Source organism: Bombina bombina, chromosome 5 (assembly GCF_027579735.1).
Source record: "Bombina bombina isolate aBomBom1 chromosome 5, aBomBom1.pri, whole genome shotgun sequence".
In the NCBI taxonomy this organism is placed as follows: Eukaryota; Metazoa; Chordata; class Amphibia; order Anura; family Bombinatoridae; genus Bombina; species Bombina bombina.
Window position 1 is genome coordinate 455,059,647 of NC_069503.1, and position 67,401 is coordinate 455,127,047.

Genomic DNA, 67,401 nt, shown 5'->3' on the forward strand with positions numbered 1-67,401 from the left:
AGAACTCCTAATGTTTTTGCTTTATCTAATAGAGTATTTAACTTCTTTTTTTGAGAATCAATTGGGTTATGTTTGAGTTTAGTATATGTGGTATTGTCAAGTAGACGTCTGTAGGCTTCTTCCAGATAATATTGTACATCCATAATTACAATACCTCCACCCTTATCTGCTTGTTTGATTATAATTTCCTTATTTTCTTGTAATAATTTTAATGTCTTGCGTTCTTCAGGTTTCAAATTTTCTTTAACTTTAATATTAGTATCTAATTTATCTAGATCCTCTTTGACTTTACAATCAAAACTTTTAATGAAATATCCCTTATCATGAGTAGGGTAAAAAGTGGACTTTTCTTTCAAATTGGAATGTAGATAATTACTTGGTTTGTTAATTGTTCTGGTGAGGGGAGTAGATAGAAAGTACTTTTTAAGAGTTAATTTGCGGACATATTGATTAACATTTATGAGAGTTTCAAACTTGTTCATTTTACAAGTCGGTGCAAATGTGAGACCTTTTTTTAAAACAGATTCTTCTTCTACACTTAGTGTATGTTTACTAAGGTTAAATATCCCTGTATTCTGATTGGTATGTGAATTGTTTATCTGAGTCTTTTTTTGTGGATTTTCTCCCTCTTCGCCCTCTCTTTCTCTTTTCCCTTTTGGTGTTCCCCAAATGGAAATATTTTTTTGATGTCCTGTGTGTTGTGGGGTTGTGCCTAAAAAATGACCATTATTTGTATGTGTCTGACCATTTTCTGACCATTCTTGAATGTCTCTTAGTGGTTCAAAATTATTGGAGAGGGGGATCCTCCAATTGTTAGTATTAGTTCTTTCTCTATAATTAGAATTTGTGTAATGTGATGTATTTGGTTCCATATTGTTCCATCTGTTGTACTGTGGTCTGAAATATGTGTCCTCATTGAATCTATTGTCATTGTGTCTATCATTGCGATCATTATTTCTATAAGTGTTACCATGGTGTTGGTTTTGTGCTCTATAGTCATAGTCATTTCTATCATTATAAAATCTCCTATTATGACTGGAGTGTTGAAAGTTTCTATTTGTTTGTCTCCTATTTGGAGTATGATCAAATGTTGGTCGATCATTGTAAATATAGGGTCTATTTGAATAATTATTAGTTCTTATTTTGTTAGAGTTATAGGCAGTATGGGCATTATTTTGTTCTTTATTGTAAACAGGTTTATTTTCTTTCCCTATTTTATGTTTGCTGAAAATAGATACCATAGTATTGGTATTAGTTTTTTTCAGTTGTAACTATTGTAGAAGATGAACAAGGGATGATATCATTGTCATCTTCAATAGTAGATGAAGGTTTAGGGATATTCTCATTTACATTTATGTTTTTGTAATCTTCTATATCTCTATTGAGTTTATTATTTTTACCTTCTAATAACATCTGTTTAAATTCAGTGATTTTTTCATCATAATTTGTTGTTTAGTTTTGAATTCTTTGTCATTATTAAATGGTTTCAATTTTTTCTCTGAATACCTCGATTTCGTTTTTTATTTTAATCAGTGAGCAATCTCTAGATTTAATTAATACTTTAAGTAGACCTAGTGATGCATTTTCTAAAATGCTATACCATTCTGTGGAAAGTTCCTCACTAAGTTCAAAAGTGCAATCTTTTTTTAATCTGAGACCTCTAGGGACCATTTTAGAATCAATATATTTTTGTGTATATGAGAGTTCTACCGAGTGTTTAATTTCTTTTAAGAGAGTGTCTTCTAAGTCCTTACAAGTACTATGTAAGTCAATAGTGTCGTGTGATAGTGATTTATGTGATTCAAAATCTTTTATCTGAATTTCTGAGAGAATGTTTTCTCTAAATGAAAATAATTCCATTATAAAAGATAATGGTGTGATGTTCTATGTTGTAAGTTACGTAAATACGTGAGTAGAAGAGCTACTACTAACACCTAGAGATTAAAAGATATAGAACAGGGAGGGGGTGGTGTGAGTGCTATCTTGTAAGGTGTAAGTTTAAATCCCTAAATAGTCTAATATAATCTCCGAATATAGACTTAAACAAAAAATGGAAAGTGGGGAGGAGTGGGATAAACGCTCTGGAAGGAGCAAACCTAACGTTGGTGGAATGTAATAATATAATAATAAAATTATAACAAAATTAATCAAGATGTTGAATATATATGTGAAAAGAGATACCAATAGTGACGAAAAAATGTCAATTTAATGTAAAAAATAAATAAATGTCAACAAAGTATGCAAAATAAACATATAACATATGATAAAAAATAATTCAGAAGACTCATATAAATCTAAGATGCCGGCATCAAAGAAATAAAATATTGACCTACATGAAATTCATAACATTTTAAAATAGCAGTTGCTGAGTTAAAAACAACAATACACAAAAAGACTTGATTTTGCTATAAATGTGCTAATAATTGCTAATATATGACAGACCAATCTTATGGGCACTTAATGAGAGTGAAAAGTAAGTAATAAAATAGATCTGTGATGAATAACAACAAACCAGCAGCTTATGTTTGTGTCCGTTAGAGGCTATGAAGCGTGTGATCCGTGGATGATGACGTCACGTCATGTGACTAGTCGTACTGATCCAATAGTATCCAATGATTATAGTGTAGCATTATATTTGATAAAATGTGTATACCGGTATAACAAAAAAGAAAAGATAAAGTGTCAAATATTTTCCGTAACAGTATAAAAAGATACTTGCAAGTAACTGATAGCTGTCCTCCAATCTCTCCCGTGGGAGAAAAGCAAATCGTCTGATTTCCAAAAAGCAACAATGTAGATGAAGTAGAGACAAGTGTCCGTTTTTTTCTTTCTGAACTCCAAGTTGATAGAAATTCCTTGTAAGGTGCTCTTTATTCAGCAGTCCTTTAGGTAGATAGTGATACTGTAACTAGAACCAGAGGTAACCTGCAGGCACACAGGAATTATTCATATATCCAGCTCAGGTATTGTGTATGAGCTAGAAATGAACCTGTTGTTTGTGCCGCCGTAGAACCAGGTGAGATATAATGAAGCTCTATGGCTATATAAACTTGTGAACACCGCACACAGGAATTATTCATATATCTTGCTCTGCTTGAATTGTAGAGCTCGAAATGAACCTGTAATGTGCAGGGTGGAAGAATAAGTATATTTCTCTTAGTAACTGTAAGCAAATCTACGCGTTTCGGCAGAGTTACCTGCCTTTATCAAGATGCTTATAGGATGTGACAAGGGGCCTTATATAGGGAGAGAGTGTGGGTGTATCAATTAGGATATGGGCGTGTTAATAATTAACCCTTTGTTGAATGGGTCATAGATGAGATATTTAACTCATATATATACACATAGATATAAATATGAATAGAATCATAAGTGAATATAATATATAATATTTTTTTAGTTATATAAGTTGTGATTTATAAAAATAAACAATATATAGAAATGCACAATATATACAAATGATTATTATAACTGTATAAACATACCTAAATGTGTATGTTTTGAATGGCTAAAAAATCCAGCGAAAAAATATACATTAAATACTTAACTTATACTCTATTAGGTATAGTTTATATGCTTATATAGAAGTGGTTAAACTTTAGGAGATATTCACTCCATAATGTCATATATTCAACATCTTTGATTAAATGGGACAAATAAAGGTAGTGTAATAATTTTTTTTTTAAAAGGGAGTGTAATAATTTTGTAAAAATGAATGGAGTCATGATAGTTCTAGATTAACTAGAAGTGGTCAGAAAAAACATAATTGTTTATTATGTATTTATAGAATACTATAATTAGTGATAAGATTAATTTTACATATTAGATGTTACATATTAGATGTTATGTTTATGTTTACTGCCATATTTATATAATTGAGTTTAAATCGAATGAGCTATTTAATCCTAGTGGATATATTGTTTTAAATTTAAAAATTAACTCTGCTTCTTTTTTGAGAAGCATCTTTTCCATATTGCCACCTCTATGATTCATTTTTACTTTTTTTATACCCCAAAACTGAAAACAGTTTAGATCCTATTGGCTGATTGGATCAGCCAATAGGATTGAACTTCAATCCTATTGGCTGATCCAATCAGCCAATAGGATTGATCTTGCATTCTATTGGCTGATTGGAACAGCCAATAGAATGTCAGCTCAATCCTATTGGCTGATTGCATCAGCTAATAGGATTTTTTCTACCTTAATTACGATTGGCTGATAGAATTCTATCAGCCAATCGGAATCTAAGGGACGCCATCTTGGATGACGTTACTTAAAGAGATAATCATTATGAAGAAGCCGTTGTTTGAAGAGAATGCTCCGTGTCGGATGTCTTGAAGATGGATCCGCTCCGCGCCGGAAGGATGAATATAGAAGATGCCGTCTGGATGAAGACTTCTGCCCGTCAGGAGGACAACTTCTGCCCATCTGGAGGACCACTTCTGCCAGCTTCGTTGAAGATATCTTGCTGCTTGGATGAATACTTCTCCCAGTAAGTGAATCTTCAGGGGTTAGTATTAGGATTTTTTTAAGGGTGTATTGGGTGGGTTTATTTTTTAGGTTAGGGCTTTGGGACTGCAAAAGAGCTAAATACCCTTTTAAGGGCAATGCCCATCCAAATGTCCTTTTCAGGGAAATGGGGAGCTTAGGTTTTTTTTAGATACTATTTTATTTGGGGGCTTGGTTGTGTGGGTGGTGGGTTTTACTGTTGGGGGGTTCTTTATATTTTTTATTTACAGGTAAAAGAGCTGATTACTTTGGGGCAATGCTCCGCAAAAGGCCCTTTTCAGGGCTATTGATAGTTTATTTAGGCAAAGTTTTTTTTTTTATTCTGGAAGGCTTTTTTATTTTTATAGGGCTATTAGATTAGGTGTAATTAGTTTAAAGATCTCTAATTTATTTTTTATTTTCTGTAATTTAGTGTTTTTTTTATGATTTAGCTAATTTATTTAATTGTATTTAATTGAGTTAATTTATTTAATTGTAGTGTAGTGTTAGGTGTTATTGTAACTTAGGTTAGGTTTTATTTTACAGGTCAATTTATATTTATTTTAGCTAGGTAGTTATTGAATAGTTAATAACTATTTAGTAACTATTCTACCTTGTTAAAATAAATACAAACTTGCCTGTAAAATAAAAATAAACCCCAAGCTAGATACAATGTTATATTGTAGCTAGCTTAGGGTTTATTTTATAGGTAAGTATTTAGTTGTAAATAGGAATAATTTAGTTAATTATAGTAATTTTCTTTAGATTTATTTAAATTATATTTAAGTTAGGGGGTGTTAGGGTTAGACTTAGATTTAGGGGTTAATACATTTAATATAGTGGCTGCGACGTTGGGGGCACCAGATTAGGGGTTAATAAGTGTAGGTAGGTTGCGGTGACATTGGGGGTGGCAGATTAGGGGTTAATAAATATAATGTATGTGCCTGCAATGTTGGGGGCAGCAGATTAGGGGTTAATAAATATAATGTAGGTTGTGGCAATGTCCGGAGCGGAAGATTAGGGGTTAATAAGTATAATGTAGGTGGCGACGATGTTAGGGGCGGCAGATTAGGGATTAATAATATTTAACTAGTGTTTGCGAGGCGGGAGTGCGGCGGTTTAGGGGTTAATATGTTTTTCTAGTGGAGGCGATGTCTGGAGCGGCAGATTAGGGGTTAATAATTTTATTTTAGTGTTTGCGATGCAGGAGGGCCTCGGTTTAGGGGTTAATGGGTGTTAGTGTACTTTTTAGCACTTTAGTTATGAGTTTTATGCTACGGCGTTGTAGTGTAAAACTCATAACTACTGACTTTAGAATGCGTTACGAATCTTGGAGGTAGAGGGTGTACTGCTCACTTTTTGGCCTCCCAGGACAGACTCGTAATATCAGCGCTATGGAAGTCCCATAGAAAAAAGGGGTTATGAAGTTTACGTAAGTCGGTTTCCGGTAAGGCCAAAGAAGTGTGCGGAGCCCCTAAACCTGCAAGACTCGTAATAGCAGCTGGCATAAAAAAGCAGCGTTAGGACCTGTTAACACTGCTTTTTTACCTTAACGCACAACTCGTAAACTAGCTGAATGAATCTTAAAATTCATACACAGAAAAAACTGTTCAAAGGAATTAATAATGTACATAAAACTGTGCACAAGTGCTCAAAAAAGAGGTAATGAAAATCCATTAACATACAAACAAGACATAAAAAATAATAAAAATTAAATAATACAATTTCCTAAACTTCGAATATGAACACACTCAATGTGATGTGCTCAAATGTCCATGTTTGGAACTAAAAACGTTCATATACGAAATGTTTTCACTTAGCTGTCAGTAATATATCTCTTTAAGAGAGGTCTGTGTCCCAATGTTTACAGCACAGTGTTCTTTCTCCTTTTCCTGCAGCTCCCTCTTCAAGTCACTGGTGTGAGTCAGTGATTCGTTACAGTTAGACAGGTAGCAGAAACAGACATAGGGGGGTAGTTATCAAGCCGTCAACCTCAAATACGTTTGAATTCCGCAGCGTATTTGTGGCAAGGCTGATTCGCCTTAGTTATCAATCCCTAGATACCGGCAAAAGTAGAATTTTGTGATGTAAGCTTCGATCTGCCGGACTCAGTCCGACACAGATCGATTTTTACGTCACTCCAGATGTTCCGCACACAAGTGCGGCACAATCTTACTACTTTTGCTAGTTATCAAAAAACTAGCAGGTACGCTCGGCACTTTTACGGCCCAGCGTACCTGGTTTTCAATCCGCCGCCCTGGAGGCGGCAAATCCCATAGGAATCAATGGGAGTTTGACCATAGCGAAAGTTCATGTTCGCTGCTGCCAGACATCCCATTGATTCCTATGGGAGATGTCTGCACCTAACACCCTAACATGTACCCCTAGTCTAAACACCCCTATTCTGTCCCCCCTACACCGCCGCAAGTAAATAAAGTTATTACCCCCTAAACCGCCACTCCCGGAGCCCACCGCAATCTATAATAAACATGTTAACCCCTAAACCACCGCTCCCTGACCCCGCCGCAACTATAATATATGTATTAACCCCTAAACCGCCGCTCCCTGACCCCGCCGCAACTATAATATATGTATTAACCCCTAAACCACCGCTCCCTGACCACGCAGCAACTATAATATATGTAACCCCGCCTCAACTATAATATATGTATTAACCCCTAAACCACCGCTCCCGGACCCCGCCGCAATCTATATTAAATTTATTAACCCCTATCCTGCCCCCCCTACACCGTCGCCACTATAATAAATGTATTAACCCCTATCCTGCCCCCACTACACCGCCGCCACTGTAATAAAATTATTAACCCCTAAACCTAAGTCTAATACTAACCCTAACACCCCCTAACTTAAATATTAATTAAATAAATCTAAATAATATTTCTATTATGAACTAAATTAATCCTATTTAAAACTAAATACTTACCTTTAAAATAAACCCTAATATAGCTACAATATAAATAATAATTATATTGTAGCTATCTTAGGATTTATTTTTATTTTACAGGCAAATTTCAATTTATTTTAACTAGGTACAATAGCTATTAAATAGTTATTAACTATTTAATCGCTGCCTAGCTAAAATAAAGAGAAATTTACCTGTAAAATAAAAACTAACCTAAGTTACAATTACACCTAACACTACACTATACTTTAATAAATTATTCCTATTTAAAACTAAATACTTACCTGTAAAATAAACCGTAAGATAGCTACAATATAATTAATAATTACATTGTAGCTATCTTAGGATTTATATTTATTTTACAGGTAACTTTGTATTTATTTTAGCTAGTTAGAATAGTTATTAAATAGTTATTAACTATTTAATAACTACCTAGCTAAAAGAAATACAAAATTACCTGTAAAATAAATCCTAACCTAAATTACAATTAAACCTAACACTACACTATCATTAAATTAATTAAATAAATTGCCTACAAATAACTACAATTAAATACAATTACATAAACTAAAGTACAAAAAAATAAAAAAAGCTAAATTACAAAAAATTAAAAAAATAAGTTACAAACATTTAAAAAATATTACAATTTTAAGCTACTTACACCTAATCTAAGCCCCCTAATAAAATAACAAAGCCCCCTAAAATAAAAAAATGCCCTACCCTATTCTAAATTAAAAAAGTTCAAAGCTCTTTTACCTTACCAGCCCTTAAAAGGGCCTTTTGTGGGGCATGCCCCAAAGAATTCAGCTCTTTTGCCTGTAAAAGAAAAATACAACTCCCCCAAAATTAAAACCCACCACCCACATACCCCTAATCTAACCCAAACCCCCCTTAAAAAAACCTAACACTACCCCCCTGAAGATCATCCTACCTTTAGTCGTCTTCACTCAGCCGAGCCACAGATGGAACTGAAGAGGAGATCCAGAGCGGCAGAAGTCATCATCCAAGGGGCGCTGAAGAAATCTTCCATCTGATGAAGTGATCCTTCAAGCGGCGCTGAAGAAGTCTTCCATCCGATTAAGTGATCCTCCAAGCGGCGCTGAAGAAGTCTTCGATCCGGGCGATGTCATCTTCCAAGCGGGGTCTTCAATCTTCTTCTTCAGGATCCATCTTCATTCCGCCGACGCGGAACATCCTTTTTTCCCAACGGACTACCGACGAATGAAGGCTCCTTTAAGGGACATCATCCAAGATGGCGTCCCTTCAATTCCGATTGGCTGATAGGATTCTATCAGCCAATCGGAATTAAGGTAGGAAAAATCTGATTGGCTGATTGAATCAGCCAATCAGATTGAAGTTCAATCCGATTGGCTGATCCAATCAGCCAATCAGATTGAGCTCGCATTCTATTGGCTGTTCCGATCAGCCAATAGAATGCAAGCTCAATCTGATTGGCTGATTCAATCAGCCAATCAGATTTTTCCTACCTTAATTCCGATTGGCTGATAGAGTCCTATCAGCCAATTGGAATTGAAGGGACGCCATCTTGGATGACGTCCCTTAAAGGAGCCTTCATTCGTCGGTAGTCCGTCGGCAAAGAAGGATGTTCCGCGTCGGCGGAATGAAGATGGATCCTGAAGAAGAAGATTGAAGACCCCGCTTGGAAGATGACATCGCCCGGATCGAAGACTTCTTCAGCGCCGCTTGGAGGATCACTTCATCGGATGGAAGACTTCTTCAGCGCCCCTTGGAGGATCACTTCTGCCGCTTCGGATCTCCTCATCGGTTCCATCGCTGCTCGGCTGAGTGAAGACGACTCAAGGTAGGATGATCTTCAGGGGATTAGTGTTAGGTTTTTTAAGGGGGGTTTGGGTTAGATTAGGGGTATGTGGGTGGTGGGTTTTAATGTTGGGGGGGTTGTATTTTTCTCTGTCTTGAGAAAGGCCCGGTACGAGGGCCGAAACGCGTAGACGAAACTTTGTATCAGAGTTGGAGAGGCTCATTATATCCAGGACCAGGATTTGAATGGTAAGACTATTTTCAATAGTCCATACCCGTTAGCGCTGTTTGTTTAGTGCGCTTTTTTCCATTTCTTTCAGGTATTTGTCTTAACATAGGAATAGGACTTGGGACTCTACTACACATTGAGGATTTCTCTCACCGGATTTTTACCAGACTTTTAAGGGTTACCAAAAGACTCTCAAAGGACACTATTATTGTTTTATCATTATTAAGTTATTTAAAGTTGTGGAAACACACCTTTAGGAGTTTGTGGACTAGTTTTGGCCAAACTATACACACTCTCTGTTTTTATGTCGTTTTTATATTTTTATAGCTTGTCATAAGTATATAGCTTGTGGTATAGCTGGTGTTATTTGTTTACTGTTTTTTAAGATAATAACACATTATCGGACCATTGAGTCCATCACCTAGATTGGATCAGGAGAATTGAGGTATTAGCTGGTACCAGTTTAGTTTAAATTCCATTGGTAGGATCTTACATTTAATTTTGTTATTATATACATTATTTTTTCTGCATTTTCCCATCACTTTATCTTATTTTTTGATTTATTGATTTTTAAGACCACATTTACTACTTATTTTTATTGTTTATCACTACTTACTTATTTTTATTGTGTGTTATATTCTACAAATCCACAATATGGTTTATTTGACACTTTAAGGAATCCAACACTTTGTATCTTATTTTTTTTTTTTTTTTTTTTCCACGGTGTTCATCATATGATTTAAATGTTGCAATATTTGTATGCACTGTTGACCTATTAGTGGGTCTCGTATCACTATATTAGTGATCCTATCACCTCGATAAGAACATTTGAACTAATATATTATACATTGTATACTAGATTTATTTGTACGTGTATTTAACAATATCATGTACCTACTAGAAGGTTTTTAAGAGGACTCATGAAAACTGGAACATTAGATATTGGTCATCCAGTTTAACCAACCGGATCTGTTATCTGTTGTATTTCAAATCATTTATTGTATTGTATTTTAAGCTTTGCTATATGTATTTTGTGTTTTTATGATTCTGAAGATCAGAATTACATTGGTTTTATATATTAAATATTTGGTTGATAGAAATTATTGGAGACCATTTTTGACTTTTTATTCCCTGTGGTATATCTAAGCCATTGGCGCTCCTATATATCCTAATTCATTGTTCCGTTTCTAGACCTATTAGGGGGTCTTCTTTATAGTGAGCAGATATCAGTCCTGGGCGCTGGTTACTTCGTCTTTTTTAGTTATTAAATAGTTAATAACTATTTAATAACTATTCTAACTAGCTAAAATAAATACAAAGTTACCTGTAAAATAAATATAAATCCTAAGATAGCTACAATGTAATTATTAATATATCTTAGGGTTTATTTAACAGGTAAGTATTTAGTTTTTAAATAGGAATAATTTATTAAAGTGTTAGGTGTAATTGTAACTTAGGTTAGTTTTTATTTTACAGGTTAATTTCTCTTTATTTTAGCTAGGTAAGCTATTAAATAGTTAATAACTATTTAATAGCTATTGTACCTAATTAAAATAAATTGAAATTTGCCTGTAAAATAAAAATAAATCCTAAGATAGCTACAATATAATTATTATTTATATTGTAACTATATTAGGGTTTATTTTAAAGGTAAGTATTTAGTTTTAAATATGATTAATTTAGTTCATAATAGAAATATTATTTTGATTTATTTAATTAATATTTAAGTTAGGGGGTGTTAGGGTTAGTGTTAGACTTAGGTTTAGGGGTTAATAAATTTATTATAGGTGGCGACGGTGTAGGGGGGGCAGGATAGGGGTTAATAAATGTAATATAGGTTGCGGCGGGGTCAGCGAGTGGCGGTTTAGGGGTTAAACTATTTATTTAGTTGCGGCGAGGTGCGGGATCAGCAGGATAGGGGTTAATAACTTTATTATAGAGGGCGACGGTATAGGGGGTGCAGGATAGGGGTTACTAGGTATAATGTAGGTTGCGGCGGTGTCCGGGAGTGGCGGTTTAGGGGTTAATACACTTTTAAGAGTTGCGGCGGGGTCTAGGAGCGGCGGTTTAGGGGTTACTAACTTTATTTAGTTGCGGAGGGCTCCGGGGGCGCCGGTATATGGGGTAGAACAGTGTAGTTAGTGTGAGTGCTTAGTGACAGGCTAGCAAGAAAGCTGTAAAAAAGCCGAAGAGCAGCGAGATCGGATGAGTGATAACTCTCACAATCCGCTGCTCATCGCCCCGTACTTGGTGCGCGGCTTTTTGACAACTTTTTTGATAACTTAGGCGAATTTTTGCAGGTCCGCGGCAGTGATGTGAGGCGAGCTTAGGCGGGCGTATTGGGCCGGCGAAGGCAGGAAAAGTAGACTCGTTGATAACTACCCCCCATAGAGCGCAGAGGAGAGAAGAGGAAAACAATAATAGTGTAGTATGTCAAAACAGTTCATACACTTTATTACACATGAAAGAAACACACTCACAAATATAACCTCAAACGTTATGAGGTATGGTTACAACATTTGGTACAGATGACTCCTTCTATACGCTGGAGCGCTAAGTGTTCTCTCCCAGATCGTTCTGCCTGATTTCTAGTGCAAGCATCAGCAATGCAAGCTGAAGAGGATATCCAAAGCGAGAGCTTCCTTTCCAGGGCGTGTCCCTCTTCCAGTGAGGTAGATCTGTAATGCCGGCAACGGTCCTAACCACCCAGAGGGGTAAAGAGTAACTGAATGATCGAGTGGGTGTGGCCTTACACATTTTGCGGGACTCCTCCCGCTTCATCTATTATTAAACGTTTTTCATTCTCTTGGTATCCTTTATTGGCAACTAGATAACATTAATTGAGGCAATAATAAGTGGCATGTACAGGTATGTGCCTCCAATAATCAGGCATTATTGCCCTACCTAGGTATATGTTTCAACAAAGGATACCAACAGTACAAAGCAAATAAGAATTATTAGAATTATTTATATTATATTAAATTCTAAAGTTGTTTATAATTGAATGTTCTGTCTGAATCAAGAAAAAAAAATGTGGATTCCATGTCATTTTAACCACTCCCACCATTTAAAATCCTAGTCACAATTCTTTACTATATTAACACCTTCTTACCCAACTGTGGGCTCGTTTACATTGAGCCGTTAAAAATGGAGCCATAAGCTACCGAAGTTGCCGGCAGCTAAAAGTAATTTACGGCTCCATTTTAGTACCAGGTTTCCATTAAAATAGTTTGCAGATTGCGTGCAGTCGTCCTTTTGGTGTAGGTGTAAGTGTAAGTTAGTGTTCTGTTAACGCTTCCATCTGATGCATGAATAGGTTACTATGGGAACCCAACCTTACACTACATTGATCACATATACGGCATCACATACAATTGCGGCGCGTATGTTTTACCCGTCGCTCTCTGTTATAATAAAAGCAGACACCTAACACATGCGCAATATAAAAGGCCCTTTTAAGGGCTATTGGTAGTTTAGTATTAGATTAGGGCGCGTTTTTATTTTGGGGTGACTTTTTTGTTTTTATAGGGGTATTAGAATAGGGTTAAATTTTATCATTTTGGATAATTTTTTTATGTAATCTTAGATTTTTTTTATTTTTTTGGGATTTTAGATCTTTTTTATTTTATGTAATCTTAGCTTTTGTATTTAAATTAAATCTTAGGTTTTATTTTTTTTGTAATGTTAGGATATTTGATTTTAATTTTAGATAAGGCTTTTAATTTTGGTAGTTTAATTAATTTATTTGAATGGTCTTTTTTTATTTTATGTAATGGGGGTTAACTTAGGGGGTGTTAGGTTAGGGGGCTTAGTGATTAGATTAATATTGGATGGCGGTTTAGGCGTTAATAGCAGGGCCGCCACTAGAAATTTTGGGGCCCCTGACTTAACCATTGATCAGGCCCCCCCCTCCTTTGACATGTGCAATTTTTGACCAAGTGAATAAAAGGTATATGCACTTTATTCTTAAGTGTCTATTTAAACTTGGAAATGTTGTAAAGGTAGTAACATACAAACACACAGACACACTCACACTGAAACACACACACACACTCACACATAAGGATTCACATATAGACTCTCTAGCAGACATGCAAAGAAACACACTCAGACACAGACACCCAAACAGACACTCAGCATTTGTTTACATTGACCTGACAAGTAATGAGGTAAACTACAGTTTTGTAAAAAAAAAAAAAAAGGAGTTTTAGATAACAAAATATGGAGTACTGATTATCTTTTTTGTAAAGGAAGATGCCAACTAAATGATGACAACAGCATGCAGTGGCTGAAAGGAAGGGCCCTGAATAATAATTTAAAGGTTAAATGGTAGATTGGTTAATTCCGGAAAGGTCTCATTAGTCTCAAAGTCTGTAGAAAGATAGGAATAATCAGTAGTAAGGTCAAAATGTCCTAAAAAGGAACAGACAAAGGAAACACACAAACACACTCAAACACACAAAAACATACACACCCACAGAAAACACAAAAAGACATACACACACAGAGAGACCACATAAAACACATGAAGACATACATTCACACACCCTCACTGAGACATCCACAGAAAACACACAAAGACATACACACACCCTCACAGAGACACCCACAGAAAACACCCACCCTCACAGAGATATCTACAGAAAACACAGACATACACACCCACCCTCACAGAGGCATCCAGAGAAAATACACAAAGACAAACATACACACACCCTCACAGAGACACCCATAGAAAAAGCTCAAAATATATGCACACACCTTCACAGAAAATGCACAATGACATACACACCCACCCTCACAGAGAGACCCACAGAAAAAAAATACATGCACACTCATAGAGACACAAACCAAAGCACAAAGACATAAACACAGACACCCACAGAAACACTCACAGGAAGTAACATTTCTGCACATTGCATCCCCTAAATCAACGTTGTGTGACATGCATGATAAAGAAAATTGCAGAAATTAAGAGATCACTTTTTAAATAATCATATTTGTAAATGTGCAAACAAAAAATAATTCTGTGAATTCAAAATTGTACATTAATGATCTGGGTAGATGGCTAGATGAAGAAAAGTACTTTTAAAAGGTTTACATATGTTTGTATGATTTTTCCCCATTTTCCCCAACCAAGAGCACCACTTCAAATATAGTGTACAAATGTTCCCATCTGTCAGCTGTACTTATGGATTTTGAAAATGCTGTACTCTATATGGTCTTGGTGGAACCATAAGCTGTGGTACAAACAAAGTGCCAAGTCTGTCTCACACTGTGCATAGTGGTTTAGTGGACACTCAGAAATCCTCTCAAATGCTAATACTTTACACCTTGTACTAACATCTCCCATGCTAAATTAGCATTCTGCTGTAGTACCCACTGGTGGCTGCCAAAATGTAAAAAAAAAAAAAAAAAGATTTTTTTTTTTTTTTTAGTTCTTGCCTCATGGGGCCCCCCTGGCCCATTGGGCCCCTGACAGAAGTCACCCCTGTCACCCCCTGATGGCAGCCCTGGTTAATAGGCTAAATATGTACTTTGCGTTGTTGGGGGGGATGGTGGTTTAGGGTTTCATAGTTTAAATAGGTAGATTGCGTTGAGGGGGGATGGGGGATTAGAGGTTAATAGTTTAAATAGGTAGATTGTGTTGTGGTGGGATGGCGGATTAGGGGTTAATAGTTTATTTAGGTACATTGCATTGTGGGGGGATGGCGGTTTAGGTGTTAATAGTTTAATAGGTACTTTGCATTGTGGGGGGATGGTGGATTAGGGGTTAATAGTTTAAATAGGTACTTTGCGTTGTGGGGGTGGCGGTTTAGAGGTTAATACATTTTATTGTTAGGTGTGATGTGGGGGGTTGGCGGTTTAGTGGTTAATACATTTATTATAAATTGTGATGTAGAGGGATGGCGAATAGAGGGGTTTTCACATGTCGGGTTTATTTTGGGAGGCGAGTTAGATTTCAATGGGAAAAGGGTCTTGAAAAGCTCCTTTGTCTTATTTTACAGCTAGTTGAGCTGGGTGTAATTTTTCTCAATGTATCGGCAGCCTCCGACAGTGTATTAATGGTTTGCACGGTCATTGGAAACCTGGTACTATTTATAGATTAGCGGCTTCTGATACTTTGTATGGGACACAAAAATGTTTTCGGTAGCCCGAGTCCGGTTGCCGAAATTGAGGCATAATGGGCCGTTGGAAGCAGTCAATGAACGATATTGCTTCCGACAGCATATTTATAGGTTTGCGAGTGCACGCAAAGCTAATTACGGCTCCATGGAAATGAGCCGTGTGTAAGCCCTATAGAGGCTTACCATAATAACATCCTAAAGTTACAGAGAGATAAATATTTGAAAACTTTTTGCTGCAGCCAATTAGGAACACATAATGCAGGGCTAGGTTTAAGAAGTCTGCAGAGTGCACTTCCAATTCTCATGGAATTTTGGGGGGAGAAACTTTTAGAGTTACAATTAAAATGGGCAAAATAAAAAATGAAAGTATATTGCAAATGCTTTTTGTTTTACCTCATATGATTAAACCTTTTATATTACCCCTGAAAGTGTTTCATGTTCCTTTAGGTAATATGGTGACTTTATAATAGTAAGTTGAGATATTTGCTATATAAGTGATATTACAAAGAACTATTGTAATGTTTCTCTTAGACTTTTATTTTTTTTAAATTGCTTTGAAATATATAACAAGCTATTGTAAGATAAAACATTAATTATTTAAAATCTGATTGGATAATTTATAAATGTATGGGCTAAACCTCATTGGTCTGCCAATAATGTGTGGCAGCAGAGTTAAATAGTGCATGCCCTAATTTGCTAAAAAATAAAAATCCTGGTATCATCAAGTCAAGGAACATAAAACCTCACATTTTTCTTTCATGACTCAGATTTTCTTCCCTATGATTCAGAGTACAAAATAAAAAAAATACAATCCAATTGATTTCTATTAATAAATGTACTTTGTTCTTTTGGTATCCTTTGCTGAAAAACAGATAGGTAGGCCCAGGGGCATGCATGTATTTGTATCATTATATGGCAGCAGTTTTGCACAAATGCTTTTAACAAGTCCCAGTAAGGAATTGTTGTTCTGGATAACATGTGCATGTATTTGTATAATAGCTGTTTAATTTAAAAAAATATAATTGTAAAGTTTAAATGTCTATAAAACAATAGGAGCTGCCATGTTGTAACTTCCTCTGCTGTGGCCAATTAGGGACAGTTATTAATAGGTCACTAGAGTTTGCAGCCAATGACTGTGTAGGATATAAAAGTGTTCTGAACTTCTATTTCTAACAGGAACTGAAAAGCTCACAAATTCAGAATGGAATTACAGGAAAAGGGGACAAAATAAATAATGAAAGTATATTGCAAACAAACGTTATATATACAATTTATCATTTTATATTACCATCTTAAAGTGTTCAATGTCCCTTTAAGAAATCAACATCTACACAAGTAATAGCTATGTTTATTACATACAAAATACTATCGCCTAGATTTAGAGTTTTGTCTGCTTTTTTTGCCAACGCACCCTTCCAACAACGCTGGTATTTAGAGTTGTCTGAGGGGCTGCGTTAGGCTCAAAAAAGGGCGCATTGAGCCTAACTAAGCTCCACTTCAACCCTCAATACCAGCGTTGCTTACGGTGGCGGTAAGCAGCTAAAACGTGCTCGTGCACGATATCCCCATAGGAAACAATGGGGCAGTTTAAGCTGAAAAAAACCTAACACCTGCAAAAAGAGCAGCGTTCAGCTCCTAACGCAGCCCCATTGTTTCCTATGGGGAAACACTCTCTAAGTCTGCACCTAACATCCTAACATGAACCCCGAGTCTAAATACCCCTAACCTTATTTATTAACCCCTAATCTGCCCCCCCCCGCTATCGCTGATACATACATTATATTATTAACCCCTAATCTGCCGCTCCGAACCCGCCGCAACCTACATTATAGCTATGAACCCCTAATCTACTGCCCCTAACACCGCCGACACCTATATTATATTTATTAACCCATAATCTGCCCCCCCAATGTCGCCGCTACCTTACCTACACTTATCAAGGACCTCCTTTGCGCACCTTGGATGAAGAATTCGGCTCGGCTGAGTGAAGACGACTCAAGGTAGGATGATCTTCAGGGGGTTAGCAATAGTTTTTTTAAGGGGTTTTTGGGTGGGTTAGAGTAGGGGTATGAGGGTGGTGGGTTGTAATGTTGGGGGGTATTGTATTTTATTTTCAGGTAAAAGAGCTGATTACTTTGTGGCAAGACCCCGCAAAAAGCCCTTTTAAAGGCTGGTAAAAGAGCTGATTACTTTTGTATTTTAGAATAGGGTAGGGAATTTTTTATTTTGGGGGGATTTTTTTATTTTATTAGGGGGCTTAGATTAGGTGTAATTAGTTTAAACTGCTTGTAATTTTTTTAATTTTTTTTGTAATTTAGTGTTTTTTTTGTAATATAGAATAGTTTATTTTATTGTATTTTATTTTAGGTAATTGTAGGTAATTAATTTAATTAATTTAATGATAGTGTAGTGTTAGTTTTAATTGTAACTTAGGTTAGGATTTATTTTACATGTAATTTTGTATTTATTTTAACTAGGTAGCTATTAAATAGTTCTTAACTATTTAATAGCTATTGTACCTAGTTAAAATAAATACAAAGTTGCATGTAAAATAAATATAAATCCTAAAATAGCTACAATGTAATTATTAGTTATATTGTAGCTATATTAGGGTTTATATGATAGGTAAGTATTTAGTTTAAATAGGAATAATTTAGTTAATTTTAGGAATATTATTTCGTTTAATTTAAATTATATTTATGTTAGGGGGGTGTTATGGTTAGGGTTAGAGTTAGGTTTAGGGGTTAATAACTTTATTATAGTAGCGGTGACGGTGCGGGCGAGAGATTAGGGGTTAATAATTGTAGGTAGGTGGCGGCGATGTTAGGGAGGGCAGATTAGGGGTTAATACTATTTATTCTAGTGTTTGCGAGGCGGGAGTGCGGCGGTTTAGGGGTTAATAAATTTATTATAGTGGCGGCGAGGTCCGGTCGGCAGATTAGGGGTTAATAAGTGTAGTTAGGTTTGCGGCAACGTTGGGGGGGGCAGATTAGGGGTTAATAAATATAATATAGGGGTCGGCGATGTTAGGTATAATGTAGGTGGCGGCGGTGTTCGGTCGGCAGATTAGGGGTTAAAAATTTTTATTAGAGTGGCGGCGATGTGGGGGGGCCTCGGTTTAGGGGTACATAGGTAGTTTATGGGTGTTAGTGTACTTTAGAGCACAGTAGTTAAGAGCTTTATATTCCGGCGTTAGCCCATAAAGCTCTTAACTACTGACTTTTTTTGGCGGTAGGAGTCTTGTCGGTAGAGGGTCTACCGCTCAGTTCTTCTAAGACTCCAAATACCAGCGTTAGGCAGATCCCATTGAAAAGATAGGATACACAATTGGCGTAAGGGGATCTGCGGTAGCCTGGAATCGCGGTAGGGAAGTGAGCGGTAGACCCTTTCCTGGCTGACTCCAAATACCAGCGGGCGGCCAAAAGCAGCGTTAGCACCCCTTAACGCTGCTTTTGACGGCTAATGCAAAACTCTAAATCTAGGTGTATGTGTTTTCAATCAACAAATTTGTTTTATGTTGCTATTTCTTGTGCTGTCATTACTTGATTGTTCTTTACACCAGTTCAAAACTGATCTAAAGCCTACTAGCAGCAACCATTATAAAATATGAGCAGGGAAAAATACATTTCTGTTCTCTAATAAATCTTAAATATTTTATTCCGGGGGCGGAGCCAACTGCCGAAGCGACAAGATGTGCCTTCTCAGGGCTCCTAAAATCTGACTACCAAAATACTCCTCTGTGACACCCTAAGGCTCTACATATTTTTGTATTTGGCTCTTATTATACCCTAGGATCTTATTCACAAAGATTGGGACTAAACTACCATAAACTGACAAAATACTGGTACTGAGGCCTATCTGCCAGCTACGAAGCTCCCACCATCATACTTGAAACTATCCACGCACTGCTGCAACAGATGGGAACAGATCATACTCATTATACTTGCACCTTAAGTGTAACCATGGAGCAACAATTTCTCCTAGCGATCCACGCTTTAATTCGCTCCATGGACTTACATCAGCAAGCTCTAGTTGCTGAATTGAGAGCTCTCACGGACTCATCCCAAAGCACAATAATGGCCGACCGGCTGGAGCCCCACCAGATGCAATACAGCATAGATTTGCCCCTAGTCACTGCCGACTTGTGTATAGCACATAGGGGAGAGCTAGACCCGATATCAATGATACTGCCTAAAATAGTTTCAGCCCCGCAGTACTCCCCGGTCCTCACAGGGCTGGGGCGACAGAGCGCTCCATACTATGTGACGCGGCAGACTCAGCCGCTCAGTGTGACCAAAGTATGCAGCTCCCAGCCGACTCTATATAACTCCTATGGGCCTGAGACAGCTTATTTACTTGGAGGTCCTGCTGTAGATGACCGGAAACAGTGTGATCCGTGGAGCTCTCCCTCACAGGCGACCCGGTCTTTTGGGGAGGATTGCTCAGAAGCCCTCAACTGCTCCACCTATTTTAAAGGTCTCACCCAGGGAGATCGTGGACTGGCTGCTCGTCTAATTCCACGTAAGGATAACTCAGGGCTTGTACTGTCTACTCAAAGTTCATTCCCATCTAGGGCACACAAAGTGGATGCCATACATTACATCAACCAGCTGAAAGGTCCTTTTGATCCGGGAGGCCATTTCTGTGCCTAGTTTGCTTGACCTGCATTGCTCAACGGGAGGACTATAACACAGTCGGACTGTTCCTTTCATTGCAGTCAGCCCTATTATAGCTATTACGTGGAACTCTATGTTTAACTGCCCATATACTCTTCCCATTTGGTTTATTATAAGATGGGAATGGGCTAAGGCTAAGTGTTCATAATAGCAACTGAGAATTTACCTAGGTTAAAAGTCATTTGTTTGTTTTTAACAAGTATAACTCTACCGGAGTTCATAGTTACTGTCTTATGTTTATTATATATTCTGTTAGCCTTGCAGTTCCCTCTCACCCAGTTGCTGCATATATTTTTTTTTTTTTTCCTCATATGTCCCATCTAAGATGTCAGATCTTACATGTTTATTAATATAACATCCATGCAACCTCCGATGTATATATTTATTGCATACCTTTAGCTCTGCTGGGGTTTTCTATAGAAAATGGTTAGTTAGAATAACACGGAGCGGCAGAGCCTATTAGAAGTCTTTTTCACTATGAAAGATATGGAATACTCTGTTATTATTACACTGCTATATCTTGGGGTCGTTTTCGCTTTCATAATCTGGCTGTAACATCTGCTGTAAATGTCCCCCTTTTATAAGTGATTTTTATGTGTCACCTTATTCTCTAAATTACTCCATGCCTGAGAAGTATATCTCTCACTCATTCTATGACCCAATTGTCTCCTACTCCTACGGACGTTCTAGCACTGTATAATTATTGGCTACTAGATATTCTGTTATGAGTCATATTTCCTAATGACTTTATAGCTTTGTGGGTCTCCAACTTTAGCTCGACTGTTAATTAAAACCATATCAGTCTGATGCCAATCCTAACGGTTTCTCCTATTTAGCAAACTTTTTATTGAGTTTATAACCAACTGGCACATCTAGCAAGAAGCTTGTAAGTCCGAGTTAAGTTTGCATGATATAGCTTAATGCTACATACACTGTCACTGTAGGAACTTATAGAGTATATATAGTTTATTTGCACTTATGTCTTTTACTAATCTAATTTCCAGCCGTCCTACCTGTACTACCCTAACTATAGGCCTCTAGAGCAAAGTTTGGTTATCTCTATATTGCTCAGTAGTAATTCTTCTGAATTAAACTAACCCACTTATAGTCCACTTCCCATCCAGTCTCACTAAGACTCCCCCTCACCTTCCAGACAGACTCTTAGGATTCAGTAGCTGTCTTACCCATCCCACGTCCCACCCTAGAATATATAATTTCACCTCTCAGTTCCTATAGATACTGCCGGGCTGTGCTAACTGGGAAGGCATGGCTCGGCATAACTTGTCTATTTAACAGAAGAGGAAACCAACCCATACTTAATTATATTATAAGCTCCACCGCATTGATTAGAAGGCTCCGCCCCTCCATTTCCCCCTCTTCTATCTGAGCGGCTTTTTGCCCGCTGACCTCCCCTCCCCCCCTTCATATGTCGGCCCAAGAGTGGTCAACACACATACTAACTCTCCACAGACTGAAGCTCTGACTCAGATATGACATGAAGCGTTGCCGATAGAGTTGTGGAGATCACCTGCCATTAATATAATATAAAATGAAGTTCTATTCCATTTCACCTGTACTTTTGTCTAGCACCATGTTAAATTATGAATATACGTAACTCTCTTATTATATGCTAATACTGTCTTGTCACCAAACTTAGATTACAGACAATGTAAGACTCTCTATGATGTAATATTGTTCTAAAGGTGAATCTTGTTTGTTAACACTTATTTCAACTTCAATAAAAAATTTATTTGCAAAAAAAAAAAATATTTTATTCCTTCACAGTCAGGCAGATTACGAGTTTTGTGTTACGCTTTTAACGCTGACAAAAATGGCAATTCCAGCGTAATGGCCAGTAATGCATATTACGAGTTGTGTTGGTATTTCTATACCGCAAGTATTTTAGCCTGTAATGCAACGTCCATTCCACACTCAAAAAAATGCTTGCATTACAGCCTATATTGACACAATCCATACCGCCATCTGAGACCAAGGGCAATGAAAAAGAGCTGAATGCCCTTTTAAGGGCAATGCCCATACAAATGCCCCTTTAGTGACAATATGTAGCTTAGGGTTTTTTTAGAGTTAGTTTTTTTTTATTTTGGGGGCTTGGTTGGGTGGTGATTTTTACTGTTGGGGGGACTTTGTATTTTTTTTACAGATAAAAGAGCTGTTTAACATAGGGCAAAGCCCTACAAAATGCCCTTTTAAGGGCTATTGGTAGTTTATTGTAGGCTAGGGGGTGTTTTTGTTTTGGGGGGCTTTTTTATTTTTATAGGGCTATTAGATTAGGTGTAATTGTTTTTATTTTTGATCATTTTGTTTATTATTTTTTGTAAGCTTAGTGTTTTTTATTTTTCGTAATTTAGTGTTTATTATATTTAGTAATTTTAGATTATTTTTTTTTTTCATAGTGTTAGGTTTTTTAAAATTTGTAATTTAGATGTTTTAATTGGTAGTTTTTTTAATTTTATTTGAATAGTTATGTTAGGTTAATGTATAGTTTAAACTTAGTTTTTTTTTTTTATTTCACAGGTAAGTTTTTATTTATTTTAAGATTTATTTAGGGTTAACGCCGTAACATAAAACTCTTAACTAAAGTGATAAAAAGTACACTAACACCCATAAACTACCTATTAACCCCTAAATCGAGCCCCCCCCCCACTTAAATACATTTTTAACCCCTAATCTGCCGACCGGACATCACCGCCACTTCAATAAATATATTAACCCCTAAACCGCCGCACTCCTGCCTCGCAAACATTAGTTACATTTTATTAACCCCTAATCTGCCGTCCCTAACATCGCTGACACCTACCTACATTTATTAACCCCTAATCTGCCTCCCCCAACGTCGTCGCAACTATATTAAATGTATTACCCCCTAAACCTAAGTCTAACCCTAAACCTAACACCCCCTAATTTGAATATAATTTAAAATAATCTAAATAACATTGCTACAATTAACTAAATTATTCCTATTTAAAACTAAATACTTACCGATAAAATAAACCCTAAGATAGCTACAATATAACTAATAGTTACATTGTATCTATCTTAGGGTTTATTTTTATTTTACAGACAACTTTGTATTTATTTTAACTAGGTACAATAGTTATTAAATAGTTATTAACTATTTCATAACTTCCTAGTTAAAATAAATACAAATATACCTGTAAAATAAATCCTAACCTAAGTTACAATTACACCTAACACTACACTATCAGTAAATAAATTACCTAAATTAACTACAATTAATTGGAGAACTTCTTCTGCCCGGATAGGATGAAGACTTCGGACCGTCTGGAGGACCACTTCTGCCCGGTTGGGTGAAGAGTAGACGTCTCAAGGTAGGGTGATCTTCAAGGGGGTACTGTTAGGTTTTATTAAGGGGGGATTGGGTGGGTTTTAGAGTAGGGTTGGGTGTGTGGGTGGTGGGTTGTAATGTTGGGGGGTATTGTCTTTTTTTTTTACAGGTAATAGAGCTGATTACTTTGGGGCAATGCACCGCAAAAAGCCCTTTTAAGGGCTATTTGTAATTTAGTATAGGGTAGGGATTTTTATTATTTTGGGGGGCTTTTTTATTTTATTAGGGGGATTAGATTAGGTGTAATTAGTTTTAAAAAAATTGTAATTATTTTATTTTTTCTGTAATTTAGTGTTTTTTTTGTAATTTAGTTTATTTAATTTAATTGTAATTAATTGTAGTTAATTTAGGTAATTTATTTAATGATAGTGTAGTGTTAGGTGTAATTGTAACTTAGGTTAGGATTTATTTTACAGGTATATTTGTATTTATTTTAACTAGGAAGTTATTAAATAGTTAATAACTATTTAATAACTATGTACTTAGTTAAAATAAATAACTATTAGTTATATTATAGCTATCTTAGGGTTTATTTTATCGGTAAGTATTTAGTTTTAAATAGGAATAATTTATTTAATAATAATAATTTTATTTAGATTTATTTAAATTATATTTAAGTTAGGGGGGTTAGGGTTTTTCCAGCTTACCGCTACTGTAAGCAGCGCTGGTATTGAGGTGAGATGTGGTGCTAAATTCTGCTCTACGCTCACTTTTTTGCGGCTAACGCCGGGTTTGTAAAGACCCGTAATACCAGCGATGTCTGTGGTGAGCGGTGAGGGAAAACTGTGCACTAGCACCGCACACCATTACCGACAAAAACCCGTAATCTAGCCGAAAGTATTTTAAAGTTAGATCTGTCAGTTATCAAATTTCAACTTGATATGAGTGTAATAAAATAACATAAGGACTTTTTTTATTATTAGACTATACCCCATTCAAACACATCAGAAGTACCATGTCAAGTGCTTTGCATGGTTTTATGCAGTTTTTAAATAGAAATTCATTCTATTCCATCTAAAGGGCCACTAAAGTGCCACTAAAGTAAAAATTAAAGTTTTATTACTCAGATATAGAGCATGCAATTTAAAAAATTTCAAAATGTACACATATTTTCATATGCACACCTTCTGAGGCTCCACATTCTACTGAGCATGTGCAAATGTACACAGTATGCACGTATGCATTTTTTGATTGGCTGAAGGCTGTCACATGATAGAGAGAGAGGGAAAATTGGACTAACTTTGACATTTGCCAGAATATACTACTCATTTCAAATTCAAAGTAACTGTTATTGCACTGTCATTTTTGTGTTTATTTGTCAATTATTCAAGTCTACGTGTATTAGATGAATGATTGGGCTGAGCCTCCAGAAATAGCAGACCTAATAATCTCACCTCTCTGCCTTTACACAATGGTAATACTAAAAGTGATGGTAAATTTCAGACTATAAGAATGCTGCAATAAAAAATATCAGTCTGCAAGAAAAACCACATCATTTTTTTTGTAAAAAGTGTTTATATATTTTATAATAAAAGATTTATAATCCTAATTGTTATTGTCTGTTCCTCCGCCCCCCTTCATTTCCTCTTTTGGCTGGGCTGTGATGTATAGAGCAGTCAAATCAAATAAGGGCTTTAAAGGGGCTGGCCTTCAAATTTGTCAAATGACACACACGCTGATTGGATGTTCACTAGAATTGTCATAAAAAAAAGAAAAAAGTTTATCCAAGTGGGCCAGCAAAACATTGCAATAGAAGCATTACTATATGCACTAATTTAACCCTTTAACAGATGGATTAAAAACAGAAAAGGTACACATAAACTTTTTAATGGCAAAGATTAAATATATGGCATTTGATTAGTTAAGGTTTACCATCACTTTAAAGAGAGCAACTGAAAAGGAAAAATGTATTACCTATCTCTTTCACCCCCCTCTAAGAACGTGATTACGGCTTGTTGCCTCTTATTTCCGTAGCTTTTTAAAAATGTATTCATATATTCTGTATAGATGATATAGCTACGAATTTGATTCACTTCAGCGTGTGAAACAGATCATTGAGAATACATTAACTCAGAAATTTTTTTTACAGTGCAGTCAAAATTAAACTTTCAATATTCAGATAGGACATGTCATTTTAATCAACTTTTCAATTTACTTTTATCATCAAATTTGCTTTTTTCTCTTGGTATTCTTAGTTTAAACTAAATCTAGGTAGGCTCATATGCTAATTTTTAAGCCATTAAGGGCTGCCTCTAATCACATGCTTTTTAAATTGCTTTTCACAACAAGAGACTTGATAGTTCACGTGGGCCATATAGATAACACTGTTCAGGCACAGAAAGTTATTTAAGATTTAGCACAACACAATGCTAAATGCAAGTCAATAGATAATAATAGTCACAGTCATGTGATCAGGGGGGCTGTGTCAGAAGGTTCTTAGATACAAGGTAATCACAGAGGAAAAAAGTATATTAATATAACTGTGTTGGTTTTGCAAAACTGGGAATGGGTAATAAAGGGATTATCTATCTTTTAAAACAATAATAATTCTATTGTAGACAATACCTTTAAGTCCATGTGGTTTTTCAGTGGTTTATTCTATTCTGACTGAGCACAGTCATGGAGTCACAAAAAATATGCTTTTTATTTATTTATTATTATTATTTTTATCCATCTCTTATTAGAGTGAGTACTGAGATCTGGCTCTTAGTGTCTCTAAATATGTTAATCATCAAAGCCAACCATTTCCTCCCTTACATTTGTTATATTTGTAAATGCGTAATATGGTGATTCGTTAGAAATTAGCTGTCATTCATTCATAAAATCCTTGAATATTGGAAAAGGTATTTGAATTAGAAGGAAAGATTTACTTAGCATTTACCCTAATGATTTCCCTAACAAAATTTCCCATAAATTATCATCCTTTCCCATGATGCGTTGAAGTTGGCACTTTCACAGATTCCCATGTACTTTTTAGATTGTTAAACAAGTTGTGAGGTCTATTTGCAGCACATCCCGTTTGTTTTGACCACCACATCCTGGCAATGCGCAAGTTCTGAAAAAGAAAGGAAGTTTACTTATTTTAATGTCTTGCTTTATCCCATCAGGAATATTTTGTTCCTGGCACTATTATTGTTTAGTACTGTTCTAACAAAAATTGTGCTAAAGAAGGAAATTGACTCACCCTAAGTTCAATTGAAAAGAAAAAAAAATGCTCATACAAATTTTAATTGATAAAACTATTACAAAAAAAACTATTACAATAAATATTTGTGATGTGTGCTATATTACATAATTTTAACGCATAAAGCTACTGTATGCCAACATATTTTACTTAAAGGGACATTATACACTCATTTTTTCTTTGCATAAATGTTTTGTAGAGGATCTATTTATATAGCCCATAAAGTTTTTTTTTTTTAAATAAATGTATAGTTTTGCTTATTTTTAAATAACATTGCTCTGATTTTCAGACTCCTAACCAAGCCCCAAAGTTTAATGTGAATACCGTCAGCTACCTTCTCCAGCTTGCTCCTGTTTGTATAAAGGGTCTTTTCATATGCAAAAGAAGGGGGAGGTCTTATTTGCCACTTGCAGTGGGCTTTCCAGCTACCTTTTCAACAGAGCCAAACTGACAGCTTCTAAGTAAGTTTTTAAACAGTTTTATACTGGATTTTTATATCAGTATCTGTGCATCTTATTCTTTATAGTAGTATCTATTACATGCAGTTATATGAAAATGAGTGTATACTGTCCCTTTAAAGGGACACTCAAGTCAAAATAAACTTTTATGATTCAGCAAGAGCATGCAGTTTTAAGACACTTTCCAATTTACTTCCATTATCAGATCTTTTTATATGCACACTTTCTGAGGAACAAGATCCTATTGAGCATGTGCACAAGCTCACAGGTTATACATATACTAGTCTGTGATTGGCTGATGTCTGTCACATGATACAAGGGACCGGAAAATGGGAGAAAAAAAATTAATTTTTCAGAAACAATTTTAACAGTTCTACAGCTTGTTTGAAATTCAGAGTAGGTGTTAAATCATTGACTTTTTATTCTGGACTTGTTAATTATGCAATTCTACTGCATTGAGTGGTCCTTTAACCCTTAACGACCAGCGCCATATCCTGGGCCTCTCTCTGACGTGATCTCGCTAAAAGTAGTGAGATTGTGCTATTTCTGCATGCCCCACGAGTGGGGCTGTGCAGAAATAGATGGGCAGATTTACTGATGCAGAGAAGGCCACTCGGTGGTGCTGATCATGGTGGTGTGGGAGGGTTAGGAGGGAGGCGGTGGGTGGCTCATCGCTGGAGGGGGCAAACTTACCTGTGAAATTAAACCCTAAATTACACTAAAACCTAAAATTACAAAAAAATATAAAGACTAAAATTACTAAAAATAAAAATAACTAAATTACATAAAAAAACAAACACTAAATTACAAAAAGTAAGAAACAAATTATCAAAAATAAAAAAAGAATTACACCAAATCTAATAGCCCTATCAAAATAAAAAAGACCCCCCCAATCTAAAAATAAACCCTAGCCTACAATAAACTACCAATGGCCCTTAAAAGGGCTGTTTGTGGGGCATTGCCCCAAAGAAATCAGCTCTTTTACCTGTAAAAAAAATACAAACACCCAACCAACAGTAAAACCCACCACCCCCACAACCAACCCCCCCCCCCCCAATAAAATAACTATCTAAAAAAACATAAGCTCTGCATTTACTAAAGACATAAACTTATTCGCTCGTAAATTAGTGTTTAAAAAACTTTGGAGTGAAAAACAAGCAATCGAAGGCCGAGCCCTTGAGGGGAAGGCAGATAAAGAAACCTTGGAAACCCTAGTTTCTCTTTCATCAGAGCAAGAGGAACCACTGATGGAGGAGGGTGACAAATTTCCAGTGAAATCTAATTTGTATAATAAATCCAGCCACATGCCAGCTTTATCCTTGGTTCCTAGCATTCAAAGCTTTGTCAAATGTGTGGAGAAAGATATACAGGCTATTGGTAATACAAGCATAGTCAGTGATAATCTCAGTAAGACAGAAAGAACAGCATTAAATGAACTTTAGAATCGTGATGACATAGTCAATAAAATTATCCGGTAAAGGAGGAAACGTTGTCATCATGGATACAATTCTGTACTTAGATGAAGCGATGAGACAGCTAAGAGATCCTCAGCAGTATATTCAAATTGAAAGGGTAGAATATGACACATCGTGCAATGAACTCTTGTTTATCCTCAATGATGCCTTAAGAGAAGGCTTGATTTCCTCTAAAAAACATAAAATTATTTATCATAAATTCCTGATCCTCCCTACATTCTACTGTATACCTAAATTGCATAAGAACTTGGAAAAGCCTCCAAGGCGACCTATTATCTCTGGCATAGGAGGCCCTACTGAAAATGTCAGTAAATATGTGGACTTCTTTTTGAAGCCATTTCTGACATCACTGCCATCCTATGTCAGAGATACTAGTGAGGTTTTACAAAGGTTATACAGTGTGAATATAAGTGAGAATACCCTTTTGGTGACTCTGGACGTGGAGTCCTTATATTCATCTATCCTCCAATGAGGCTGGTCTTAAAGCAGCTAGATATTTTTTGGATACCAGAGGTGAAAGTTATGAAAAACATTCCTCATTTATTATAAAGTTACTGGAATATGTTTACTTATGATAGAAAACTTTTTTGCCAGCAGAGAGGTACAGCCATGGGTGCCACATGTGCTCCAACCTACATATGTCTACATTTTGGCCTCTGGGAACATCAAGAGGTATTTGGTAGACTTAATGAGTGGGTGGAATCACATGTGGTACTATGGTTTAGGTATGAGGATGATGTTTTCATATTGTTAATTGTTAAAAAACATAAAACAGGCTTAAGTACAGAAGTATATAAGAAAAAGGGCATTAATGTGATGGTAAAGTTGGAATCTCAGGAATAGGTAGTATTTATTCATAAATATTATATAAGTAGATGTTATATATTTTTCCCTACTGCTCCTTCCTCTGCACCCTCCAGTTCCAGCTTCAGACAGTCAGCGACGTAGAGATTGGTCCCACCCGCTTTCTACGTAGGTACCGATATCTTTTTTTTAATGCGGTTGTGAACCCCCTTGATTACACAAGCAATTTAAGCTTGTGCTTCTGTCTGGTAATTCATTGACATCATTCAGGATTCCCTGATGTTCCTTCTACGCATGCGTTCACCATCAATGTGCTGAGTCAGGAATCATTCCAAAGATAAGCGCATGCGCAATTCATGAAAGGGGCGTTCGCTCTTTGGAGCTGGTTGCCTATCTGCCTGGAAATCAATTGGCTACTTGAATACACATGATGAGAAAAAAAAAGAGGACATCAGTGCCGGGTGGAGAAGTGGTATGAAAAATATTAAACTTTTATTGCCCATAATCACTCTATAAGTATATTTCAAAATAACTGGTGAATGAAAGTAACCTTTAATTTTAGTGATTGTTGCAAGGATATGTACAACATCTATCGAGTTTACCATCACTTTAAGCCTGATAGTTTAGTCCACAGTGAGTATGAGAAAGGTACTCCTGCAAAGAACTTGTTAACAGCTGCACAACCTAGAGTAGGATGCCAGCCCTGTGGGAAATGTGTGTATTACAGTAGTCTAAAGAAAACTAAGACATTTTTTGCGGATGTAAATCATGTGTTTAAAATCAAACAATGGATTACCTGCAATACCACAGGGGTGATCTATCTCTTTTACTGCACGTGCCCCCGTTTCTACGTAGGCAAAACCACAAGAGAGATAAAAGAGAGAATTAGGGAACACAGGAATTATATTAAAAATGGGAACATTGATAGCCCCATAGGAAAACATTTCCTTGAGAAACATGCATCAAACATGGATGATATATCAGTGATTGGTATTGAACATGTTAAGAGTAGAAGGAGAGGAGGTAATGTTGACAGAGTGTTACTCCAGAAGGAGGCAAAGTGTATATATGTTTTAAACACACTAACACCTGGAGGATTAAATGAGAAAATTGAATATGCAAGTTTTCTTTAACAGTTGTCAAAGCTTTTTCTAAAATCTTCTATTTCTTTATTAATATGTATTAATGATGTTAAATAAAAAACCCACCCCAAAAAAGCCCTAAATAACCCCAAAGGTTACACTTCCCATCTTCCGCCACCTCCGCTCTGTAATCTTCCATGCCAGGGCCTTCTTCATCCTGGCTCCTTGTGCCGGGGGGGAGCCAATCTCTGCATCTTCTTATCTTCGACTTTCTTCCTTGGTCTTCATGCTACCACCTTTTCTATTGGATGACTAGAATTTAAAATGAAATACTTTCTTGCTTTTTAGCTGATGAAAATCAGCCAATAGGGATTGACTGATTTAAAAACAGCCAATATGGATGAAGTGGTACCCCTATATAAAGAGATTCGGCGCTTCTGGAAATTCAGTGTGTGGCGACGGCCGCATGAATACCAGGAATCTAGGAAGAGAGCCAAAGTTTAGAAGATGCAGAGCAGATGCGGCGGAAAAGGCCACCAAAGTCCACCTCTGCAAAGGTGGGCCTCGGTGCCAGGGGACGGGATGAAGAGGGCCCCGGCTTGGAAGAAGATTGTGGAGCAGAGGCGGCAGAAGAAGCTGCTGAAGTCTGCCTCCACCACTGCGAAGATAAGACCCTGGTATCTGGAGTCGGGATGAAGAGGGCTCGATGTCCGACCAAGAGGAGCCAGATTTTCGATCAGTGAGTACAACCTTTGGGGTTAGTAAGGGCTTTTTTTTGGGGTGTTTTTTTTACTTTGAAGAAAAGGTTTATATTTTAAATTTTATTTTTTAGGATAGGTTTTTAAGTAGATTTTAAAAAAAAATTGGGGGGTTATTTGTATTGTAGAGAAGGGGTTTTTGATTTTTTTTTGGTAAAAGAGCTGAATTACCTTTAGGGCATGTCATGCCTTTGCCGGGTTTTGAACCTGGAACCTTCCCTCCTGAGCCACTGGAGGATTCAGTATCTGTTGGTTGTTCGTGAATGCCTTGTTTGCTGTCTGCACTGGCTGGCTCTTTGGCTCCACCTTTCTTGGGTGTGCTTGCTGTGGCTATATTTTCTACCGAACTTTGAAACTTTGACCTTGGCATTATTATCTGACCTTTCCCTGGATTATCACTTTTTCTCTGATTATATTTTTGCCGTTACCTCTGCCTGTTTATGAAGCTTCAATTTTGCCTGCATATTCTGATTTGTCATCTGCCTGTCTCCTGTTGACCTCTGGCCTGCCTGACTTCTCTTCCCGAATTCTGATTTGGATTTCATCTGCAAGTAGGTTTGACCTCAGGTTATGTCTGAATGTTCACCAGAATTTCCCTGAACTGTGTCAAGACCTTCATATCACCTAGTGGTCTGGTCCTGGGTCCTCATATCCAGTGAGTTGATGCAATTTCTGCTATTTGCCACCTCTGGTTCCATACCTGGATGGACATTTATCTACCATAAAAGGGCAATGCCCTTCAAAAAGCCCTTTTAAGAGCTATTGTAATTTATTTTATTGTTAGGGTTTTTTATGGAGCATGTAAATTAGTGTTAGGTATAGTTGTATTTTTTATTTTCTGTAACTTCTATTTTTTTAATTTTATTTGTAACTTAGGGGCTTTAGTTAGAGTATGGTTAGTTTCCATTGGGGGTTGTGGCGGTTTAGGGTTAAAAGGATAGGTACTTGCAGTGGGTATGTAGAAGTTTAGATATTTATTAGTGTATTGTTAGTTTGCAATTGTGGGGTACTTCTGCAATTTTTGTATGCTTTTTTTTAGATAGTGGAAATAATTGCACCTCCAAGCTGTTACCTATGTAAGTTTACTTCACTTATCTTGTTTTTTAATTTGATTAATTCTATATGAATCTCGGTCATGTGGCTCTGTTTTTTGGACTTGCATATATGGTGTAAATATTTGCAACAATATTTTTAACAAATTGCATGGTCTATCTAAATCATGAAAGTTTTTCATTCTGAAGTTTATGTTCCTTTAAAGAGATATAAAAAAGAGTGAGCATTTAAGCAAACACATTCTTTTTATCAACACATAATGATTCTGATCAATTGTGAAGGCTGCATATTTGATACTACAAGTGGATAGTTACAATTTTTAAATGACACATCTTAATGTGGTGGTTAATTTGTAAGGCTGAGATTACAAGTCTCGAGGCCAAAATTTTTTTTTTCGCTACCAAAATGCTTTTTGTACTTCTTGGGATCTTCTCGTATTACAAGCTAAAAAAAATAAACATTTTCGCTAGTGTTAGTACGAGAAGCGCAAACATCATTAGCTTGAGTTTTGGCTTGCACGTGCATTTGTTCCCCCATAAAAATCCATGGAGAAAAACAACCCTACTGATGAAAATGACAATCAATTTGAAAAACCTAACACCCTACCATAAGCCCCTAACCTTATAACCCCTAATCCGCCACCCCCAACATCACCAACCCTAACTAAACCTGTTAACCCTTAAAACATCCCCCACATTGCAAACTATCTAAATAAATGATTAACCCCTAAACTGCCATCCCCCCACATCCCAAACTAAATACATTTTTAACCCCTAAACCTCCATGATCCCCCTACAACGGAATATAATAAACTGACAACCTAACACCACCTAACCCCACCTCAATTTAAATACCCATAAATTAAATAAAAACTACCTTAAAAAAAAAAAAATACCTGTAAATTTAAATTAAAAACACTAAGCTTACCCTAAAAATAAAACCTAACATTACTTTAAAAAAAACACTTACATTAACAAAAATAAAAAAACAACATTACGAAAAAATAAAAAACCTAACATTTACCAAAAATAGAAAACCTAACATATACAAAAAAACAACCTACCATTTCAAAAAATAACAAACCTACCTTTACAAAAAAATAACAAATTAAATTACCAAAAAAATAATACATATTCCAATACTAATACCCCCCCAAAGAAACCCACCCCAAAATAAAATATAAAAATATTGTACAAATAAACTACCAAAACCATTGCCCTAAAGCAAACAGCTCTTTTGCCAAAAAAAACTAATTACCCCCTAACATTATGACCCCCCCCCCCAAAAAACTATCTAAAAAAACTAAACCACCCATTGCCCCTAAAAGGGCATTTGAAAGGGCATTGCTTGTAAAAGAGCATTCAGCCCCCACCCAAAAAAAACTAATCTAATAAAAAAACACCCCACAAAATAAAAAAAAACTAAGGCTAAACCCAAAATTGGTACTCACCAATGATGATGGGCGGCGCTCCATCTTCATCCCGGCGGCACTCCATCTTCATCCATCGTGGGTCCACCTTCTTCCATCCTCATCCCGGTTGTCCATCTTCTATGTTTATACTGGTGGTGGCAGCAATGACGTTGGTCCTCCTCTTTAGACGATCAACACGGAGATCCTCTTCATGAGGTCTCCACCCGCACACTGAAGATTGAATGCAAGGTACCCCTTTTATATAGGAGTAGCCTTACAATTCTTTTGGCTTATTTGATTCTTCAAATTAAAAATAAAAGCTTTTATCTGATTAGCTGATTTGAACTTGAAGAATCAAATCAGCCAATAGGAATGCAAGGGTTCCCCTATATAACAGGGGTAGACTATATTCAGTCTTCAGTGTGCAGATGGAGACCGCATGAAAAGGACCTCCGTATTGATCATTTGAAGAGGAGGACCAACGTCGCCGTCATTGCTGCTGACCTCGCCACCATTGGGATGATCATAGAAGATGGATGGCGGCCGGGATGAAGATGGACCAGTGATGCCGATGGATGAAGATGAAGCACCGCCGGGATGAAGATGGAGCACCATCAAACAACATTGGTGAGTACCAAATTTTGGGTTAGACTAAGTTTTTTTTTTGGGGTGTTTTTTTTTTTTAGATTAGGTTTGTTTTTTTTGTGGGGGGGGGGGCAGAAAAAGAGCTGAATGCCCATCCAAATGCCCTTTTCGGGGCAATGGGTAGTTTATCTTTTCTTTAGTTAGGGTTTTTTTATTTTGGGGGTTTGTAATAATAGGGGGTAATTTTATTTTAGGCAAAAGAGCTGTTCGATTTAGGGCAATGCCCTACAAAAGGCATTTTTAAGGGATATTGGTAGTTTATTTGTAGAATAGGTTTTTTTTTTATTTCATTTGTTATTTTTTTTGCAATGGTAGGTTTCCTTTACTTTTTGTAATGGTAGCTTTTTTTTGTAAATGGTAGGTTTTTATTTTTGGTAAATGTTACGTTTTTTAATTTTTGTAATGTAAGTTTTCTTTTAAGTAATGTTAGTTCTTTCTTAGGGTAAGCTTAGGTTTTAATTTAATTTTACAGGTAAGTTTTTTTTAAGGTAATATAGTTTTTATTTAATTTATGGGTAGTTTAATTGGGGTTAGTTAAGTTAGGTGGTTTAGTTGTTAGTTTATTACTTTGCATTGTGGGGGGTGGCGGTTTAGGGGTTAAAAGTTTATTTATATAGTTTGCGTTGTGGGGGGATGGCAGTTTAAGGGGTTAATAATTTATTTAGATAGTTTGAGATGTGGGGGGATGGTAGTTTAGGAGTAAATAATTTATTTAGATTGTTTGCAATGTGGGGGATGGTAGTTTAAGGGTTAATACTTTATTTAGTGTTTGTGATGGGGGGGATGGCAGTTAGGGGTTAATAATTTATTTAGATCATTTGAGATGTGGGGGGATGGTAGTTTAGGGGTAAATAATTTATTTAGATTGTTTGCAATGTGGGGGATGGTGGTTTAGGGGTTAATACTTTTATTTAGTGTTTGCAATGTGGGGGGATGGCGGGTTAGGGGTTAATAGTTGTATTTAGTGTTTGCAACAATGTGGGGGGATGGTGGTTTAGGGGTTAATAGTGTAGTTTATGGGTTTAAGTGTACTCTATAATGTATTCTTGTTGTGTTTTGTGCAACTTTTTTATTTCGGAACACACTTTACCAGTGCTCTTAGATTGCGATATGGATTGAAGTAGAAAAGACGATTGCACTAGTGCAATGGTGATTTATCCCAACTTGTAATATCAGTGGGAGAAAAATGGATTAGGAAATCGGTGTTGCGCTAGCGCAAAGTCTGTTGCGTCTCACTTGTAATCTCGCCCCTAGTGGGTCCTATACTTTTAATGGATAGTGTAGGGAGCACTATTAGTGCGCTCATTGGGCTTGTATTACAGGTGGTGAGATAAAGGGACATGAAACCCCAAATTTTTTTTTAATGATTCAGATAGAGCATGCAATTTAGCAAGAGCAAGTTAGGGTCAGTGGAATGGTCTGGGTGAGTTGAAGTTAGGGTCAGTGGAATGGTCTGGGTGAGTTGAAGTTAGGTTGGTCAATTGATCTATTCAGATATTGGAAGTAATAAGAAAATTATACAAAAAAAAAACAATAGGGAGTACCAAAACTGGTTGTTACCCATGCCTGAATTGCAGCCACTGTGGATCAATGATCAGAGGAGAATTATTTTACCATCCAAGCAATGGTAACAAATTCAAGATTAGAGAGTATCTCACTTGCAGATCAACATTTGTTATCTATCTAATCAAATATCCATGTGGTTTTATTTATATTGGCGAGACCTGTAGAGAGGCCAGAGATAGACTTACAGAACATAAGTCAAACATTAGACGCAAAAATAAAGAAGCACCTGTTTCCTCTCACTTCCTCTCCAGGGGACACAACATCAGCCAACTTCGGTTTCAGGTTATTGAACAAGTGGCTGTCCCCAGGAGAGTAGGTGACAGGGAACACCTTCTAAAAATAAGGGAGATGTATTGGATAAATACATTGGACACTATTATACCTAAAAGTCTTAATAAAGACTTTGATTGGAATCTATTTTTGTAAAATGACATATTTGTTGTGTTATATTCTGTTTTTTTTTTTTTAAATTTGTATATAATGGTTTTACTTTACCTATGTTTTAACTTTTGGAGTTTGGTACATTAAGGGTTAAAAGATGTAATACCAATATGTTACCAGTAGATGTCACTATAATGTTACCTAGAACTTTGTATTATCCAGGTGAGAGTATTAAAGGTACAAACCTGTATGCAATCAGTGTACATGCCTATTGTAGGTTCGAAACTTTGTTCCTGTAAACTTTTGGACCCAACTAAATGAGAATAAAGGTCTTTTAAACACAAATTTCTTCTGGTGGCTGAAGTGCTTGGATGTATGATCACTTGGATTGAAAAGATTTGGCAAATCTTACTTTGTGCCCCACAAACAGGTGCGCTGTTCTCCTTCCTCCTTGATTCCTTGAGACGAAGTTAGGGTCAGTGAGATGGTCTGGGTGAGTTAAAGTTAGGGTCAGTGAGATGGTCTGGGTGAGCTGAAATTAGGGTCAGTAAGATGGTCTGGGTGAGCTGCAGTTATGGTGAGTGAGATGATCTAGATGGGTTGAAGGTAGTGTGAGTGAGATGGTCTGGGTTAGCTGAAGTTAGGGTGAGTGAGATAGGTCTGGGTGAGCTGAAGTTAGGGTCAGGGAGATAGGTCTAGATAAGATGATGTTAGGGTCAGTGATAAGGTCTGCGTGAACTGAATTTAGGATGAGTGAGATAGGTCTTGGTGAGCTGAAGTTAAGGTTGGTGAGATGATCTGTGTGAGCTGAAGTTAAGGTTAGTAAAATGGTCTGGGTGAGCTGAAGTTAGGGTCAGTGAGATGGTCTGGGTGAGCTGAAGTTAGGGTCAGGGAGATAGGTCTGGGTGAGCTGAAGTTAGGGTTAGTGAGATGGTTTGGGTGTGCTAAAGTTCAGGTGGATGAGATAGGTTTGGGTAAGCTGAAGTTAGGGTCAGGGAGATAGGTCTGGATGAGCTGAAGTGAGAGTCAGTGAAAAGGTCTGAGTGAGCTGAAGTTAGGGTTTTTAAGATAGGTCTGGGTGAGCTGAAGTTAAGGTTAGTGAGATGGTCTGGGTGAGCTGAAGTTAGGGTTAGTGAGATGGTCTGGGTAAGCTGAAATTAGGGTTAGTAAGATGGTCTGGGTGAGCTGAAGTTAGGGTTAGTGAGATGGTCTGGGTGAGCTGAAGTTAGGGTTAGTGAGATGGTCTGGGTGAGCTGAAGTTAAGGTTAGTGAGATGGTTTGGGTGTGCTAAAGTTCAGGTGGATGAGATAGGTTTGGGTAAGCTGAAATTAGGGTCAGGGAGATAGGTCTGGATGAGCTGAAGTGAGAGTCAGTGAAAAGGTCTGAGTGAGCTGAAGTTAGGGTTTTTAAGATAGGTCTGGGTGAGCTGAAGTTAAGGTTAGTGAGATGGTCTGGGTGAGCTGAAGTTAGGGTTAGTAAGATGGTCTGGGTGAGCTGAAGTTAGGGTTAGTGAGATGGTCTGGGTGAGCTGAAGTTAGGGTTAGTGAGATGGTCTGGGTGAGCTGAAGTTAGGGTTAGTGAGATGGTCTGGGTGAGCTGAAGTTAGGCTTAATGAGATTGTCTGGGTGAGCTGAAGTTAAGGTTAATGAGATGGTCTGGGTGAGTTGAAGTTAGGGTTAGTGAGTTGGTCTGGGTGAGCTGAAGTTAGAGTCAATGAGATTGGCTGGGTGAGCTGAAGTTAGGACTATTGAGATGGCTCTTTTTGTTGAGGAGGAGTTTTTCCTCATTCTCTTGGTTTCTTTTGTTGAAAAGCAGGGGCATAAGCTCAGGAGGGTGCATGTGTCTGGAGTACTATATGCCAGGAGTTTTTCAAGAATGTTATATATCTGCAAGAGCACTAGATGGCATCACTATTTACTGCCATGTAGTGCTCTAGATACCTACCTAGTTATCTCTTCAATAAAGAATGCCATGGAAACTAAGCAAATTTGATAGTAGAATTAATATAGAAACTTTTTTACAATTGTATTCTGTCTGAATCCCAAAAGAACATTTTTTGTTTTTATATCTCTTTATGTATTGTGCTTGAGCACAATCCAAAATAGTGGTGTAAAATTTAGCACTTTTTAAGACCTGAATTAACTCATTATTAATAATAGTATAGCACATAACTACATAAAGAACTCCAACAGCTTGATAAATAAACAATAATAATAATACCTTCTTAACACTTATAAAAATATGTGCCATATAGATAACATTGTGCTCACTCCCGTGGAGTTATGCAGGAACCAGCACTAATTGGCTAAAATTCAAGTTTGTAAAAAGTACTTTGATAAAGAAGGCAGTCTGCAGAATTTTAGATACAAGGTAATAACAGAGGTAAAAAGCATATTAATGTAACAGTGTTAGCAAAAACTGGGGAATGGGTAATAAAAAGATGATCTCTCTTTTTAAACAACAATTTCCAAGTGGACTGTCCCTTTAACTAATAAAATAAAAAAATAATTAACACAAAAAAGTGATATGCACTTCAAATACACAGTGAATCTAAAAATAAAATTAAAAAGTGGATAAGCAGAAGTACTATAGGTGTCTAAGTTTGCTATGCTAAAAATATTATTTTGATATAAACAGAAAAAGCAATGTATAATGTCTGCACACAGATGGTCCATTGGCTAAAAGCTCACTGGCTCATAGTGAAGATTCACAGAACGATATTGGTGGACAGTAAAATCTCCCACAAATAGAGGAACCTAAATGTTTATTTCTCAAAAGATAAACATCCATTTAATAAAAACAATACCTACTAAATGACCTCTTGCAGATACAACAAATAAAAACTGTATCTAATGTCACTTTAAATGGACATGAAACTAAACACTTTTTTTAATAAGTTAGAGTTTACTTCTTTTCTTTAATTCAATTTACCTGCATTATCAAATGTATTAGGTATTCTTGGTAACATTTGTTGAGAAGTAGGTAGGTAGCCTCAGGAGTGTACATGTGTCTGGAGCACTATATATCAGCATTTTTGAAAGAATATTATACATTTAAAATTATTATTATTCTTTATTTATAAAGCGCCGACAGATTCTGCAGCGCTGCCTATGGGTACAAGGATAACAGTACAGTGGAGAAACAATACGATAAGACACAAAGTTTTACAGACAAATACAGGGGGAATTGAGGGCCCTATTCCCATGGGAACTTACAATCTAGATGGGTAGGAGGATTGGAAACAAGAGGTGGGGACTGCAGAGGTGAGAATGATATTAGTGAGGAGATAGAGGGCAACTGTTAGTCAATTGAAGTTAGTTTGTTAATAAGTCGGGTGATAAGCTTCCCTGAACAGAAAGGTCTTTAGGGAACGTTTAAAGGAGGAGAGGTTAGGGGCAAGTCTGACATCTCAAGGAAGTGCGTTCCAGAGGGTTGGTGCCGCACGAGAGAAGTCCTGTAGTCTAGAATGAGAGGAAGTGATGGTAGAGGATGCAAGAAGCAGGTCGTTGTTGGATCTTAGGGGACGGACAGGAGTATATTTGTTGATGAGTGAGGACAGGTAGGGTGGGGCAGCATTGGTGAGGGCTTTGTAGGTCAGGGTGAGAATTTAGAATTTAACTCTGTTGTGAATGGGGAGCCAGTGAAGGGACTCACAGAGAGGCGCAGCAGAAGCAGAGCATCGAGAGAGGTGGATTAGCCTGGCAGATGCATTTAGGATGGATTGGAGGAGAGAGAGGCGGGAGAGAGGGAGGCCAGTTAGTAAGTTGTTACAGTAGTCAGGTCGGGAAATTACCAGGGAGTGGATGAGCTGTTTGGTAGTTTCAGCACTCAGAAATGGGCGAATTTTGGAGATATTGCAGAAGTGGTTGCGGCAGGATGAAGAGAGCAGTTGGGTGTGGGGAATGAAGGACAGATATGAGTCAAGTGTGACTCTGAGGCAGCAGACTTGGGGTGATGGGGAGATGGTGGTGCCGCCAACAGTGATAGAAAAATTAGAGACTGGAGTGGAGCTAGAGGGGGGAATTAGAAGTAGGTCGGTCTTGGACATATTTATTTTTAGGTGGTGAGAGGCCATTTTGGAGGAAATGCCAGATAAGCAGTCGCTGATGTGAGAGTTGACAGGAGAGAGCGCAGGGGTGGAAAGGTAGATCTGGATATCATCAGCATAGAGGTGATAGCTAAAGCCATAGCTGTTGATAAATTTACCCAGTGAAGAAGTGTAAATAGAGAAGAGTAGAGGACCCAGGACAGAGCCTTAAGGTACTCCAACAGACAGGGACAATAGAGAGGAGGAGTCCCCAGCAAAAGAAACTGAGAAGGATCTGTTAGAGAGATAAGAGTGAATCCAGGAGAGGGCAGTGTCACAGAGACCAAGAGAACTGAGAGACCATAGGAGAATGGGATGGTCAACAGTGTCAAAGGCAGCAGATAGGTCAAGTAAGATGAGTATAGAGTAGTAGCCTTTGTTTTTAGCAGAAAGGAGATCGTTAGTAACCTTGGTGAGGGCAGTCTCAGTTGAGTGTTCGGGACGGAAGCCAGATTGCAGGGGGTCGAGCAATGAGTTGGTGGACAGGAAGTGGGTTAGGCGATTGAAAACTAGTTTTTCAAGGAGTTTTGAAGCTAGTGGGAGTAGTGATATGGGGCGGTAGTTTGCAGGGGAGTTAGGGTCGAGGGAGGGTTTTTTGAGGATGGGGGTGACCTTCGCATGTTTCAAGGAGGCAGGGAATGAGCCGGTAGAATGGGATAGGTTAAATATATGAGTAAGAGCTGGAGTGAGGGTGGTAGACAGAGGAGGGATTAGATGTGAAGGAATAGGGTCAAGTGGGCAGGTAGTGAGGTGTGAGGAATACAAAAGGGAAGCCACTTCACTCTCAGTGGTTGGGAGGAGGGTGCAGAGAGTGGCAGAGGGGGTGACTGGGAGCAGAGTTGGGAGATTGCAGGTTTGTGTTGGGATGTTTCCTCGGATTGCAAGTGTTTTATTGAGAAAATAGTCAGCAAGGTCTTGAGCACTGAATGCAAATGAGGGGGGTGGTGCAGGTGGGTAGAGGAGAGAGTTGAAAATAGAGAAGAGTCTTTTAGGGTTTGAGGAGTGAGTGGATATAAGAGAGGAGAAGTAGGTTTGCTTAGCTTATCGAAGGGCAGAGGTGTAAGAGTAGAGAATGAACTTATAGTGCATGAAATCATGTTCAGAGCGGGCACTATATAGCAGCAGTGCTGGGACTATATAGCAGCAGTGTTTTTACAACTTCCCCCATATAGTTCTCCAGATAAGTGCATGATACATACCCAGGTATGCTGTTTAAAGGGACAGTATACTGTAAAATAGTTTTTCCCTTAATGTGTTTACAATTGCTTTTTTTACCAACTGCAGAGTAAAACATGTATGAAAATTAGCTTTTTAAGGATTATTTGTGTATATTAAAGCTCTTATTTTGTGTTTTGAAGCCACAACCTAATAAAATGGGTTGAGCTTGTAGGTATAATCAGATCTCATTACTTTATCACAATGTGTACATATACCTGCTTCTTTATCTTATATCTGTCCATAAAACAATCACCAGTACTTAGAGAGAACAATGGAAAATCAACATTTTATTATATTATCTCTGCTATATCCCACTGGGAGTGTAATTTCTTCTGATGGCTGTGTTTACACAGCTTATTTATAGCTTGGACATGCAGGCCACAAACTTTCAGAATAGGTGGGGATACCACAGGCTAAATCAACTATTTTAAATGCCAATATAAGGGTAAAGGAGCTACTTGTAAACAATTTAATACACTCCAGCAGGTTAAGTCGATCATTGGGAACAAATTAAAGGGGAGAACATTTTTGAGTAAACTGTCCCTTTAACAATTTTACTCATCAAAGCAAATATTTTGTTTAAATTCCTTCATCTGAATCATGAAAGTAACATTTTTGTTTGTATGTCACTTTAAGTGGTAATGTTAAAAAAAAGAGGATGTTAAGCAGTTTGGAATCTTTAGCACCAAATCAAATTCTGTGTGACACATTCACCTTATGACTGTGACACTCCAGGATGTACAAACACTTAACAAAAAACACAGTTCCAGAATCAATTCCAACTATAATTTAACAAATTGATCTGGTTATCTGCACTCTTATTTAACAGCTGTAAATCAGATTTTTAGGCCCTGATATTCAAAACCTAAAAATCATTCTCCAGCACTGTTAGATCCCTAGTGAAATTTTCAATTTTTGCATTACTTCTACAAGGGGCATTCCCTGCATTTCTGTATGTGGAGAGCCAAGCCAAGTGCAATATACTGCTGAATTTACACTTTGTGCTTTTTATTTTATATCAATTAACACTTCTGATTACATTTTATTACATTTCAACTTTGCACTTTCTATTTTGTTTAATTTTAAACATTGAATGTTTTGGTTATTAGTAATACATTTTCTTTTCAGATTTTTTTTTTTTTTTATGAGCAGACTGTCATGTTTTAAAAGCAATATTAATATATATCCAGAAAACAATGACCTGTTTATGTTTGTATGCTATATGTGTTCTGTTTTAAAACCAAAGTTATAGTATGCCAAAAGGTAAACAATGTCTAACCAAAAGTTATAGCCACAAAAAAGCAACGTGTTACATTAGTCTCTACTTAATACATACTCAGTTAGTACTTCTCATCAGCAAACTGTGTTCAGAATTTTCAAATTGGTTATTTCACACTAAAAATATACTTTATTTATTGTGTAATCAACATGTAAGCAATTTCTTCATAATCCATCTACCTTGATTTTATTCTTGCTACAGCTGGTGTAAGGAGTATTTGCTTCAATTTGCAAAGCCTATCAAGTCACAGCTGATCAAAATAAAAAATAATAATAAAAAAAAAACTTTTATTAATGGCATCAGATTATAACACACTTTTTAATGGGTAGTGTGTGTTGGAATTACATTGGAATAAAGTTACTTTCTCCATTTATCTTTTTAAATCAATTAGCAGTTTCAATTTATCTGATATATTTTTTTTAATAAGGTGATTCAGTCTGTGCCAGAGGTTGTGAAAGCCAGCATAGGATTTCAGCTCCAGGTACTGAAGTATGCAAGATTTTATTTTCAGAAAGATGTATTGAAAAGCATAAATTGATAAATAAGACATGTGCAACCTTCAGCATATGGTAAAGGGATGTCTGTAAAAGTAATTAAATGTGCAAATACCAGGAACAATTCTAGAGGATCCTATGCATCCCCATTTGTTAATATACCCCACAAACCTCAAGCTGACCTGGAATTGCAAGGTACTGCCTTTTTTTATACAGTGCTGCACACAGAGCAAGGAGATAGATTTGAGATTTAAATGGACATTCCAGTGAAAATTTAAATGCACATAGATGATTTACATCTTTGAATGGAAACATATTTGCAATATACATGTATTAGCAAAAGTGATTCTGGTAAAAGTTATCACTGATTTAGTCTTAGCATTTTTCTCTGCACGTTCATGTGAAGCATAGCTAGATACTCAGTGCACCAGCATTTTAATACTGCATATGTTCAGAGAGCTCCAGTGGGCCTTGTATCATGGCATCAATGAACAAATTGAGTCATTACCAAATGGTACAAGCTCCTTAGGCTCTCTAAACAAGTGCTGTGTTTAAAATGCTGGTGCACGTTGCATACTTAAATACACTTTTGAAACAGCTATAGCTTTTATTAGAAGCATTTTTGCTAATACATGTATATTGAAAAAAAAGGCTTGTATCCAGAATTGAAATGCATCCATGTGGATTCAAATTTTGGCTAGAATATCCCTTTAACCCTGTTGCAGCTGAGAACCTTTTACACCCCTATGCTGGAGCTGTTTTTAGTTGTTTGGCTCTCATTGAAATTACACATACGTTTTAAACTTTTTTTTTTACCTTGTTTTTTTTAGCAGACCTATCATTTTTAGAAAATAATTTTAGTTTGCAGAAATACCATACTATAGGAAAACACCACCATTTGAAATGCAAAAAAATAAATACATTTTATGTAATTTTTTATGGCATAGCTATTTTTAAACCCAGACTGTGTTGTCGCATATTTAGCATCAGTTCACTTTTGCAAAACATGAACATTTAGGATTTTATATCTATATCTGTCAATAACAATTGATAATTGAAAAGCAGACAATACCATTTATTTTTTTTTTTGCACTATGCACCATCTCAAAAATAAACAGAAAATAAGTTGGTATGAAATAACTAGCCATATAAATATTTGTTACATTTTTAAATTTTCTGATTTCCCAGAGGGATAGCTCAACAAGGGTTGCCAGTGTCACCTCAGCTATGTTTTCCTGGATAGTTATGAGTTACACATACTGCAGGGCGTGCAGAGAGGAACATGCAATGTGCCTAGATTTGCCACATCAGCCATGTTTTCCAGGACACTTATGAGTTACACATGCTGCAGGGTGTGCAGGGAGAACCATGAATAGTGCTGTCCAGGGTCACAATTTTTGTTCCGTCCAGCAGCATAATGCATGTTTCCCTCTGCACATCCTGCAGCATGTGCAACTCATAAGTGTCCAGGAAAACATGGCCGAGGTGGCAACTCTAATTGTACCGCTGGAACTCACATAGTGCTGCTGAACAACACTCTCCATGTTCCTCCCTGCACACCGTGCTGCTTGTGTAACTCATAAATGTCCAGGAAAACATGGCTGAGGTGGCAACCCGAGATTCAACCCATTTTGTCAATTTGTGCATTGTCCTAACCTTGTCCAAAGTCACTGGCAAAATACATTACAAACAAAACAAAAATATAAAATAGTTATATCAAAAGTCATCCTATATAGAATTTCACAAAATATCACTTATTTTTACATTCTTACAGTCCTAACATCAACTACACAACAAATTGAGACTAGCATTTGCTGACAATATCATTAATGCTATAACGATCACTTGATAGCTATAAGGACATGAGATCACAGGTTAGTGATGCTTTAAAGAGACAGCAAACACCTTTTCAAATTCCACGTACCATTTGCATTATTTGAAGGAGCCAATCTAGGCTTTAGTATACAAACAACTAAAGTATAAAATGCATTTTTTTGCAGTTCTTATCTGATTAATTAAATACTGGATAGGTTTGTAACAGAGTTAACCTCAAGAAGCCAGCAGGGTGCATTTCAAGTTCTGAGAATTAGAAGTTGTACAAAATAAATAATTTAAATTACTTATTATATAAAAATCTCAAAATGTTTGCTGTCTCTTTAAGAGTGATCTGCATCTTACAAAGGCATGTAACCCCTCATTTAAAAAACAGGTTCAGCATTTAAAGTGCAGATTAACCTGAAACAGGTGGGCCCTAGCAGAGCCCCTATATACCCCCTTTCCCTCATTCATGCTAGAAGGACAAGAGAATGCTTATCTGAAAGGGCAGACTCCATTTTTTCAAATGAGGGGTTGCTTGTTACACTAACACAAACAAGAGGGGTGGTTAATGTTGTCTGTTTGAGCCCCCTTCCCCCTAGGTTAAACAGCATATTTAAGTGCAGGTTATTGCCAGTCCAGTGTTAATTTTAGTCTTAGTTTTAGTCTTTTGACTAAAATGCCATTTTAGTTTAAGTCGTATTTTAGTCATCTGAATTGTTTTAGTTTTAGTCTAGTTTTAGTTGACTAAATCTCCAGTAGATTTTAGTCGACTTAAATCTAAGGGGTTTAGTTAAAGTGTAATGCATTATTTAAGCATTTCTCTATAATTTGCAAACTGATTATATACTCCAGGATTAAACATAACACCTGTTAATATTTATGGTATTAAGGTTTAAACATGCAATACAGACACACATTTAGCCGTTGTGATATGTAACATCTTTATTAAACTTAAAATTAAATAAAACCAAGTTTCATAAACAAACAGAAGTGCAACTTTAAAATATAAAAAAAAAACCCTGTAAACTGTATTGGCTGTATTGAACAAATTACCCAATATAAAAACTTTAACAATTCTCTGTTAATAATTAAAACAAGTATCAAGTAACTCAACACAACAAAAAGTTTCTGCAGCTAGCACAGGCACAGCATAACTTAAACCTATACTCGTGGGTTATGCTTATTTCTATAGGAAGAATCAATTTTCGATAACGATATTAGCACTGCTCTAGAACTTCCAAACTCATTATATACTCCTGGATTAAAGGTTTATTAACCTGTTTTTATTAATGGTATTAAGGTTTGATAATTTAATTTAATAAAATTAAGTTTCGTAAATTTTACAAAAGAGCAGTAATTGGATATGGATTGATTATAACACCTTGCATAACATGGTTTTGTCAGCAAATTTTGATTTAGTTTTAGTCATAGTCTTTTGACTAAAATGCCATTTTAGTTTTAGTCGTATTTTAGTCATCAAAATTTATTTAGTTTTATAGTCGTTTTAGTCGACGAAATTAACACTGATTGCCACTTTGAAATGAGGAGTCACTTGTCCCTGGGGAATCAGATACCGGCTTGCAAAACTATCTCCCCCAGCACCCTGGCTTGGTCTCTATAACATCCTGCATTAGACTATGTTTTAAATAACGCTGTCAGTTTTATATAACGCTGTGTACTTTTGGTTCTAAAAATACAATGATAAAGTTAAAATCTGAGGTTCTAAAGTTCAAATTAAGAAAAAGTGGAAGTTATCTAGGCTGTTGTGTTCATAGTGTCCCTAACTTATTATCATTGGATTCTTTGCATTTAGGTTATTACATAAGTGGAAAGTTTCTGTGGCCGAGTTAATCATTTTTTAGTGAAGCCTAACCTGAACCAATTAAAACACATAAGATGGCTTTATTTTTTGAAGTCAAGTAGACTTGTGCTGGTTTGATGACCAATAGATCTAATACCATTATGCTTTAAAAAAATATTTTTTCTATTTTTTAGACTTTCAAAGACTTTATCTAAAAACCCTAAACATGTCAGATGATGAGTTAAATTTCCTAAATATCAAAAGATGCCCTGGAAAGACCTTATCAATGGAACCCAGCATCTCAATGACATATACTTCTGTGCGTTATCTAACTACAATAGAAGAATCTGCTGAAGAATCTAATCATGAGGTTGACAGTAAAATAATGTATAAAAAACTTTCCCCATTGCAAACAGCAAGTTGTAATATAGAGCAAGAGCGTACAGCTGACATAAAACATACAAATTCAAGTAAACTTTCACCTACAAACACCAGAGTTGAATCAATAGGAAATGAAAGTGTCATTGAAAAGTACCTAAAAGCTAAAAATGAATATACATCCTTAAATGTAAAAAGATCCTTCAAAATGCCCCTTTTAACAATGAAGCATAGCACTCCACTAACCTATACGACTACAAGTCTTCTACCAGTGTTAGAAGAATCAACTGAAGAGTCTAACCTCAAGTTTACAAATAACAGTAGATCATTGCATAATGAAGTTTCTCTTTATCAAATGAAAATACCCTCTTTGGTTCATAAATCTACAATTTCCAGAAATGATACAAGTCTGTCTGCTGGGTTTTCACCAATAAAGGAAACTGACAAATTCTCAGAAGATGAAAGTGTCCATGATAACTGTCTTACTTCTGGAGAAGAGTATACTTTCTTAAATATTAAGAGATCCTCCAAAAAGTATAATTTAACAAATAAACACAGCACCCCTCAACGCTCATCAATGTTAGAAGATTCTGCTGAAGAATGTAACCAGGTGTACAACAATAGAACAGCACATAATAAACGTTCTTATCAACAAACTCCAAGTGGCTCCCCAATTCATTCAACCACAGATTCAGGAAACATGACAAATTACTCAAGAATGTTTTCTCCAGCAGAGACGATAGTCAATTTAACAAAACACAAAAGTCCCAATAAGACATTCCTAACCACTACAGAAGGTTTAAGAGAAAATATTCCTGAAGGAGAAAATATCTCAGAAACTTCTGTCAAAGGATCCAGTTCTATTCCTTTATCAAATCAGAGAAGGAAAAAAACTCTCTCCAGAAAAACAACAGAAAAAAAGAAGAAAAAGTTGGAAGTGGTAATTATTAGGAAATAACTGATCTAAGTTAAAATAAAAAACAAAAAATGAAGAATGTAACAAGTAACACACTAAATATAATTTGAAGAAATGTGCAGTCATGGAAAATAATTCTGCAGGGATGTATGTTGTAGTACACAATTTATGTATAATTTTATGTACAAACTCTGGCCTTTGTCCTTACTAAGGCCCCAAAATTCAAAGCATTGATAGACAGACGAGTAACTGCCTTTCTGGCCTTGTCTTCCTCACAGTCTGTTGGTCTGTTGATATATTTTTAAAAAGAGAGTGGCCGATGTGCGGAAAAGTGGCAATGTGTCTCCCATAGGAAATTGGGATTGCGGCTTCTGCATAAGTCCACTGACATTGCCACTTGTCAGCAAGTGTTTCTACACAGCACAGGCAGTGCACTCACTGAAACAAAACATGGTTTCTGTGTAGGAACACTTCAAATATTCCTGTGTGACCTTACTGTACCTACACTACTTACCTCACACTGTAAAGACAAACATGGCTTGCAATTTATCCCAATAAAAGTGCAGGTTACTCCCCTGGAACGCCCGGCTAACTCCCACAGAACCCCTACACCTATGCCATGTCTACAATCTACCTGACAAATAAAGTATGCAAAAAAACCTCTTTATAATAATTATAGGAGATATGTCGCTACATTTATTTATTATTATTATTATTATTATTCAATGATATATTAAAGGTGCACTAAACCCAATTTTTTTTCTTTCATGATTCAGATAGAGCATGCAATTGTAAGCAACTTTCTAATTTACTCATATTATCAAATTTTCTTCGTTCTCTTGCTATCTTTATTTAAAAAAAAGGCATCAGACGGGGGCGGAGCCTGGCCAAGCTGGGAAATGGCCGCACACTAAATAGGCTCTATAGCCATCTTTCTCCCTGAGGGGCATTAAATAATGGTTCCTGGCAAGAAACAGTACTAGCAACTCTTGCTAGCTGAATCTAAGCAATCTGTGCTAGTGGGAGCTCGGAAGGGGAGCTGAGGACACAAACGGAGAGGAGCCGTGACATAGGAGCAGACTGGGCCTGAGCCACGCACGCACAAAGTGAGCCGAGATTGCAGCCCTGACTATTACTGCCGCACACATTACTTACGACAGACACGGCCCAATGTGATAGCGGAGGAAACCCGGCGGCTTCACTCTACAAGCCAGGGCGGACACTGCGGCTAGATCGCATCTGAAGCGGCAGTACACGGAAGCAATCACACAGAGGGCTTCCTGCAGACAAAAGCGGACATCAGCTATAAGGGTGAGACCTCTTTTGATCTGACATCCAGGGGCTATAAAAATAAAACCAACCTCCTTGGGGCTGCGATAGCAGGGGCTGGGCTCCGGTGGGACTTTATATTGCCCAAGTAAACAGGCTGCCATACCAGCACCTGGAAGGCTGCGGGGCAATCCTGCTCAAATACTTAACCTGACACGCACTTCAGGTGCAAAACAAACTGTATTAATTGCGAGCAAGTCCTGCAGCCTAAGTTATACCTTAATTTCCCCATCTATATCAGGGAACTATAGAACCTCACACAGAAGTGTTCTGAGGGCCGTGGGAAAGGCCCTGAATATCCAGTGGACCTGTTGTGCACTTTAAGTGTAATAAAAAAAAAAAAAGAGATTGCTTATATCACCAGCATTCATTGCACCCTTAACCGCTTGTATTAAATACTACTGGGCTACTAGCCTTAAGAGACCCTTGACAACAGCAAAGCTGGTTTTGGGATGCCCTGCAAGAGAGTAAATAAAATGGAGAAGCCATTAAAAGATACAACTCTTAACCAGTATCTCAAAGCTGCAGAACCGCCAGCTGACAGTGGACCTGCGGCCTCCAGGCAACAACCTCAGACAGCGGGGGCTGACGTCCTCCATGATCCCAATCACTCTATAACTAGGGAAGATCTTAAAGCTCTGTCATCCAAGGAGGACATAAAAGAGGTCCTTAAAGAGGTTAGAGGCCTATTCAGCGACCTAAAAAAAGACATCACGCAAGTTAAGCAGAAAATCTCCAAGATGGAAAGTGTTCAAACAATGCTATGTGACGACATGCAGCAATCTAATAAACAATTGCATAACCAAGAAGAAACTATAAACTTCCTCATGGACAAAGTCGAAGATCTCGACAACCGTAATAGACAAAACAACCTAAGGATCAGGGGGATTCCCGAATCCATTACACTCTCTGCATTGCAGGGATGTCTGCAGGATCTGTTCCATACAATAAAAGGAACGCCAACAGCCCCAGAGATTACCTTGGAGAGAGCCCACAGGGCCCTTAGGCCAAGGCCTACAGCTAAAGCCCCTCCACGAGATGTTATAGTCCGCTTCCTGAATTTTTTGGATAAGGAAGAAGTACTAAAGAACTCAAGATCTAAGTCTCCCATAACACATGCAGGAGTTAACATCCAGATTTTTTCAGACATCAGCCAATCCACCCTCCAGAAAAGACGTGAATTAAGATTTATTACCGAAGCGCTCAGATCTGCTGGGATACAGTATCGTTGGGGATTCCCTGTGAGCATAATCACCACCAAAAATGGAGTACCTATCATATACCGCTTCCCAGATGACCTTCACAACCTTAATGAAAAATGGGGCTTAAAGATAACCTTCCCAGACACGGACTCGGCCACCGTAAGTTCTGCCCCTGTGGTGCAGCTAGATAGCAACCAGCCACCTGATCCCCCGACGAGATGAGGTATTGTATGACTTTCATTATTCTGCACACTCCTCTCCACCCATTCATAGGGCCTCTGCTGAAAAACTATACCTATTGAGGCGATAAAGAAATAAGAGACTAAATTACCCTACTCAGAGACTAATCAAAGTCACTATTGGACTATTCAGGGTATTTTATGAGTCGGGGCAGTGTTCATCCCCTCATTTTAGAAAATGTGGGTATTAATCTATGCAAAAGGTTTAGTTGTTGGGAATAATTTCTGCACTGTTGTGATAGTTAAAGATAAAAATGTGATAGTTAAAGATAAAAATGTATGTTATCAATTCCCGTTTACAACAGTTGTGGCCAGCTTGTGAGTACTTGGTCTTCCTGCATATTCACATCGGAGCCGCAGTGGTGGATTTAGCCACTTAGATTAATCATTTACGAGAGGTGAGGCACTCCCTGATTTATTTAAGGCCTCCACTTGAAATATCTTGCCTACAGCAGGGTGAAGTCTCCCCACAAATGGCTCCACACAAACACAGGGAGTTTGCTTTTTAATTTTGGCAGACATGCGGGCAGACCATATCATCGGCTCCAGCCTAGGAACTCATCCTTTTTACAGTTAATTAGCAGCTCCCAACATATGTCACGGCTGCGAGCTTATATGTTTGCGTGTGTTATCTATTGAACGTTACAGCACATTAATGCTTATCTAATGTAATAGTTTGTTAAAAATTTTTATGCTCTTATGTTGATATGATTGTTTGCATTTGCTGTGTCATGGGGCCCACACCTAGGCTCACTGATTACTTTCTTTCTTGTTCTGATGGGGGGGGGACATAGCCTGTACATGCCTTGGACCTACATACACAACACTCTACCTACTATATATCTACTTGCCCCAACTTTCAGACTACCGAAGCGCCTCTGAGACCGCCCTTAGCAACGGACAATCACACTAGCTGGCCCCATGGCTACTTGGCTACAGGTTTACCCCACTAGACTTAAATGCTTACCCTAGCTTAGCTCCCACTGTACAGGAATCATACACTTAACTTGAACTAGTTTCCACATACACATTTGTCCCTCAGGGAGACAGGGCTCTTTCCTCTCTCCTTGACAGTAACCGCACTCTTTTTATAGTTGACAGGTTGCTTACTTCTCACTTATTGCACCCTTGCACATTCTTTATCTTCGCCTAAATCAATCTATTCTTACTCTTCTCGTCTTGTACCCCCTTACTTTTCCTTTCCTTTCAGTGATTGATCCCACCCACAGCATCACTTCCCTTTAACCTTTCCTCTACCATCTTAGACCCATCCTCCTCCTCCCCTCCCCCCCTTTTTTTTTTCTTTCTCTCTCTCCCTCCCCCCTCTCCTTTCAAATATGGCATGTAAATTGCTTACATTTATAACAATAAATGTTAAAAGCCTGAACAGCCCTGCTAAACGTGGTATGGTGGTTAAAGATCTTTCCAGAATGGGCGGGGACATTGTCCTTATCCAAGAATCCCATTTCAAAAAAGGTCATGACCCGAAATGGCAATATAGAAACTACCCTCTTGCTTTCTTTGCATCAGGACCGAGCAAGAAAAATGGGGTAGGAATTTTAGTTAGGCATTCAATACCATTACACCCCACTCAAATTGTAGGAAGGAAGGTTTATTTTGTTACAGGGTCTACTTTATGGACGACCCATAACAATTGTTAATGCTTACTTCCCTAATACAGCCCAAAAATCCTTCATGATACAGCTTTCAAAACACATCTTAGATCACAAAAAAGGCACTCTCCTTCTGGGTGGCAATTTTAACACCCTGATGGATCCCAAACTAGACACATCAGGGGGCACCTCCTCTGTACCTAAGAGAGATCTAAAAGCAATAAATTGTCTTCTCAGAGACCTGGCTATTCATGATACTTGGCGCCTGATCCACCCGACTGGAAGGGATTATACCTTTTTCTCCCATCCCCACAAAAATTATTCACGCCTGGAATACATATTTGTAGACCCAGTGATCCTATCTACAATCAAAGCATCTAAAATATTACCGATCACTTGGTCACAAACGTAATAGTTTTAGAAACTATTACGAAACATTATACAATATAAAACGATCCCCTGACAAGACTAGTCCCAACCAGGACTCACAAGATCCCTTTGACCCATTCGTGTACACTTCCAGATTAAACCTCCCTCAGTTGGACTTGACAGACTCGTCTGGGCTAGATTATCCGATCACGAGCGAAGAGGTTTCTGGGGCTATTAAGCATATGCCCCTGGGGAAGAGCCAAGGACCTGATGGTTTTGGTAGCAAATATTACAAATTGTTCTCAGCTGATTTGACCCCACATCTTGCACAATTATTTAACACTATTGACGAAGTGGGAGGCTTTTCCAAACACATGCTGGAAGCATACATCACAGTTTTACCTAAGCCAGGTAAAACTCCCACAAGACCGGAAAACTTCAGACCAATATCTTTACTTAACGTAGACGTGAAGGTGTACACAATAATTTTAGCAGATAGACTCAACAAGGTTCTGACCAAACTGGTGGTTTCGGACCAAGTTGGGTTCGTGCCAGGAAGGGAGGCGAGGGACAATACGCTCCGAACATTGCAATTGATTTCCCATGCCCATAAAACCCAGACTCAGATGATACTGGTCTCCACGGATGCCGAGAAGGCCTTTGATAGGGTCAGTTGGGGCTTTCTCGGCTCTGTCTTAAAACAGATGAATATTAGTGACACTTTCATCTCAAAGATTTTTGCCTTATACACTAGACCTACCGCTCGAGTGAGAGTAAACGACATTCTGTCGGACTCATTTTCTATCACAAACGGGACGAGACAAGGTTGCCCTCTATCCCCAATCTTGTTCGCTCTCTCGGTCGAAGCCCTAGCACACAAGATCAGGCTTAACCCTAGGATCTCTGGCATCAAGGCTAATAATTCAGAACACAAACTAGCTTTATATGCCGACGATATCTTGTGCACGCTGTCAAGTCCTGAAATCTCACTACCAGCACTCCTAATGGAATTTGAAGAGTATGGAAGATTTTCCAACTTTCACTTAAATGCATCTAAATCAGAAATACTTAACATTTCTGCTTCATCAGAAACCATGCTCAGATTAAAGGCCACTAGCCCCCTAGTTATTCAACCTCAAAAAATGAAGTATCTAGGTGTCCATTTAACGGCAGATATCAAAGATCTATTCGCAGTCAACTATAAGCCCCTACTAGAACAAATAACAGCAGACCTTTCTGGATGGAGCAACAAACAGATTTCGTGGCTTGGCAGAGTTCAAGTCATTAAGATGAACATTCTACCCCAAATCTTGTATATTTTGCAGACGTTGCCCATCCCAATACCTAGGCATTATATCACGAACCTTCAGAATATCATAGGGCAATACATCTGGCAAAAAATCGGACCACGTATACCGAAAGCCACTATGTACCTCCCTAGACTCAGAGCAGGACTAGGGGTACCGAACATTGAAGTATATCGACAAGCCATTCTGCTGCAACGTGTGGTAGAGTGGTGCCATAACTCGGCAGATAAGAGATGGATTCAGCTAGACAGGGAGCTTCTTGGCTCTGAAAACATTGGCATTTGGACCTGGATCTCTCCGGGGTCACAACCCACAGAGGTCTCTGGCCATCCATTATGGCGGGAGGTGTTTGAAACATGGGACAAAAACCTCAAAACATCCACTCACGTCTCTACCTTGCCTTCCCCTATGACTCCATATGTCTGTAACCCAGATATACCAGTATCAGGTCTCCCCATACCAATGGGCTCAAGCCCACAAGCCCGGCAGTATGCGATTAAAAAAGTACTAGTAGGTAACAGACTAATACAAATAGAGGAACTCGTGGGGGAGGAGGATGGTTCTCTCCCCCCTTGGTTTTCTTATGCTCAATTGGCACACATTTTACAAACCCATAAAAAAAGGGAGGAGTTTGGTCGTCCACTGACCAGATTCGAGTCCTTATTCGCACAGCAACAACAGCCCAGCCACACTATATCTAAAATCTATGACATTTTACTAACTAGGAGTGGAGAGGAATATCCCTCGTTCACTCATAAATGGGCTGAAGATCTGAACAGAGAGATCAGCCAGAAGGAATGGGATGGGGTTCTCGAGTGCCACAAGAGGGCCACTGTTTCCTCCAATGTCATGGAAATGAATTTCAAGTTATTGGCGAGGTGGTATTTAACACCTGCCAGACTGCAACATATCTACAAAAAGTGTAATGGGAAATGCTGGAGGGGATGTGGAGAAAAGGCGGATCTGCTCCACATTTGGTGGTCTTGCAGAGAGCTGGAAACCTTCTGGTCGGATGTCATTCACGAGATAAACACTAAACTTGACATCCAATTGCAAATTGATCCTGGTATAATTATTTTCCTGGACATGCCCAAGATTCAATACAAACCTAAAAAACTCTTACTGTACATTCTACTGAATAGCGCCAAGGCTCTTATCCCACAGAGATGGAAATCCTGTGAGGTCCCAACATTGGCTATTTGGAAAGGCCAGGTCTCTTCTCTCTTACAGATAGAAAGATACCAATACATGAAAAATGGAAATATGGAAACTTATGAGGCAATGCTGGAACTTTGGAATCCTAAGATTTAGTTATCAAACTGAAGCTGAAACCCTCTCCCACATTGAACACACACAGGGACACCCTCCCCCCCCCCTCCCCTTTTTTTTTTTTTCTCTTTCCCTACCCCTCCCTCTCCCCTCTTTACTCCCTCTCTTTCTCACCCCCTCTAAATGACTCTTCTTCCCTCCTCTCCCCTCCTTGCCCTATGACAACTTTTCTCATCCTCTACTCTACACTCTGTACAAGACTTTGACACAAATACTTTGAACACTCACAAAGTGACAACTTGAGGGACCAATTCACAGGTCAGGGGCCAGGAGGTGGGTCCCAACCGCTATTTTCTATTATAATCTCATAACTTGTTGTTGTTAATTCTAAAAAATTAAAAATGAGCTGTATAAATATTGCAGGAGAAAACCGTAAAAGATTTGTTAAAATGAACTCCTCTGACAGCTCTGGAGCTAACGATTCTTCAAGGCACCGTTTTAGTCTATTTTAGTCTATTTCATCTTGATATCTATGAAAATTTGTCTTGATTTTTAATTCTGTATGATCTCTCCTTGCGAATATTTTTTTTCTCACCTTTTTTTTTCTTTGCTGTATGTTAAAAAGCTCAATAAAAACCTTTAAATACTGAAAAAGGCATCAGACCATGGACAGCACTTGTTTATTGGTGCTGTCCAATAAGCAAGGACCCAGGTTGTTTGCCAAAAAAGGGCCAGCATCTAAACTTACATTCTTGCTTTTCAAATAAACATACCAAGAGAATGAAGAAAATTTGATAATAGGAGTAAATTAAAAAGTTGCTTAAAATTGCATGCTCTATCTGAATCACAAAAGAAAACATTTGGGTTCAGTGTCCCTTTAATATTTAAAATAATAAAAAGTAAAAGCAAAAAAACCCCACATCTTAAATTATATACAATACTTAAAATAACATACATTTTACATGACAATGCATATAATTTTAACATTGTCTATCCATGCAATGTTACACTAAACTTTTGACCCTTTTACGTACCCTCACCTCTAGTGCAATAACAGAATAACATATCAGTCAAGTCTTAATGTTTTGAAAATAAATTCACATTAACAGGAGCATTAGTCCATAGACAATAAGGCTAGCCAAAGTTAGTATACAGTGCATTGTTTTGCAGTTGGTATATGATAAAGCCAATTAGGGGTAGCTATATAGCAGATTTAGCCTTGAAAAGTCAGCAGGGTGAATTTTAAGTTTGCTCAATTTTCAGAGCATAATTATATGAAAAGGGGGCAAAATAAATATTGCAAATATATTGAAAAGTTGTTTTATTACACATAAGTAAACATTTTATATACAAATCTCAAGGAGTTTACTGTCCTTTTAAGAAGAAGCAGTCGTTTGATTGTGCCTTCTAAACCTGCGGTGAAAAAACTAGCATCAGCAGGTCTGAACCTCAAGGACTCCATTGAATGGTAAAATAGAACCCTATGCCTTGCCCCCACATATTAAAATACAGTAAGCTCTGGAACAGCAACACACTACTGGTCTGGAGCTGTATGTGACTGCTGAGCATTTACAGTCAAACCATTAGAAACATACACATTTATTATAATACAATCATTTCAATTAATGATTACCTTGTTCTGTTTGGTGACTAAGGGGTTAAAGAGGTGTGTTTCTTTTAACCAATCAGTGTGAACATGTGTAGTTTTAAGGTTTGTTGGATTGGATTCTGTAAGGCTTATGATTACAGTTTGTTGACCGAAACTAGTCAGGCCATCACTCTTTTCCCATTATAGCATGTCATAGCCCTCCTTTTTTAATAGTATTATAATAAACCTTTGTGTTTTATTCTGTCTATTCTGAACATTGTTTTTTTTTTTGTTTTTTTTTTGTTTGCAAATGAATATGTTAGACATATGAACAAAAAAGACTTAACATCAATAGTAACTAAATGAGAGTGCCACAGGGAAACAATAGTTTTGGTATTTTAGGTTTGTTTTCATTATGTTAGTTTTCCAAGGCTTTTGTAAGTGTGAGTGATGGTTTTGTTAGTTATAGTTTAGTTTTCTTAGGGTGGATTAAAATCAGTGATTTTATTAAAAATAAAATTTTTTTTTTATTTAAATCATGTTTTTTTAATTTAATTATGATTTGTTTTTTTAAATAAAATTCTAAAATAAGGAGCATACTATAGTGAAAAGTCAGTCATGGAAGTGAGGCATACTGTAGTGAACAGTCCTTCAGTCATGGAAGAGGGGCATACAAGTCTGGGCCTGAGGCAGATGTTGATTGTAGGAGACTCTATTACTAGGAAGGTTAATAGGGTAGGGGATCATTCTCAGATTGGACAAAGGTAATCAGTGGAGTCCCCCGGGGATCAGTACTGGGCCCTGTTCTTTTTAATATTTTCATGAATGACTTGGAGCAAGGATTAAATAGCAACATCTCTATGTTTTGAAGATGATACAAAGTTGTGTAAGGTTGTTACGTCAGTGTAGGATAAAATTGCTTTACAAGGGGATCTACAAAAATTAGAAGAATGGGCAAGTAAATGGAAAATGAGATTTAATATTGGAAAATGCAAGGTACTACATTTTAGAAGTAAAAATAAGCAGGCAACCAATTATTTAACCCCTTAATAACTAGCATCTTACCCTGTACGATGCTGCTGTCCTGGGCCTCTCTCTGCCGCAATCTCGCTAAAAGTAGCAAGATCACGCTATTTCTGCATGCCTCATAAATGGGGCAGTGCAGAAATAGAGATGCAGAGTTACTGATGCAGAGAGGGCCTCTTTGTGGCCATCTCTGCATCAGGCAATGGTGGTACCGATCGTTGGTGGTGTGTGAGGGTAAAGAGGGAGGCGGGTGGGCGGCCCATTGCTGGAGGGGGGCGGGAGGTGGGCAGGAGGGGAAGGACTGCTACGCTACAGAAAAAAAAATCCTTCCAAGCCGTGGGGGAGGAGGGAGAGGGGGAATCATACAATAAAGGTGGGATTAGATGGTGGGAAAGTTATCTCGGAGGGGGTAAATGATGTGGGGGGCAGCTACACTACAGAAACAGTGTGTGTTTTTTGTTTTACTAAATAAAATTCCCAAATTTTGGAAAACTGGGTACTGGCAGACAGCTGCCAGTACCTAAGATGGAGGATCTAGTTAGAGGGAGAGGGTTAGAGAGTTTTTTGGGAGGGATCAGGGAGGTGGGAAGGTAAGGGGGTAATCCTACACTTATGAAAATATTAATAATAAAAATAAAAAACAAAACATCTAAAACTGCATACTGGCAGACAGTCTGACAGTACTTAAGATGGGGTGACCAGTGGGGGGTGGGGTGCTGGAGGGAAGAAAGATGTTTATGAGGGATCAGGGAGGGATCAGGGGGTGGGAAGTGCCAGGTAGGAGGCTATCCTCTACACCAGTGTTTTTCAACCAGTGTGCCGTGGCACACTAGTGTGCCGTGAGAGATCCTCAGGTGTGCCACGGCAGACTGACAACAGTGTGACATATTTTTTAAACTTTGCTTGTTTTTTTACTCCCAGTGCAGGGGTAGTTTGTAGGAGGCATGGCATAACAGCACAATGCATACAGTGTGTGTTTGTGTGTATGTGTATATATATATATATATGCTGTATTAGGCTACAATGTGTGATTTTTTTAAAATTTTGGGATGGTGGTGTGCCACAGGATTTTTTAATGTAAAAAAGTGTGCCACAGCAAAAAAAAGGTTAAAAATCACTGCTCTACACTAAAGCTAAAGTTTAACTTACAAGCTACCTAATTTAGCACTTCACTGCTGGGAATAATAAAAGTGTGGTGCACAGCTGCAATTTGCAGCCTAACTACCAAAAAGTAATGGCAACGCCATATATGTCTGCTATTTCTGAACAGAGGGGATCCCAGAGAAGCTTTTACAACCATTTGTGCCATGATTCCACAAGCTGGTTGATAATAATTGCAGTGAGAAACCCAAAGTTATTGAAAAAGTTAACAATTTTTTTATTTGATCGCATTTGTCGGTGAAATGATGCATGAAATATACCAAAATCGGCCTAGATCAATACTTTGGGTTATCTACTAAAAATATATATATAGTTTTGATAGGTAAATAAAAAACAAGACTCTATTTCTGTTTAAATGGAGTGATGGCAAAATACTAAAAATGCTCTGGTCTTTTGAGGAAGTTTTAGTCTAAAATTCCCAGTCTTTAAGGGGTTAAATGACCTAGACTTAGCAAAATAAAGGACTAATGAAATTTGGGAGTAGTAATAGATAAGTTAAAGATGGTGCACAATGCAAGGCAGTGGCTCTAAGGCTAATAAGATACTAACATGTATTAAAAGAGGCATTGATGCAAGGAAGAAAGCATAATTCTGTCAGGATATAAATCCCTAGTAAGACCTTACCTTGAGTATGGAGTGCATTTCTGCAGACGGATCTAAAAAAAAAAAAGACATTGTAGACTTAGAACTGTATAAGTGTATGCTATGTAGTGTGCATGTATCTGTATGTGTAAGCGTATGCTATGTAGTGTGTTTGTGTATCTGTATGTATAAGTGTTATCTGCATGTATAAGTGTAAGCTATATAGAGTGTGTATCTGTATGTGTAAGTGTGTGCGTATCTGCATGTATAAGTGTATGCTATGTAGTGTGTGTGTGTATGTGTATGTATAAGTGTAAGCTATGTAGTGTGTGTGTATCTGCCTGTATAAGTGTATGATATGTAGTGTATGTCTGCATGTGTAAGTGTATGCAATGTAGTGTGTCAGTATCTGCATGTGTAAGTGTATACTATGTAGTGTGTGTGTGTATCTGCATGTGTAAGTGTATGCTATGTAGTGTGTGTGTATCTGTATGTGTAAGTGTATGCTATGTAGTGTGTTACTGTGCATTTTTGCTAACTTTAAAGGCCAGAATCTAGAATATTAATGAGGAAAGCAGAGGGCAGTTTTAAAGAATCTATTATTAAATGTAAAATTAAGATAAAAATATTTAGCACTGTCTCTGCAATCGTTAATTAAATACAGAGCTCACATAGCTATACCAGAGGTTTGAGCTTGTGCTTGATTTGCTGCCTAAGAGCATTAAAAGATACAACTTTATTTATTTAGAATTTTATTTATATTACTTTGGTCTTATGATTTTTTAAGCCCCGCCCCCGCTCCTGCCCACCACATTTCAAATTTTTGCCGCGGGGGGGGGGGTGTCCCTCTTTTGAATTTTAAAATGTTGGGAGGTATGTTTAAGCTATGAGAAGAGGTTAGCCAAACTGGGTCTGTTTTCTCTAGAAAAAGCGCTTGAGAGGTGACATGATTACTTTGTTTAAATATATTCAAGGCCCATATACAGAGATCGCAGAAGCTCTGTTTATTCCAAGAAAATTGTTTGTGACAAGAGGTCCCAATTTAATGCTGGAGGAAAGAAGAATTCATAATTAATGTTTTTTTTTAGTTAAATAAAGCTATTTAAATAGTTATTATTAAGGTAATGCTTATTTTTCTCCTTCTAATAAAGTACAGCTAAAAAGTTGATCAAATATGAACCTTCCAGAGGCAGAACTTTTTTTCACTTTCTGTGACGAGTTTTTTTTGTTTTTAGTGAAAACTTTCTGCAAGTGATTTTGAAATGGAATTCAATTTTAAATTAGGCACTCACAGCAAAGCATCAGCTCAATTACAATGTGTTGTTTAATTGGTGAATAAAGAAATTTAAAAATGTTATATTATAGAACAGCTGAAATTGCATTGCACATTATCTGAAGAGAAAAAATAATTTTTTGTTTGTTACAAATGTTTTGCATGATAATTGCTATTGCTGTTTATTTTAGCTAACACAAATACAAGAGAGCTTTAAGGGCACATACTTCTAAGGGAAGTAGCTGGGCAGTGCATGTCTATTCAAATGGGCTGAGCCTGCTTCTGTACATATACAGAGTGAGAGAAAGATATGATAAAGGTGAATACACATGTACTGAAATTGTATGGAAAGTTGTTGTTCCAGTAAGAAAAAAATAGCTATTTTAAATTTAAAATATACCAAATAAGCTATTATAAAAAGTGATAAGGAACACATCAAGGGGAAAAAATGTTTGTATCTTTCAAAAAGCTATTTTAGCTGTTATTTCTCATCTGTAAATCACACAGAGGTTGAGGTCAGTAGCCTAAAAGTACTTTCTCTTGTATCAGATGTCAGTATCACATTTTGTGAATGGTACTATATTTTGAAGTCCTATGTCCACTGAAATGTTTTATCCAGTGGTCACTGTAAACAAAACAAAAGTTACCCCCTCTTACTAGTGGATATCAAATTGGGCACTTTTGTTTTAGTAGAATGTACATAAGAGGTAAATTAAAACCTTGTAATTAATGTCTGTTATAACTATACCATATAGTAAAGGCCCAACGACAGCATAGAAGGATATACCATTATAATATAGCATAATTTTGCCATTTACATACAGTCAAGCATGATCACAATGAGCATTGATACAACAGCTCATAGGGGCTCCGATATTCAAAACATTGACAGATTTTCAAAGAACAATCGGAGTGTGATGTAACCACCCGCATAGCCAACATATCTCTCTCTCTCTCTCTCTCTCTCTCTCTCTCTCTCTGTCTCTCTGTCTCTCTATCTCTCTGTCTTTCTCTTCTTTCTTTCTCCCTCTCTCTCTTTCTTTTCTCTCTCTCTCTTTTCTCTTTCTCTCTCTCTCTCTCTCTCTTTCTTTTTTCTCTTTCTCTCTCTCTCTTTTTTCTCTTTCTCTCTATTTCTCTTTCTCTCTCTCTCTCTTTCTCTCTCTCATTCTCTCTCTCTCTCTCTCTCTCTCATTCTCTCTCTCTCTCTCTCTAGAGGAGGAGCTTGGTGTGAGAGCACTGACTGAGGCTGTGTGTTGCAGTGTAGCTTGGCTTAGCTTGCTGTTTTTTTTTTTTTGCTGTTGGTTAGGGTTTTTTTCTGGGGCTAGCCCAGAATGGCTTCAACTTCAGGGGGAAGCTGTCCCAATGTATTTAGGTTTGAGAATTTGACCAGAAGGCATGGGGTCAGGATTAGCCCTGGAAATGATGTTAATGTTGAGAAGTGTGTGTTAGCTGTAGGGAAAGTTGTGGGTTGCAGTAATATTAAGTCTGCATCAAGAATGAATAAATCAGTGGTTGTTTTTGTGAGCACTGAACAGCTAGCTAACAAAGTAATTTCTGAGGGTGTTGTCATTTTTGGAGTTTTTTATACTGTTCTACCCTTATCTACTCCAACTGTGAAAGTGCTTATTTCTAATGTGCCTCCTTTTTTGAGAAATGAACAACTAGCTCATGATTTATCTCGTTATGGGAAATTGACTAGTCCCATTCGCATGGTTCCTTTAGAATGTAAAGCAAATGAGATTAAGCATGTTATGTCCTTTAGAAGACAGGTTTTTATGATACTTAAGGACAGTAACAAAACTTTAAATGTTGCATTAAGGTACAAGTTGGATGAATGTGACTATATTGTTTTTGCTAGTACTGAGCAAATGTGCTGTTTTAGTTGTAAAAGCTCTGAACATCTAATTAAGGACTGCCCTGATCTAAAGCAGAAAGCAGCAGCTGAAATTGCTGCAAATGAGCAAGAGAATTTGGTTTCTGATTTGGAATCAGGGGAGTCTTCTTTATCTGAGGACAGTGAGCAAGATGAGAAAATGGAGCAGGAAGCTGTAGTTTCTCTTTCTAAACTGCAGGAAAAAGATTTAGCTGTAAATGATAAAGTGCAGAGTAAGAAGAGGCCTTTTAAATCTGAGCTCATTCAGGTAGGGAGAGAAAAGGTTAAGAGATTTAATGAAATAAGTGAGAATCAAATGGAAGAAAATAAAATTTCAGTTGTGGAAGGGAATAAAGAGGATGTTTCATATAAGAAGATAGAAAATGCAGTTGGTGATGAGGTGAAGGAAAGTAAAAGTGTTGATAAGGAGGAAAAAGCTGGATGCAATAATAATTCTGTAATTAGTTCAGTAAAAGTAAGTGATAAAGCTGATGAGCCCAGTTCACAAAGTGTTAATCTCCCAGTTTTGCAGGCTGCTGAGGGAACACCTGTGGCTAATGATTCCCCAGCTGCTCTTGCAGCATTTTCAGAGTGTGAGGAAGATGTTGAAATTTCTGATTCTCAAGTTTCTCTACCTGCAGCTCAAAATATGACTGCTAGTTATTATCTGCAGAGTATTAATGCATTTTTAGATATTACTAAAAGGAAAAAGAATGTTGAAATACAGAATTCATTTCCTGATCTTGTGAAGTTTGTAGATTCTGTAGAGTTCTATTTTAAACGTGCTAGTGAGGAAGAGCTCAGTAAACAAAACAGGTATCGTTTAAAAAAATTGTTACAAAAGGTTAATTTTTCCCTAAAGAGTAATGATGATTAGCAGGCATTTGTTTTTTTACTCTGTCCTCTGTTTGCTTACTTCATGTTTTGTGATGGGTAAAAATGTGAATAAGATGTCCTGTGGGACATTAAATGTTAATGGGTGTAGAGGTAGTGAGAAGAGAGCTACAATTTTTTCATATTTAATACAGAAAAAAGTGAAGATATCTTTTTTACAAGAAACTCATACAGATTTAACTAATGAGAGTGTGTGGTTTAGAGAATGGAGAGGGAAGTGTTTTCTCAGTCATGGCTCTAATACAAGTGCAGGAGTTGCAATTCTTTTTTCTGAAAATATAGAACCAGATTCTGTAGTAGTTGAAGAAATCATTAAAGGAAGGCTTCTAAAGGTCGAGGCTGTATTTGCAGGGGTTAAATTTTGTTTTATGAATGTTTATGCACCTTGTGTTGCTACAGAAAGAGTTACTTTTTTACAAACTTTAAGCAAAGCTTTAACTTGTATTCAGTTAGGGACTGTGCTGCTGCTAGGGGGAGATTTTAATTGCACTGTAGATTTTAAAATTGACAGGAATGATTTGGAGCCTTCCCCAATCTCTGCTAAAGAACTGCTTTCTGTTTTAAATGTTAATGATTTAGTTGATGTCTGGAGAATGTTTAACCCAAGAATTAGACAATACACTTGGGTCAGTTTAAGGGAAAATTGTATTTCTGCTGCTAGACTGGACACATTTTATGTTTTTAAGCATAATTCAAATATTTTTATTGATTGTCAGATTGTTCCTAATGTTTTTTCTGATCATGCACCGGTTCTTTGTAATTTAGTTCTGCCATCAACTTCCACCCATAGTTCATATTGGCATTTTAATTGTCGGCTTTTAAAGGATATGCAGTTTTTAGAATGTTTTGCCTTTTTTTGGAAACAATGGTCAGAAAGAAAAAATGATTTTGCAACATTAAGGCAATGGTGGGATATAGGAAAAGTACAAATAAAAGTTTTTTGTCAGCAAATGTCTGCAAGTGTAAATAATAGCATGAGACTTCTGGAGCAGGAAATTTTGCAACTTCAAAAAGCCTTTGATAGCTCTTTTAATGTTGGGTTGTATGATGATTTAAAGTTAAAAGAACAGTTGTTAGCCAACCTATTGGATAGTAGGGTTCAGGGTGCACTAGTAAGATCTTGCTTTCAAGTTGCAACAGAGATGGACATATCATCACAGTATTTCTTTGGACTTGAGAAGAAAAATGGACAAAAGAAAGTGATACTTTGTCTAAAGGCCTCAAATGGTTTGGAGCTCACTGAGCAAAAGGAGATAAGAAACTTTGCTGTGGATTTCTATACAGAACTGTTCAGGAGAAAAGTCTGTAATGGATCAGATTCTGCTACACAGCAGCTCCTCTGTTCTCTCCCAAAGATCAAGGATCGGGATGTGGAGGACCTTGAAAAACTTTTAAAATTTGATGAACTGACTTCTGCTTTAAACAGTTTGCACAGTGGCAAGGCCCCTGGAATTGATGGGCTTCCTGTGGATTTTTATAAGCATTTCTGGACTATAATTGGTGAAGATGTTCACTTGGTCCTTAAGGAATCCTTACAGGTCAGAGAGCTGCCCTTAAGTTGTCGTCGTGCAGTGATAACTCTGTTGCCTAAAAAAGGTGATTTGACTGATATAAGAAATTGGAGACCAGTCTCTCTGTTATGTACAGGCTATAAACTTTTTTATAAAGCTTTGGCAATGCGCTTGAGAGAAGTTATAGGTTCTGTAGTGCACCCTGATCAAACCTACAGTATTCCTAATAGGTGTATTCATGATAATATTTCTTTATTAAGGGATTCTATAGCTGTTTCCAAATTGTTTAATATTAGTGTGGGTATAATTTCATTAGATCAACAGAAGGCTTTTGACAGAGTTGAACATGATTACCTCTTCAGTACTTTGCATGCTTATGGTTTTGGTCCTCAATTTATTTCTGCTATACAACTTTTATATAACAATATATTTAGTTTTCTTAAGATTAATGGTGAACTTAGTAGTCCTTTCCCTGTACAAACTGGTATTAGGAAGGGATGTCCACTTTCTGGAATGCTGTATTCTCTTGCAATTGAGCCTTTACTGATTAAATTAAGAGACCATCTGGTAGGTTTAAGTTTACCTCACATACAGGTTCCTATTTCTATAAAAGTATCTGCATATGCTGATGATGTTTGTGTGTAGTAAACAAGATGTTAATGTGCTCTGTAATTGGCAAAAAATATATGAAATCGCTTCAGGAGCAAAAATAAACTGGCCTAAATGTAATACTCTCTTGCTTGGGGAATGGAGTGAGGATTTTCCACCAAGTCTTCCTGAAAAATTAGAGTGGAACAGATCTGGTTTTAAGATTCTAGGAGTTTTTTTAGGCTCAGATGAAGTTATGCATTTGAATTGGGAGGAAGTTTTAGACAGGATAGAGGAGAGGTTGCAAAAATGGAAATGGCTGCTGTCTCAGTTATCATATAGAGGGAGAGTTTTAGTTATTAATAACTTAATTGCCTCTATGATGTGGCATAGATTGATTGTTCTGAATCCGCCCCCTCTACTTTTAGAAAATATTCAGAAAAAATTACTGTCATTTTTTTGGGGATTCAAATCATTGGCTTAAGCAAAGTGTTTTGTTTTTACCAGTAAGTGAAGGTGGTCAGGCTTTAATGGATTTAAAAAGCAGAACAACAGCTTTTAGGCTTCGTTTTTTGCAGAGACTATTGTTTTATGATGGTTATGCCCCTTGGAGATACCTTGGTTTTACACTGCTTCATAGAGTAGGTGGTTTGGGGTATGATCAGCAGTTGTTTCTAATAGATTTGGGTCAAATAGATGTAACCAATGCTACCCCTTTTTATGGCAGTGTTTTAAATGCTTGGAAATTTCTAAAACTTGAGGAATCTTTAAGTTTTCCCTGGATTTTGGAGGAGCCTTTGTTTTATAATCCATCTTTAAACATTGAACATTTTAGTTCTAAGAGTTTGGTTTCCAATTTTGTAAAGGCTGGAGTTACTAAAGTTAAACATTTAATAGACTTTACTGGTTTTAAATGGGTTTCAGCTTCTGATTTGGCAAGAAAAGTACAAATTCAGTCAGTTAGGTTTGTTTCTCAGCTGGTGGAAATGGTAAAGTCAGTTCTTCCTAAAAGCACTTTATATGCATTAGAAAGGAGTTTTGTTGAAAATAGTTTGGCTGATGGTTTTTTTTTCAATACCATCTTTACAAGTTACTCCTGCTGTTGATTATAATTTTGATTTTTCTGAAAAACTTCTTTGTTTTAAAACTTTGTATAATTTAAGTTTTAATAATATAAAC

The 67,401-nt window shown here is 37.2% G+C and overlaps 1 long non-coding RNA gene across 1 annotated transcript; it reads right to left on the minus strand.

The window, feature by feature from the left end:
- Positions 1-25,161: 25,161 nt before the first annotated feature.
- On the minus strand, positions 25,162-60,181 carry LOC128659378 (uncharacterized). The gene is made up of 3 exons (XR_008402354.1): positions 60,126-60,181; positions 26,472-26,645; positions 25,162-25,280 (listed from the first exon to the last, which is right to left on the minus strand). It is a non-coding gene; the product is annotated as an uncharacterized LOC128659378 (long non-coding RNA).
- Positions 60,182-67,401: the final 7,220 nt, after the last annotated feature.